Source organism: Populus alba, chromosome 18, assembly GCF_005239225.2.
Source record: "Populus alba chromosome 18, ASM523922v2, whole genome shotgun sequence".
Taxonomy (NCBI): Eukaryota; Viridiplantae; Streptophyta; class Magnoliopsida; order Malpighiales; family Salicaceae; genus Populus; species Populus alba.
The window spans coordinates 14,279,013-14,339,960 of record NC_133301.1 but is presented as its reverse complement, the minus strand read 5'-3'; the positions used below and the strand labels follow the sequence as shown (position 1 = coordinate 14,339,960).

General features: G+C 32.2%; 8 protein-coding genes across 9 annotated transcripts; 3 read left to right on the top strand and 5 right to left on the bottom strand.

Moving 5' to 3' along the window:
• Positions 1-4,152: 4,152 nt before the first annotated feature.
• On the top strand, positions 4,153-8,079 carry LOC118052136 (sodium transporter HKT1). Its single transcript, XM_035062976.2, has 3 exons — positions 4,153-5,490; positions 7,324-7,554; positions 7,650-8,079. Exons 1-3 carry the CDS (start codon positions 4,313-4,315, stop codon positions 7,846-7,848), a joined length of 1,608 nt encoding a protein of 535 aa, XP_034918867.1. The 5' UTR covers positions 4,153-4,312; the 3' UTR covers positions 7,849-8,079.
• A 1,647-nt stretch (positions 8,080-9,726) lies between these two features.
• On the top strand, positions 9,727-11,686 carry LOC118052135 (phospholipase A2-alpha). Its single transcript, XM_035062975.2, has 4 exons — positions 9,727-9,990; positions 10,083-10,125; positions 10,349-10,474; positions 11,354-11,686. The coding sequence occupies exons 1-4, from the start codon at positions 9,856-9,858 to the stop codon at positions 11,527-11,529; spliced, it is 480 nt and encodes a 159-aa protein (XP_034918866.1). The 5' UTR covers positions 9,727-9,855; the 3' UTR covers positions 11,530-11,686.
• A 1,891-nt stretch (positions 11,687-13,577) lies between these two features.
• Positions 13,578-15,844, top strand: LOC118052133 (ABC transporter I family member 17). The gene is made up of 4 exons (XM_035062974.2): positions 13,578-13,884; positions 13,991-14,323; positions 15,114-15,301; positions 15,444-15,844. The coding sequence occupies exons 1-4, from the start codon at positions 13,842-13,844 to the stop codon at positions 15,696-15,698; spliced, it is 819 nt and encodes a 272-aa protein (XP_034918865.1). The 5' UTR covers positions 13,578-13,841; the 3' UTR covers positions 15,699-15,844.
• A 3,035-nt stretch (positions 15,845-18,879) lies between these two features.
• On the bottom strand, positions 18,880-20,020 carry LOC118052132 (embryo-specific protein ATS3A). The gene is made up of 3 exons (XM_035062973.2): positions 19,811-20,020; positions 19,579-19,686; positions 18,880-19,261 (listed from the first exon to the last, which is right to left on the bottom strand). Exons 1-3 carry the CDS (start codon positions 19,937-19,939, stop codon positions 18,995-18,997), a joined length of 504 nt encoding a protein of 167 aa, XP_034918864.1. The 5' UTR covers positions 19,940-20,020; the 3' UTR covers positions 18,880-18,994.
• Positions 20,021-20,928: 908 nt separating this feature from the next.
• LOC118052131 (heme oxygenase 1, chloroplastic) lies at positions 20,929-23,619 on the bottom strand. 2 transcript variants are annotated; one of them, XM_035062972.2, is made up of 4 exons: positions 22,844-23,606; positions 22,031-22,254; positions 21,405-21,512; positions 20,929-21,220 (listed from the first exon to the last, which is right to left on the bottom strand). In XM_035062972.2, exons 1-4 carry the CDS (start codon positions 23,277-23,279, stop codon positions 21,128-21,130), a joined length of 861 nt encoding a protein of 286 aa, XP_034918863.1. In that variant the 5' UTR covers positions 23,280-23,606; the 3' UTR covers positions 20,929-21,127. The 2 variants fall into 2 exon arrangements, with proteins under 2 accessions (XP_034918863.1, XP_073262191.1); XM_073406090.1 differs by lacking the exon at positions 21,405-21,512 and having other exon boundaries at positions 22,844-23,619.
• A 2,937-nt stretch (positions 23,620-26,556) lies between these two features.
• On the bottom strand, positions 26,557-27,757 carry LOC118052130 (peroxidase 25). The gene is made up of 2 exons (XM_035062971.2): positions 27,237-27,757; positions 26,557-27,143 (listed from the first exon to the last, which is right to left on the bottom strand). The coding sequence occupies exons 1-2, from the start codon at positions 27,435-27,437 to the stop codon at positions 26,568-26,570; spliced, it is 777 nt and encodes a 258-aa protein (XP_034918862.1). The 5' UTR covers positions 27,438-27,757; the 3' UTR covers positions 26,557-26,567.
• Positions 27,758-32,070: 4,313 nt separating this feature from the next.
• Positions 32,071-34,717, bottom strand: LOC118052129 (SPX domain-containing protein 1). Its single transcript, XM_035062970.2, has 3 exons — positions 34,318-34,717; positions 32,835-32,961; positions 32,071-32,738 (listed from the first exon to the last, which is right to left on the bottom strand). Exons 1-3 carry the CDS (start codon positions 34,639-34,641, stop codon positions 32,284-32,286), a joined length of 906 nt encoding a protein of 301 aa, XP_034918861.1. The 5' UTR covers positions 34,642-34,717; the 3' UTR covers positions 32,071-32,283.
• A 12,921-nt stretch (positions 34,718-47,638) lies between these two features.
• LOC118052128 (ethylene-responsive transcription factor WIN1) lies at positions 47,639-48,921 on the bottom strand. The gene is made up of 2 exons (XM_035062969.2): positions 48,486-48,921; positions 47,639-48,325 (listed from the first exon to the last, which is right to left on the bottom strand). The coding sequence occupies exons 1-2, from the start codon at positions 48,563-48,565 to the stop codon at positions 47,773-47,775; spliced, it is 633 nt and encodes a 210-aa protein (XP_034918860.1). The 5' UTR covers positions 48,566-48,921; the 3' UTR covers positions 47,639-47,772.
• Between the last annotated feature and the right edge of the window lie 12,027 nt (positions 48,922-60,948).

The window sequence follows — 60,948 nt, the reverse complement described above, 5'->3', positions numbered from 1 at the left end:
AACTTGAACGTGTTCTACGCAAATTACCGAACTATGGTATCAAGTGATTATTATTATAATCACTGAGATTAGTGGTTTCTTCCACTCAATTAAGTGAGGTTTACAAATAATAGAGGTGGGGGGATTTAAATCTGGATATTCTAATTCTTCTTCGGTATACTTTGATCAGTTCCGAATGCTCGTAATAAATACTTGATTTTTTTATACAAAAAACATATTGAGATGATTTGTATTATTCTTTTTTTTTTTTATCTAGTTGCTAGTTGAGTGAAATGTAATGGTGTAAAAGTGGGTCAGAGTACTTACTTCGTTCTTTAAATGGTTTTCTTGTGTGGACTAACAGTACAAATAAAAAAAAATGATTCATCTTGAATACCGTCGGCTGTAGGTATTCTAAAGTGGAATATTGATGCGTCGTCAAATAGCAAACAAGGATCTTCATGAATCGGTGGTATTCTCAAAGATTACAAAGGGAGATTTCTTTGTATTTTTTCTTGTTCCATTAGCCGAGGTCTTGTCAATTAGAAAGTTATGCTTTTAAGTATTGATTATTGCTTTTAAGTATTGATTATTGCTAAGCTTCTACAAATCAATGAGTTGTGGAATCAAATCTTACAATGTAATTACTTGGATTAAAGGAAAAAAAAAATGTTATATGGCATTGAGGCTTTCAAACAGAATTCAATAAAATTTTCAATCCATGGAATAAGCTTCATTCTGTGTGTTTTGATAATGACCATAGAGAGAAGAATCATGTTGCGGCTCATATAGCCACACAAGAATTTTTGTACTCTTCACTAGGAATGCTCATATAATATGATTGAGGTATATAAATACCTTGAGTCACCAGGTAAATGAATATAACAATGACATAAGACTCCACACATAAAACAACTTTTGCTAAACTCCTCACACTCTCATACATCTAAAGCTCATGTTATCTTTCTTATACTATTGCAATTTCAATGTTACCAGGCAATAGAAACACCCTGCAGTAGACAAATGTCATTGGTTCTAGTTCAACTAAGTTAAGTAAGTTCTGATGGATGGAAACATTCAATGCAAGCCACCTTTCCAACATTACATGTTGACAACAAAGATATATTATAGGTTGAAGTTTATCTTGTAGTTACATATGGCAATAAGAGTTAATTAACTATCATTGTTCTTATCTAATGTGCTGTTTATCTTTAAAAAAAACTACCATTTATGAGATTATATATATGGCAGAATAGGATTGTATATAATAGGCGCTTTGTGTTTCTGAAATTGTAATTCTAGTTTAGTGTGATGCTAATATGGGAGTGATTCATTTGAGTGGTGTGAGACTACATGTTTTCTATTCCTTGTAATTCTTGTTTTCTGCAATAAAGTTAGGATTCTTTTCCTTTGTTAATACATTTCTGCTGCCATTTATAATGTGTTCCTTGGTGTACAAAACTTGTTTTATTCCTTGATATTGTTTGACATTAATTGCCATATTTTCTTGAAATCTAGATAAGTTTGATAGTAGTCTTTGATAAAAATGAAAGCATAATCTGATAATTTGGTTGAAAGAATTGTCATTGCATAAAGTCTTTCATTGAATGCATTAGCTACTTTATTTTCATGATCAGCTCTTGATAATTAAACTAAATTGTTAAAGATAGGTTTTCAAAAATGATTCATTTTACACCCTGCAAAATGACATGTGATGCCTCTCATGTAGCTTTCTTATTTAAAAAAAAAAAACATTAGATTACATGTCTGACCTCTTTCTATAGTTTTTTACATACATCTCAAGTTTGTCAGTTATTTTTGGAAGATTTTATAAGCTAAACTAGGAACAAAACTCTTTTTTTCTAGTGCCTTTCACCCTCAAATTGATGGCTAGACATAATTATCAATAGAAGTCTAGGCAACAACCTATTTAGATGCCTCACCAATAAACATGGAGTTGATTTAATTCTACCTCATGCAGAGTTTGCATACAACAACTTTGTCAATAAAACCATGAGATGCACGTACCTTTTGAATTAGTTTATGGTTTACATCTTAGAGCACTGACAAAGAATCATCTCAACCCAATAGTTTAAGCTGTTCAGTAAGGTCTCAGGATATAATTTATATTATTCTTTAACACACCCCCTCAAGTGAAAGCCATTTGGGCTCGAAATTTGCACATGCTCATATTATTTTGTGCTTATTTTTTATCAAATAAATAGGGATGGTGATATTTGAACTCGTGATCGCTAATTGATCATTAAGACTCTGATATCATGTCAAAAAACCATCTCAACCTAATAGTTTAAGATGTTAGGTAAGTTCTTAGGATATTATTTATATTATTCTCTAACAAGCATCAACCAACGTTATCCCTTTACCATTACCCCAAAAAATCAGTTAATCAGGGGTAGATTTTGTAACATTCATGACCTCTTTGCATGATAGTATAAATAGTAAAATGATAGAACAAACTTCTGAATATGCTGCTCACGCTAATTTGCACTAACGAGATATGCAATTTAAGGAAGGAGAGATCTTGCATTAATTCGGTTGTATCCATAAAGGTTTATGTCTAGCACTTACGACAAACGTTTTACAAGAAGGATGGTCTATTCAAGGTTCTTAAACAAATTGATATTAACACCTATTTAATTGATCTACCACCGGAGTTCCAATTAAATCCATGTAGCTGACCTTACAACATATCATGGTCCTTTACCTTCGATATAATCTATTCCCAACAAATGTCCCTCATGTTCAACCTATTGCTGAAGTTGCAGATTTCATATTGACATATCAGTTTATGTTTATAAAATTGTAATCTTTGTTTGGTGTGATGCTAATATGAGAATGATTAATTTCCTTGAGTGGTATTGTGAGGCTATTTATTTCCTATTCCTTGTAATTCTTGTTTTATGTAATAAAATTATCGAAATTCTTTTTCTTTGTCCATACTTTTATGTTGTCTTTAATTTATACTGTGTTCCTTGATTTATAAAACTTGTTTCCTTACTTGATATGGTTTGGTACATGTGTGTGTATTATCTTTTCTTATATATCCACTAACTTAAGCATTGTAAAGAACTTGTTATTTTAGGTGAGCATGGATGTTATCCTGGTAATTCACTCTAGGTAATGACCTAGTCAATTATCCTATTAGCTAGCCAAACCCAATATTTACTCCACCAACGTAAGATCATGATTGTAAAAAACTCAAATTTTTTTTATGATTTCATCAAAATCCAACATCAAGTTTTCAAGCAACCCAAATGCTCAATGCTAAACATTAATAAACACATAAAGATGAACATTTGGTACGTACTATGGACATGGTAGAGAAAAATGATTGTTGATATTATTTCATTTAATAATTTTGGGATCACGTTAAGGCCATCATGACTGAAGTTACCGATCAGCTTGACTCTGTCTACCATTACACAAAACAAACTACATATCTAATCGAATCAGCGCATTAGAGTCACGTCAAAGTTTCCAAGACAACGCATGCGTTATTTGATGTGTAACCTTATCCTGGACTCTAAACTTTTTTTACAAGCTGAACTATGTATGTTTTCATTCTTTCTAAAAATAAAATAAAATAAAACAAGACAAAGGCACAATATTATTCTAGATCAAATTAAATTATTGTCGTTACAGGGCATAAAAAATTCCGCCTGAAATCTGAGAACAGTTTCCTACACTTGTATTCATTATAAAGATTAGAAGTTAAATAATTTTCATATATGTAATTTCATTACAATATCAATAATGTCATCTCATAATTAAAGCATCAATTACTTAATTCAAACCTTATAATTCAAGCTAAATGAAAAGTTTTTGTTTAGCCTCACTTTTCTATTCTGGTAGTTTCATGAATATCTTTAAAAAGTTAAATTATATATGCAAAAAGATTAGAAGTTAAATAATTTTCATATGTCATTTCATTAAAACATCAACAATGTCGCCTCATTAAAGTATCACTAATGTGATTCACACCTTGTAATTGAAGCTAAAAGAAATTTCTTGTTTAGAATCACCTTTCTATTCCGATACTGCATATATTCTAGTTTTGCCAGATAGCTCTCTACACATACCTAACCTACGCTAAAGAGTTGCGAAATACTATAAACTAGCATTCGTACCCCTTTGATATCTTTTTCTATTATTCCACTAACCTTGCATGATTAGCAGCCACTCATTCATAGTGAATTCCAACTAGAGTTGGAGTTCTATCAGCTAGCTAGCTAGCTCGCTCAGTAGGGTCCGTATTGCTCTTTTATAAACACCACATCCCATTGAGCTGCAAAGTAATTTCTTGTTAGTAAAGATGAAGAGCCTTGCTTGTTTTGGTAAGAAATTAGAGCACCCTCGCAATTTCTTTTGCAACAAAGTAAGTTGCTTCCATAAATCTTCCATATGTTCAATCCGGTCCTTCCTTCGTGTATTAGTCTTTCAAATACACCCTTTTTGGGTTCAACTTGCTTATTTTGTAATCCTTTCCTTGGTTGGAAATATGGCTTTGAAGGTTTCAAAGCCAAGACCTGGCTCATTAAGGCCTGCAAGCCTTGACATCTTCTTTACTTCTGTCTCTTCGGCAACAGTTTCAAGCATGTCAACGGTGGAAATGGAGGTCTTCTCTAACACCCAACTTATCATCATGACCATTTTGATGTTATTGGGTGGAGAGGTCTTCACTTCCATCCTTGGACTTTATCTGTCAAGGTTCAAATTCTCTAAACATGAAACCAAGGAAAGTATAGTCTCTTCTGTTTACCACAATCCTCCAAAACGTACCAACTTTCCAGGGCTAGAGATTGAGAAACCAACCAAAGTAGACCTAGAATGTAATCTCAACTCTTTAGACAATGATCATAGTCTCAAGATGAACTCACTTAAGAGCCTTGCTTGTGTGGCTTTGGGCTATTTTTCAGTTGTTCACATAACTGGTTCTAGTTTAGTTGCTATGTATACAAGCCTTGTTCCTAGTGCAAGACAAGTCCTGGGCAGTAAGGGAATTAAGATTCAGACATTTTCTGTGTTCACCACAGTCTCTACCTTTTCCAACTGTGGTTTTGTCCCTACAAATGAGAACATGATAGTTTTCAAGAAGAATTCAGGTCTCCTACTTATTCTCATCCCTCAAATTCTTCTTGGAAACACATTATACCCATCATGCCTGCGATTTCTGATCTGGAGTTTGGAGAAAATCACAAGGAAAGTGGAGTTCAGATACATTCTGATGAATACTAGAGAGATGGGCTATGGCCATTTGCTATCCTTTTCTCATTCGTGCCTTCTCGCTATCACAGTCTCGGGGTTTATACTGGTGCAGTTCATAGTCTTTTGCTCCATGGAGTGGAATTCAGGAGCTATGGATGGTCTGAATTCCTATCAGAAGTTGATGGGTGCATTGTTTCAGGTTGTAAATTCAAGGCACACCGGTGAATCTATTGTCGATCTCTCCATCATCTCTCCAGCAATCTTGGTGCTCTTCGTGGTTATGATGTAAGTCTTTCTTTCTTATTTTACATGTATATATCTGTGCATGATATATTTATTTAATTATGGAAAGTCCATGCATTAAATCTTATGAATGGATTTTCGTTTTTGGTACAAATTTTGTATTTGTCCAGAATGTCACTCTGATTATTTTTCTTTATACCTTTAAAATTAAATATTTCAAACTTACTATTAGCTAGCTTGATATTTTTAAATTCACTTTTTGAACGTTCAAGTTCACAGGCCATATATCCTTAATTAAATTCTTATTCTATAGAAAAACAGAAGGAGAAACGAAAATTGCAATTCTCAACTACCAAACTTTTAAGCTTGCTAAGAAAATCAAGATTTTTTTCCCCAGGTTGCATGATAACTAATTTGACCTAAAAAAAATTAGGAATGAAGTACACGCATTGAAGCTAATATATATATATATATATATATATAATATATATATATATATATATATATATATATATATATATATAGACTAAAAAAGACAACTTATCTCATACCTTTCTTTTTGAAATACTGGGAATCATAATACTGGCCACAAAAAATATGAGCTACGCATTACACTTTTATGTGGCCTGCAATTCCCGAGCGAATAGAATTGTATCGATCTCAAAAGAAAATTCGTGTCGAATCCAACCACAACAACGATGGTGGGGGAATCTCATACCCTGTCCCTTAACTCCTTTCTCTGCGCCAAATGGATATGCATGGAGAATTAGATCGTGACCGTATATAGTTATGACTTTTAATTAAGTTGAGCCTCCCATCTTGCCTTGTCATTGTATAGCACTGAATTTAATATTAAGTTGACCTTTTATTTTTATTTAAAATATTTAAGTTTTTTTATTAGTTGAGCCTCCCATTTTTATTTTTGTATTTATTAATTAGATTTTGGGTTAGTTTCTCTGGATCATTTTGTGTTTGGCCATGCAGCAGATATGTATATATATTATATAGTTAAGTACTCTCTCTCTCCTTAATATGTATTATTTTTTTCTCTTCCTATTTTTTATTCTATCGTGCATGGCTATCTATCTATAAATAATGTATGTATATGGATTAATCCATTGAAAGTGGATGGAGTATAAAGCATAAACCCTAATTAATTTTAATTGTCCCAAAAGCACTACAGACCTTAATTAATTAATTAATTAGTTTAGATATGATAAACAACCAAGAAGTGGATCTCTAATATAAAGATTACTTACTTTGAATTGAAAAAAAAAATTCCAGAATATATTATTTTGACAATGCAAACAGAATCAAATCTATTAATCATGCCTTGAACAGTACTAGAAGCTTATCATAAGTATATTGCATGCATGAATTTGATTCTTCTTGTTGCTGTATGACGTATTGCCCCTTTCAAGCTCAAATTCGTTTCAATTGGAATAAAATCATCTCTGATATATCATTTCTTCTAAAAGTCTTAGCTTCTTGAAGAATATATATATATATTTAAATTCAAAGAAAAAAGTTCCAAGTTGTCTTTAAAAGGAAAGAAAAAATAATGAGGTCGAGTGCTGGCTTTGACCCCTTCTTCTTTGGAGAATTTGATGCTTAACCATTAAGGTTGACTAAATATATAAAGCACAATCTAAATATGAAGTCTAAATACAGGCTTACCTTCATTCATGGTTGGGTTTCATTTCTGCATTCCATTCTTACAAGCCCTAAAAAATGCTAGCACACTTCTTAAAACACGTGCGACTCATCAAGAGTTTGTATACAAGATTGATTGAAGTTGTGTCAGATTAGACCTTGTCTGAAATCCTTGTAATCTTGGATTTATTTTTATTTTTATTTTTATTTCTGTGTTTGAAGGTATCTCCCACCATACACTTCATTTATGCCAACAAAGCAACAGGAAGAGGTTGATTCAGAAACTGGCCAAAAATGCAAAATCCAAAGGAAGTCTTTGGTTCAGTGCCTGTTGTTCTCACCTTTCTCTACCTTAGCCATCTTTGTGATTCTCATTTGCGTCTCAGAGAGAGATAAGTTGAAGAAAGACCCTCTCAACTTCAACGTGCTCAATATCACCATAGAAGTCATAAGGTATCATAAATTCTTCTCACAGAGAACGACTGCATGCATGTGTGCATAATTAATATATTTAATAACTCCATATTGAAAAATTAATCATTCTGTAGTGCATATGGAAATGTCGGGTTCTCAACTGGCTATAGCTGCAAACGACAACTTGAGCCCGATAGCTCGTGCAAGGATGCATGGTTTGGATTTGTCGGAAGGTGGAGTAACATGGGAAAATTTATCCTCATCTTAGTAATGTTCTACGGAAGGCTTAAGAAATTCAGCATCAATGGCGGTAAAGCTTGGAAGCTATCCTAGCTAGTAATTAACTATATATCCAGTGCGTAGCAGAGCTTTTAGAAAGTCCTCTTTAAGGTAATTAACCAGTTTGCATGAAGTGACTGGGCTTGGAATATATATAGTGATGTGCTCTGAGCCCTAATTATAGTGTATAGAATATGAGTGAGCTTGCATAGTTCTGTGTGGACTGAAAATCTCAACTTGTAGATGGTCAACTGTTTTATAAAGTAATGTTGGGTTGGTGGGTTATGGAATGAGTAATTAATTCATGGGCCATTGGCCCATATATTTTATGGGTTATGGAATGAGGGATAAATTGCCATCTCGAAAAAAAGGGTATAATTACCTGATACTAATAACATAGAAGAGAAATATATCGTAAATATATATATTGTACTTATAACATAAATATCATAAAAAAAAGATTATCTATAAGGATTCTATATCTAGCTGGTAGGGTTATACTTTGAGGGGTGTTAATTGACCCTCTTCGACTTTCAAAAATATATTAGTAACTATGACTTAAATTATATAAATTTATAATGTTTTATATGATTGATCTGCATGAAATATTAAAAAGATAATGAAAATTAAAAGGGTTATATTTTCCTCTTTTAAGAAACAAAATTATCAAATGTTGCATATTTCAAATGATGATATATCCATAAAAATAAGGTAAAATTTTTCGTATTACTTTGATCTTCATAGCTTCATTAATTTTAAATAATCAGTTTTTTTTTTACTGTATATATTATTTAATTTTCTTGGTTTACCTGGTTTTAAATAATTAATATTGAAATCTAAATTAACCAAGATAATGTGTCATGTTTTAGATTTGTCTAACTTTTTTTTTTAGAATTCACATTATTTTATTTCTTAAAATACTTAATATAATTCCTAAAATGAAGTATAAGGTTTTAAATGACCTCATTAAAAAAACTCCTGGCTTCACATATATGATAATTTACTTGTTTTACTAGGAATCATGGAATTTATTTAATGGAAAATAAGACTCTTACGATTTGTTTCTTGGACACAATTACGAAGCTTTTAGAATCCATGGAAAATTACCACTCAGCGCATGGATAAATGACTTACAAAATACAAGATGATCGGATATATTTGTAATTAAAGGAGTCCTTCTCAGCATTATGCACTTAATTTTCTTTCTCATCCTTAACCACTAGACATATAATATTTGATATTTCTACAACTTCATTAATCTCATTCATATCCTCAGCTAATTTCTACAGATAAATTTCATTTCATGTTTTTATAACGACGAGAAGAAAATTATTATTATTATTAAACCGGCTTCAACTCATAATCAGGTTTAATATCTAGATTATAAGTTAAGTGAATTAATTCTAATTAATTTGAATCAATTAAAATCAAATAAAATTTTGATTTGATCAACTATATCATGATTTTATTCATTTTATTAACCAAATCAACTCACATTCTATATTTTTTTTAAATATCCCAACTCAAATTAGATTAACTCACGGGTTACAGGTTTAGAGTCTATTTAGAATAATGTAGTATTTACAGTTTAAAGTGTTTTTTTATCTCAGAAATGCATTAAAATAATGTTTTATTTTATTTTATTTTTTAAAAAATTATTTTTGATATTATTATATTAAAATAATTTAAAAACATAAAAAAATTATTTTTAACCAAAAAAAAAAAAACACATGGCTTACATCACGTTAGAAACAGACTTTTCATATCATTGTAATCAGTTACACAATTTTTATTTTTTTTTACGTTTTGGAGTGTTTGATTGAGAGGTGGTTGAAAGAGCAAGTTCATAAGAGATGGACCCCACAACGACCCCGCAGTTTGTTCCAATTAGAAGCATCTCACTTCGGTCAGAAGTGTGAGCATGAACAACACTCCAAAAACGTATCACGAGCCATTACAAGACAAACCTCCTCCTTCTCTTCAGTTTCTCAATAAAACATTTTCTGCCCAAATACTCTGTCTTTAAGCAAAACCAAGCTTCATTTCTGAGCCCTAAAAACAATGGCAAAGGAGTGCCGCAACTCATTGAAGCTAGCCCTTCTCGTTTCTTGCTCACTCCTTGTCCTTGCCTTTTCATCCTTCTCTGTCCAAGCACTCAACATTGGAGTTCAATCAACCGATTCTGCTATCTCCCTGGTTTGTTCTTTTCACCACCTCTCAGTTTTTCGTTATTTTTTCTTTTCATATATACAAGCCTTAATACTTGAAGAGTTCTTCGTTTTCCTCAGAGCAAAGAGTGTAGCAGGAAATGTGAGTCAGAGTTCTGTTCAGGTGGGCAATTATCTTCACAGTTTTTTATTCTCTTTCCAAAAAGACAGTTTGATCTATCTATTACAGCAAAAAACAAAATCTATAAGAAAAAAAATTACAGACAGAATCGCTTCACAGTAAACTATTTAGGGTTGTTTTTTTTTTTTTTTGTGTTTGAATGTTCTTCTCATTGAGTTTTAACAAGAATATGGTCAAGATTGTTGTTGATTTATGTGGATGGCAGTGCCCCCGTTTTTGAGATATGGCAAGTATTGTGGGCTTCTATATAGTGGATGCCCGGGAGAGAAGCCTTGCGACGGCCTTGATGCTTGTTGTATGAAGCATGACGCCTGTGTGCAAGCAAAGAACAGTAAGTTCTCCTTCACCATAAGAGCATGGCTCCGTTGCTGGTGTAATTTTCTTTAAATTTCTTCAAGTGCTTCTCAATGTATGGTCCCTTTTCTGGTAAAAGGGAAATAAACTGTTTAATTGTAGCTCCCATAGATCTATGCTGGGAGGTTGACAAATTGGTTACAAAAAATTATCATGAACGGGGAGAATTATTTGACTATGCCAAAACCTGTAGTTGTGATTTGATAGAGAGATAAATATTCCTTTCCTTTTCCTCCTTCCCTTATCTTTACGTTGAATTACTATATCGAGATAAAATAGTAGGTAAAATAGCTGGTAACAATTGAGATAGTGAAAACATGCATGCACCCCTGTTTTTCTATTTTGAAAAGAATAGAAAATCATTTCAAAATTGTAATCATCTCTGTTTCTCTACTCAAACATGTTTCTATATATATATATATATATATATATATATATATATATTGTCTTAGAATATATATATATATATATATATATATATATATATATATATATATATATATATATATATATATATATTGTCTTAGAACACCAAGCACATAATTAGAGGCAAGGCATGCAATACCCTAATCATAGAATTAAAAAAAAAAAAAAAGGCACAAACAATACCAGTCATCATTAAGAATGACCATGGTAATTAAGTGTCGGTGGAGATTTATAGAAAACAAGTCGAAAGGGAAAGCTAATTCTATAGATGAAGTCAACATTAGGATAGGCATATGGACAGCTATGAATTTGGTTGCTTGTGAGTGTAACTGACAGGAAATTTGCGGTCTTGTGTTGCTTGTGATTGTAGAAGTAATAATTTATTTATTTATTTATTTATTATGTGGGGATGGTGCATTATTGCATGCAGATGACTATCTAAGCCAAGAGTGCAGCCAAAACTTCATCAATTGCATGAACAATTTCAGAAACTCAGGAGCACATACATTCAAGGGGAACACATGCCAAGCTGATGAAGTTATTGATGTTATATCTGTAGTCATGGAAGCTGCTCTGCTTGCTGGAAGAGCTCTTCATAAGCCATAGATAGAATCAACACCAAGTTCACTTTCTATTGTCTTTATTTTCCTTGCTTTGTCTTTATTTTATTTTATTTAAAAAAAATTGACTTTTCTTTTCCTTACTTGTATACAACTTGAAGTTGTTCGGCCTTAAACAAACTATTAGGCATGTTCTTCGTCCATTCATTTCTTGTCCGAATTCTCTGTATTTTCAATTGATGTGTGCTCTCACGGGCGGCCATGGCGACTTCTCAAATCTCTATTTTCTAACTATATATTTTAAGCCTAAGAGCTAGAACTCGAGGGCACTTTCTTCGCTTGGACTTACTTATTACGGTTAATTTTAAATTACAATTAATTATAGTTGTTTCAGCTAATAAATTTTATTGAATTTGCAAGATTTAAATGGTTATGTTAATATAATTAATATTTAATTTTTTTGGTCACTAAAACGTCTATGATTAATTAAAATAAATTAAATATATTTAGTAAACAAAGAGTGATTCGTGAGCTCAAAACATGATCGGTAGATGAGCTCCAGCCAATTAATACTAAAAATCAGTGGGGTTACTATTCTTTAAAATTAATCCTGATTCACTCATTTTACATTAATGTTTTAAACATTGTTGGCTAAATAATGTTGGTAGGATATAACTATAAATGTTACCCGCGGTTGGCGTGGGCCGAGCAATTTCTTTTAAAGTAAAAAAAGTGATAGGTTAAATAAAATCCAAGTTCCAAATTATTAGTTACATTTACATAAAAAAAATTAAAAAAATCACACCCAAACCTATTTGAATTATCAAATAACTTAATGCTAACCTAACTAATGAAAAACTAAAAAAAACAAAAAACATCAGCATAAAAAAAAAAGAGAAAAACCAAGCAAACCTAGTCGAATCTCCTAAATCTAATATAATATAGAAAAACTTACAACTTGTTAAATTATAGACTCAAATTTAATGAAAAAACTTAAATATCATCTAATTTAATTTTGAATTATAAAATCGTTAAAAAAACTATTAATAAAAAACTTGTAAAACAAAAGGAACAAAAAAAAAATGAATGAGGCTTAAAAACTCATTGGAAAAAATCTAATGAGGATGAAATCTAAAAAAATAATTATCGCAAACAAAAAATACAATTAAAAAATTTAGGATCAAATTTGAAAGATTAAAAAATTATAAGAGGGTGAAATTAAAAATATTTTGTAATATGATAGACTATTTATGATTAAAAAAAGGAAGAGGTGAAATAGAAAAAAATTATTAAGTGTTAACTCAATATAATAAACCAAAAAATAAAAAACAAAAGTTAAAAAAGATAATTAAACAAAAACAAAAGTTCAATAAAAAAGATGATAAAAAAATTAAGGAAACATCAATTTAGAAAAAAAAAAAAAAAGGAGAAACCATTTAAAATAATTACAAATAAGAAAAAAAAAAAGACTAAATCAAAAGAAATAATAAATGAAAGGGCTTGTAAGATTTTTTTCAATAGTTAGTACATCATCCAAAAAAAAAAGAAAAAAAAAAGTAATTTTGAGCTTAACCACACCCATGTGCACTCATGCAGAAAGGGTTGAATTATTTTATTGAATGATTACATTAGTAATTTTACTATACATTAAATAACTTTATATAATTTTTAAAAGATATTTATGTTATGATAAAAAGACCACCTTACCCTCGAGACAAAAACAAAATATAAAATGACCAAGAAGTAAAATAGTAATTATACTGGACTGGTTTTTTATATATATAATATAATAAAACAAAGATGAATTTTGAAATCCATAATTATAAGAAGAAAAAAAAAAACCAATATTTTAGCTTTTAGCACGATGTGTTGTTTGCACGTGGTGGGTTTAAGAAATGAAGTCGTGGATTTATTAGTTCCTTCTCTAAACATCTTGATTTTTTTTAATATTTAATATTTTGGAGGAGGGAGGGGAGGGAATGGGGATTTGAAATCAGTCCTCAAAATGTTATCCATGTATGAATATTGAGTCCTTGAAGATATAAGTTATAAGATGAGTCTTCAAATTATTTGTTATTCTCAATCCATCGGTTTAGGCTAAATTATATAACAACGACGATTTCTATAAAAATAATTAACTGGCTTTGGCTTGATATCCTAAACTTTGGTTAACCTGGACAAGTATGCCAAAAACCAGAGCTATTGTTTTTTTTTTTTTTTTAAGGAAAGGTTGATCTGAGGAATCACGAACCTGGTCCATCGTTCCACCGAAAACTGGGGCAGGCTTCTTCTGCTGCCCATAAAGTCAGAATGACCAACACCACTTCCTAGCTTGCTTACCCAACACAAGATACAATAATGTCTCTGACTTCACTTTACCAAGCTGTAGACATCTCTCCAGGTAAAAGCTCTCTTCAACACCAGCAATCTCTTTATTTCTTGACTTATCCTGTGTTTCTTGTCTTACTATTCAAACCCTTTACCGTTTTCTCTTCCTTTGTTTCCAGGTAACGGGAATCAAGAACCCCTGTTGGCTGTTAACGTAGAAGCAGCGAAAGATGGGGCAGAAGCCAAGTTTAGGATACGAAATTTGACTAAGGTTTCTGATGCTGGGGTGCCCATATTGAATGGAATCAATATGGACATACCTAAAGGGATGATTGTGGGGATTATAGGCCCTAGTGGAAGTGGAAAGTCGACGGTTTTGAGGGCTCTTAACAGATTGTGGGAACCACCTTCTGGGACCGTGTTTCTTGATGGTCATGATGTTAAGGATCTTGATGTTCTTGGCCATCGCAGGAAAGTTGGGATGCTCTTTCAGCTTCCTGCTCTTTTTGATGGTTAGATTGATTTTTTCTTTCTTTTTCTTAAAGTTTCATTTGACCCATTGGTTTATCAATCAAAACCTGCATAAATATGCTTGTCAGTGTTTAATTCTTGCCTTTCCAAGCTCGGCTAGTGTTATGAATTATCATTATAGTTAGTAAATTTCTTGTAATTGGTAGGGTGATTGAGTTAATAGCCCAGTGTAGATCAGAGGGTGGCATGTATTTTGGTACAGAGTGCTCTTTCTTGAAATCCAGTCCCAAAATAGCACAGTGCTCACCGTAGATTGTAGCTCAGGAAGTTTTTGGCCTTGTCGATTATGGAATCCTTAGAGAGTACTCTACAGATCAGGTAGCATGCCATCAATATTGATTGGCAGGCAAGACACTGGTTGTTGTCATCTGAAATTTTAAATAGCTACAAGTTTCTTAGCTGCGTTATTTGATGCTTCTCTGTAATATTATGATGGCAGGATGCCTGATTGTTGTAATATCATGATTAATCCTTGTGCATACCAGCTAAGTGTTTCACTGTCACGCATTCAACCACCATCACGTGCCTTCGCCTAACGTGTTCCAAGTCCCGACACAATTTCTGGACTAAGATTCGTGATGGAAATCACATTGATTATTCCTTTGGGATTGGGATGCAGCAGCTTCCCCCTTGAAATTCCAGTTGTAGCTGAGGCAGCAGACGGCAGTAATAGCACTTTATCTTCTGTTGACTTGACGGATATATGCCTGGTACCTTTAAGAAATGCTATGTGATTTATAGTTAACTGACCATTGATTTCAATCTATTCAGGCACGGTTGCGGATAACATACGTTATGGACCACAATTGAAGGGGAAGAAGCTTACCGATGATGAGGTTTACAAGTTGCTTTCGCTTGCAGACCTTGATTCTTCCTTCTACAAAAAGACTAGTAATGAGTTATCTGTCGGTCAAGCTCAAAGGGTTGCACTTGCTAGGACTCTAGCTAATGAACCAGAGGTAATGCCTATTGAAATGTGCAAAATTTCCATTCCTTTGCATTGTGTTTTCATGCCTCCAAATTTTTTTCACGCACTTGCTAAATCTGCTTTCAGTTGGGCAATATATGCTGTTCTTCTGATTATATTCTGTGTTTTGAAAGGTTTTGCTGCTGGATGAGCCAACTAGTGCATTGGATCCAATTTCAACACAAAACATAGAGGATGTTCTTGTAAAATTAAAGAAACAACGAGGGCTGACAGTTGTTATTGTCTCTCACAGCATCAAACAGATCCAGAGGATTGCTGATGTAGTTTGCCTCCTTGTGAATGGAGAAATTGTTGAAGTTTTGAAACCTGATGACTTGTCTGAAGCCAAGCATCCCATGGCACAAAGGTTCCTTGAACTCGGTTCTTAAGACTTATTTCCCGATGCTTTAATTCAGGAGATTGCCCTAAAAATGATATCTAGCAATGCAAGTATCCTACTTCTTCCTTTTAATATACTGATGATCATGTCAGCACTATCAAAATATATTTCTATTAATTGCTTTGTGATGAATAATTTCTTACCAAGGCTACGGAACTCAGTTGAAAACATATACTAACAATAATTAACCTTCCTGGAAATGCATAATCAACTGGGTTAAATCCTCAAGTCTGTTTTTCAACAGCCAGGCGCTCTCATCATGGGATGCGCCATGGATTTCTTTTGTAGAGGAGAGTTTTGATGGTGCTATATAGATAGCCCATGGTCCAATAACTTGACAATAAACTTTAGAATATGTGATCAAGTAAGAAAACTTAAAAGAGTTTAGGATAAATTAATGACCAGATTATGAGACTCTGAACTGTAATAGTTTTGGTCAACAGTGTTCCTGTGAGAACAACTGTTACATAAAGCATGTTATCTCATTTCCTTTTTGTCGACGAGAATAAACTAAATACATGCATATCTACCCCTCAATTGTTTCTGCATTTTTTTTCTTCTGTGGTAATTATAACTTGATTGAATGAAGTAAACGAAGTTGTAGTGGTGGTGGTGGTGGTGGTGGTGGTGGTTGTTTTGTTGTGAGACCAAAGGAAAGACCTCGAAGAGGGCATTTGGGTTTGCGTGCTGGTGGGTTTGGAAGTAGAATTCACTAATGCTGCTGCCATTTTCTCTGGATTAGATTCAATGAACATATTCCACATTACTTCCACATCTCTATACCCACACATTTGTACATCATCTTGCAACTTCAACAAACTACAAGCACTCCTACAAGCTGCACCACCCCCTGAACCTGCTTAATCACAAGGCATAGACATCAGCATTAGTTCTCCAAGTCCAACCTCGTAGAGCTTGGTATTCCCACCAAGAATCATCATGTGCTCAAGTAAGGTGCATCTCCATCTACATTGGGCTAGAGAAAAGAGCTTACTGGTGTAGTTAAAGTAAAGAAACCGTGATAAGATGCAAAAACTAACCAGATTTACGAAACTTGAATCTTGAAGAAACAGCAAACCAAGCTTTCCTCATCTTATGCCGCCAGTCCATGTTAGTCTGTTGTAGTCTTTTCCTCCCTATCGGAGGCTCAAAAGAAGCAATCGGAGTTGAACAGTGGTTCACTTAAATAATACTCAATCCATTAGGAGGAGGAGCCAAGGAGGGGAAGGGGTGAAAAGCACACGCGGCGAAAATCCATAACACGTTTCTTGATGACTGTGCCAGACGTCTCATCTTCTTGTCACACTCTATAGTCATGAAGAGTCAAGGAACATCCCCTTTTCCCATCCTTCTTAACTTCAAATTTTAACTTTTTTTTATTTCCCTTTCGGCTGCTCCCAGTGTTTTATTATTAACAATTAACTAAAACATGGGGAAGATATGTAGCATTGAAAAGTAATTTCACCACATGTGTAACTTCAAAAAAAAAATTTCTTTTTTTTTCTTTAATATTTTTTTTTTTATCTTTTAATATTAGATTTTTTTTTATTAAGTTATCTCATTCTCATTACTAGAATTATGAATTTGACAAATTAACTAAGTTTACTAGAGTTTTATTTCCTTATTTCACTTTTTTTCTTAATTTCATCATTTACTATTGGATTAATTGGAAATTAGATTTCATGATTTGTTTTATTTACTTTCTATTAGGTCATTCCGTTTTCATGACCCGAGAATAATGCTTAATAGGTTAACCTAAGTTGTTTCGGGTTTTTTTTTTTTAATTTTATCATTTAATATTGGATCGATTGAGTATTGAGTCTCATAATCTATTTTGATTTGTTTTCTATGAGCATATCATGGTCTCAAAATCAAAGTCGCAGGTTTTAGTATTTTAACCCCAGTTAAATCAGGTCATTTTTTAAAAAAAAAAATTTAAAGAGGTTATCTCTGTTTCATGTCCTTCAACATTGAATTTTTTTTTTTTACTAGGTTATCCTCGTCTTATGACCCGAGTTGCAGATTTTATAGATTAATCTAGTACTATAACTTAAAATGCATTTATTTTTTTTTAGGTATTGTTCATGAACATACAAATCACTATTGATGGCACTGTGTTGGCATTGTGCATTTGTCGAAAATTCATTTTGGACCTTAATTTTTTTCTCAGTGATTTAATCCTAATTAAAGGTCAATTGATTGTTATTTCATAGGAAAATATAGGGTTGAAAGAAGAGGGACCGGAAGGAAAGAAGTACTAAACATGAATGACATGTTATAAGTTTTAGTAACAAATACACTTTGGTCTTTGAACTTAAAAAATAACATAAATTTTACAATTTCAGTACCTTAATATTTTTCAAGTTCAATTTTGATACAAAATTTTATTTTTGTTATTTTTTAGTCCCTGACTAGAGAGGAGAGGGAGAGGTTGCTAAATTCCGGAGGTAAAGAGATAAAAGTGTCATTAACATCGATTTTAGGTCATCAAAACAATCGATTATTGTGTCAAATGGTTCTATTTGATAAGAAGAGTTTATATTAGGTGTTTCTTTTTTTTTCTTTTTTTTTTTTGCCTTGAAAGTCCTTGAAAAAACATGTATGGGCTCAATTTGATTTTTTTATTTCAGAGTTGGTTTTTTAGACCATGAATAAGTTTATAACAATTTATAAGGTATTTTATAGGTATCTTAGGTTGAAAGTAGATTAAAAAAAAATAAATTAAAGCTTGATTTTTGAGCCATTATAGTGACTGAAATTTAGGCAACTTCATACGACGAGTTGCCTGATTTTTTTTCAAAAAAACAATTGGAACAGACAACTTGTCACCCACCTCAAATGCAACAAAAAAGAATATGGGACCCAGTCGCCTAATCCCTAAAGAAATGAGCTAGACGGGTTGGCCTGGTTTGACAATCCTAGCAACGCCTGACCTTTTCTAATTTTTTTTTATTTATGCTTGTTTTATATATATATTTTTTAAAATTTTTAATTTATTTGTATTTAGATTATTATCTCTTTTTTATTATTTATTTAGAGAGTCTCTTTTAACATGATAGTTATACATTTAATTTTTAAAAAGATTTTTCTTTTAAATTAAGTTGGTAAATTGACCTGTAATGTCCCTTGAGTTTAAGCAAGCTAATTTTCACTTTAAAAAAAAAAAAAACTTTCTAGGCTGGCAAATCCTCAGTATATGCGGAGTCCATTATTAATGATTTACCATAATGTGTTTGACAAAACACAACAACAAATCAACAATCATCAACATGATCACATTGTCAGCTACATAATTGCTGACAAAGATGCTCGACCACAGACATTAAACCCATACCACACCCCATTTGGAAGGAATTTGTTGTAGTTGAATGTCACAGTCTTGGTATATGAACCATAGATCTTCACACTCTCAGGTTTCCAGCCATCAGATCCTGTCCTCAGCATGTATAGATAGCAAACATCATACACACATGGTCCATTTATCTGGAATGAATCTGTTGAACACCCCTCAAATGTTCCTGAAGATGGATCGTCAAGTCTCTTGATATAGACCTAAAACAATTTATCAATCAATCAATCAATCAATCTTCAAGTCAAATTTAAAATACACAAAAATCAGACCAGACCCTTTATCCCTTTATCTAGTTTTATTTTCCTTTAATGGGTTCATTTTAGATTTTGAATGTCAAGATCTGTTGCCATAAAAATCTGATTAGACTAGAGACGCTCTGTTCTTATTTTGCTGGAAACGACAAGAATGTTGTTGGTTTCCTTGTATTTTTCTTACATCTTTTTAGCTACTAAACAGACATGAACCCAAACCGGAAACATTTTCAAATCTCATATAGTAAACTAGGTTTCATACTAACCTCATTGCCATAAGAATCACCAAAAGCTAGGCTGATTTTGTCTCTGGTGTAAGTTGTGGAGGAGCAACTGGTCTTTATAACAAGTTCGTATGCACAGCTCTTTGCAGCCTGAGATTTGTATGTGAAAAAGATAGAGTATATGAAGAAAAAATAAAAAATTTGTGTACAGATTCTTTGAATAATGTGAATCAAAATCATGTCAAAAGAAATGCTAATTTTGATAGCTCCATACCTGAATATTTTTGGGATAGAAGGACTTCAGAGCACGAGGCTGCAAGGTAGGCGAGACAGAGCTAGAATGTGGGAATGTTATGGAGGAGAAGACAAAGACGAGCCCAAATAGTGAGAGGTGTTTGACCATTTTGTCTGTGATATATCCCTCTTTGTAAGAGGGAGCTAAGAGTGGAGTTGCTTTATCTTATCAACTCTCCTACCATATATAAAAGGAGATAAGAAGAAAAATAAACAAATGGCCCCATCATAAAAACATTTAAAAAAAAAAAAACGTGCAAGGATCAGATCTGTTACAGTATCTTTTTCTAGTTAAATATATTACAAGGCTGCTATTTCATCATCTATCATGGCCTTTCTTGATTGGGAGTTGGGCAATAATTATGCGGCGAGGGCAATAATTGACCAGCCTGGAAACCATGTCCTTGTCAACAGTATGATATGGAAGCTATTGCCTTGTGGGTTGGTGAAGAGGGGAGTTAAGGCAAGCCTGAAGATAGTTTTCTTTACTACTCCAGACATCCACATCCAAGGTCTCTAGCCTTAAAATGATGTACAATGTACCTATCCAAATCCCAATGCAGCAGGCACAAGGTGTAGATTATTGTGGCTGTACAAGCATCCTAACAAGGTATGCATAAGCACTGAAATTGGAGAATCTAAATTCGAGGCTGAGAAAGAAACCGAAGGTATAGAGTGATTTGTTTGGCACAATAGATTGGGAAATAGACAAGGAGTCCAGATGCAGTATTCCTACTCTCTCACGCATACGCTCAGCCTTCAGGCTATGCGACAAAAACATGGAACTGGATCTGGGTTGTCACATGTTTAGTTTAGCAAACTGTTCTTAAGCATCATTGATTTTCATCATGGAGGGCCTAGATGGTCTCCTGATATATACCTGCTTAAGTTCGCATTGCATAGGGCATAAGACAAGCTTCAACATTGTTATCATTACGCCATCCTCATCTAATCCCTCATGACATTGAAAGTTTGGAAACCAGTTTTCAGCAGCAGAATCCAAGTACCCCTATATACCCCCCCCTCCCAATTTACTCCATAATCAATGACTTGAATTTATTCTATAACAAAAGTATAAAGCAGCTCATGCCACAAAGATTAAAAAAACAATACCTGCAGCATTTCCACACTACAGCTTGGCCAAATGATTGTTGAATTTATTTGTACATTGAATGAAGTTCTTTACACGGTAACAGAAGTCAAATGATTTCATTGGAAGTAAAGTTACCACGGAAAAGAAATAACTTCAACATTTCAAGGCTTGCACCATAACAAAAGACTATAAGCAATTACAACATCATGATAATATTAGGCGAAGAATCTCCCCTGAATGCTTGAATGATTTCTCTGTTTCTTCCAAACAGTGGTCCTTCTCCTCTCTGGTCCAGCCCTGAGCAATCCCAAAAATTAACACATTATCTACCAGGTCATAGAACTCATAACAAAAAGTTCATAGAAGAAAAGTAAGATGGTCATATTGACATTTGACGGTTAAATTGTCAGGATCAATACAAGGTTTAAATTAGAGGTAAGAGATTAACAAGACAATTTTGTGGGACTAGCGAGAAAAAAACCTTCGCAACTTTATTCAACTTGTCCCTGACATTCTGCAACAGCTGGGAAAGGTCACCATCCCATTTATAGAATTCTAACTCCTTTTTGTTAAGTAACTGCTCAGCTACCTGATGTAAAACAAAATGGTAAATGCGAGTATGTTACCTCAAATACGAAGACAATTATCCATATTACCTAGCTGCTTTTCAAGACATATCTCAAAAATGAAAAGAGTTGAGCGCATTGAAAACTGTTGCCACTTGTCAGTGCCAGTAACAGGCATGCACTGGGTTATATCTGCATAGCTGCTGCCAGACAACCTTTTTCCAAACCAGCCCATAATTGGCAATTCCTAATTCATTAGAAAACCCCTAATGTATTGCGTAAACATGGATATCTCCTAGATTGATTCTGATATATAAGAAAATAAAGCTTAATCACAGCCAGTATACAGATGGTGACTCTTGAGGGATAAGAGACGACACTTCAAGATTTACTTGCGTGCAAACATCAAATAGTACCAAATATCAAATCAACCCAACAGCTAAGCATGGAGCCACAAAAATAGCTCCATCAATGCAAAAATTATCATGTAGCATGAAAAAATATGGGCTCTTTTCTTTCAGGTTAAATACTAATTGTTTACCTTCCTCCCAATCATTTGACCACCAGCAGAGTGAGCAAAATATATGTTGTAGAAGTGACAAATAAATGCTTGAGGATCCTTCTCTGACAATTCCTGCAGAATCTGTGAATAGCTAACACCAGGAGAAGAAGGTTTGGGAATGTTATAGCCTTGTTCTTTGAACCACTCCAAATCTTTTGCCAACTTTTCAGACCTTTCCAGTCCAGTGTTTCTGAATTCAGCATCTAAAGGAAAAGATAAAAAGGGATTCAGGCCTTAAGCTCTGTCACAAGGTAAAAGTCAACACGCGTATAGTACCCCATGGTCTACAAAGATGTTCAGAAGTCACAAACGGTGCAAAAGGGAACTTGGGGATGCATTGATGATAAAAACACGAAAACCAAAACACCAGCAAAATATTCCCACCCCATGCACTATATAGACATGGAGTGATAAATGTAAAAGTATGTCTGAGGTTTGTGAATGATAATGATCATTAACCAAAAAAGATATTGAGCACCATCAGTTTCTCTTTCAAAATGCCATACCCAACTCTTAGCAAAATCACCTGTTTATCCAAGTACGGTACCCACACCTCATACTAAAGGCAATTTATGAATTATGAAGTCAAAGTTCCACAACCATAACTACTAGTCCAAACAAATAAGCAAACCAAAAGACTATCAGTAACAGAATCCTTCAAGCAACCCAATAACAATCATCGAAACAAAACAAGACAACCATTGCCACACCCCAAAGATAAACAAATCCACCATTAAAAACCAGGCAAACATATCATCAAATAAAGAACCTTAAAACAAGAATCAAACTTACAAAAAGGAAAAGAAGCTTTCTCAACAATCTCTTCAAGGGTATCATAAACCAACTTGCTATCAACCAAAAACTTCAAGTAGCCATCAATAGAAGGCTCCCACTTACGGACAGCCTCTTCTTCTTTCTCCTTCACCTCCTTCTCCCCTTCCTTTGCTTGCTCCCTTGTATGCAACTTCATAGCCACAAACCTCATCTCCTCTACAAACCCTTTTGCCTCACCTGGATACCTCTTCTTAGGCTTCTCAGCTGTTGTAGCAGCCACAACAACAGTATTTTTCAAATGCATTCTATCAAAGACTGGAACTTTCAATTGAAAACACAACCTTTTCGACACAAAACTTGATTGAAAACAAGTTTCAAGACGAGGAGATGAGGATTTGAGGAGGGGTTTGTTAAATAAAAACTGGGTTTGAGAGATTGGTGTAAGAGAAGCCATCTTTGTCTATAAATAATAGAAATTGACACTAAAGTTAGAAAATTTGATGAAGAATGAAAGAGCTGTTTAAGAAAAGCCTTCTTTAATTAAAGTAGTTGGCGATAAAAGAAAGATGTTTTGCCTGAAACTGGCGGTTTAAGTACTCTTGAAGACAAAGGGACAGACACAGATACAGCAGTCTCTATCTTCCTGTCTGTGCGACTGCAGCAGGTTGTCTAAATAAATGGAAAAGGGAAGAAATGAATAATACTGGATTATGGGTTTCCTCTCCTCTCCTCTCCTTTACTGTTTCTTTTGGTCTTTTATCAATGGAGTTTTATATACAGTATTGAAGCTGAGAATAATATATGGTGTGGGGTAAAGTGTGTTTTTTCGAGACTTGTAATTGTAGCAGCAATCATTAATGATGCAGTAGGTTTCTAGAGAAAATTTATTTTTTTTTTCTTAATTATTTTATTATTTATTTAATTTGAAAGAATTAAATTTAATAATTTTATTTTTTTATTTTTTAAATTTTTTATTTTTTTATTTTATTTTTTCAAGATTTTCTAATTTATTTAGATTAGTTTTCTAATTTATTTAAAAGTTATAAACCTGGATTTCTTGAAAAAAAATATATACACCAATAAAATTACCAATTAGAGATATATATATATATATATATATATTTTTTTATATTTTTTATTGTTGCATCTACAAGAATATCACTTTCAGTCATATTTTCTTGATGTTTGTAGTGAAACAGGATTATTGATTTCTTTGATTTTTAAGCACTTATAATTGATTTTTATGAATGAAATCAAATCTATATTTGGAGCTGCAAAAACTTATAATTGATAGATTTGATTCTTGTTAATGCCTTTAAATTTATTATTTTAAGTTTCTAGTAGGGGAGGAAATACTGGATGTTAAAATAAGCATCAAGCATGAGTGAATCACGTTTATTTTGTGAGTGCCCTTCGTGTACCTTTCAATCAATGTCCTTCTAGAAAAGGCTTGATTATGCTAGTTATACTTCATTAAGAACTGAATATATTATACCATAGGTTTAAGACTTGACCCGGTGGCCAACCTAGTTCAAGGCCCGGGTTTTGGGTTTTGACCGGGTTATCGGGTCAATTGTTTTTTAAAAAAACTTAAAACGACGTCGTTTTAGAAAAAAAAATAACGGATTTGTGGTCGGGTCTTGACTGGGTCACCGGGTCATATCGGTTTTTTTCTTCCTTTGTTTTTTTCTTCAATCCGGCCTGGTTCAAACCCCGGGTCAGCCAGATTTCAAAACTATGTATTATACTATATTTTAAAAAGTGTGGAAAAAATACTATGTATTACTGTAGACATAATTGTATTATACTATGAATTATATTGTAGATATTATAATGTTTGTACTGTGTACAATACTGTATCACTTGAAAAGTGTTGGCTGTTCTGTTTTTTAGTCAAAAAATATTATTAGGAGCGTTGTTTTTTAAGTTTTCTGTGCCAAAAGATTCCAAATTGCTGGGTTTGACCCGGACTTCTAAGAGTTTGTGGCTGTGTTTAGCATGTAACAGTGATAATATAGTGTTTGGTTAAGAAATCAACCATGATTTTTATATGTGGGCCCTACCATTATCTGCGTTGAAAACACGGTTTTGTTGAAGCAGAAATTACATGCTTCTATCGCGTTTTTGCCTCTCTGTTGCATGCCTTCGCACATCATGCTAATTAATTGCAGCATGAACAGTGAAGAGTCAGCAATAGTGCTACACTAGCACGCAAAACACTGTTGAAAAACTAGTATTTAACATTATTCAATGAAACTACATAAATTAGACAAAGATCGCTTGATAACGTAGCATTTGCAGAATTGTAGATATTTTAATGGAACAATAAAAAATATTTTATATAAAGTATTATTTATTTTATGATGTAATAGCAATAGTTAAATCTACAATATTTAAATTAAAAATCATCAATATTAATATATATATATATATATATATATAAATTATTTTATAACCTCAATTTCAAAAAGCATTCTTAACCAAATACATTAAACTACTTTTTGTTCAACATCAATTTCAACCACAGTTTTAACCAAACACTATTTTTTCAAATCAACCTCAATTAAAAGTACTTTTTATAAAACAATTTTTTTCAAATCACAACCACAACAGCTACCGCAATACCAAACACACTTTAAATATTTCTAATTTTATTTTTTTACCTCTTTCAAATTTTTTTTTTTCTTTTTTTTTTTTTCATACGGTAAAGAGAAAATAAATTTATGAGATTTTTTTTTTATATTGTATAAAAGTTGGATGATAATAATTTTTTTTTTTTTTCATTTGAGGTAGGGTTGGGTTGAATTTCTTTTCTCTTAGCACTGGGTCCTTCTGCCACCAGGACCCAATAGCATTGAATCTGGTTGCCTTGCTGGACCTAGCAGCTTTTAGACTTCTTGCTTGTCAAACGCAATGCTATTAGGTATAATTTGATAGCCAAATCTAATGCTATTGGACCTAGTTTTTACTCTAGAATCAATGTTATTGGATTCCATTATTGCAGTCAAATCCAAGGCTATTTCGAGTCTAGTAAGACACTTAATATATTCTATATTTTTTATATTTTTTTATATATTTTTTTTTTAATATTGACTTGTTGCAAAGTTCATAGCAATATAGTAATGTGTGCAGCAAAACAAGTTAATTTATTGATTTATTAAGTTAGAATCTTATCTAAAAAAATTAACTAATAACTCTTTGATTAAGAGCTTGAGTAGGGTTACATTTTAAATTATTTTTTTTATTAGTAAAAATAATATTATTTTATTTTAAGAAAAAAATCCCAAGCAGTAATTTTTATCAAAAACATGGGTTCACCTCTTTATCTGCAAGTTAACCTAACCAAGATGAGAGTATTAATTTTCATTATCATCATCATGGTGTATGTAGATTAATAAATTATATTAGATTGTGATTTTAAAATTTGAACTTAAACAAATCTCTTTGAACTACGGGTCATTTTTTTAAAATATAAAACTAAGAATTTTCAACACTAAACAACGTCTACTGAATTTTGAGTCACAATCTAAGGGATGGCCCTTCCCTTCACGTCCTCTAAATTGTAATTCTTATCTATATTCTGAATTTGAAACCTTCAAATTACAAGACTCAATTTAAGTTACGAAAATAAAACTAGAAATTATTTTCTCAATTAATTATTCAGAAATCCATCGTCACACGCACACATATATTACAGTAATTCCGTGTGTAGATTTTTACGTTGCAGCACTCCTTCGATTGATTAATTGAACTTTGAACAAGCTTTTCTAATCTCTCCATTTGTCCCAGTTTTCACGTCAATGCTACTCATTTTAACCATGGCTTGCCTGAACTCAACGTCAAACCTAAGTCCCAAAAGCCCTCTTATGTTGCCAGCATATTTTTTCACAACATGTCGTGTTGCAGCATCATCCCAAAGTCTCTGGTCAGACTCCAAAACTCCATTACCATCACGTACGTTCTTAAAGAAGCTTGTATCAAAATCTGTCTGGCTATCTTTATCTAATGGAACTGGTATTGTGCCATCACCATTGTTGGGACACAGAGCTCGAAGTTGTGATAGGAATGATTGGTTTATAGTTGGATCTGCATTTCCTGTTGCTGTGAAATTATATAGGCGATACCGTATGAACTGGCAGTGTGTTCGGCCTAGGGTATGTCCTCCTGAAACAGAAACAAGTTTCCGAATGCTAGTATGAGGTAGATGGAGATATATCTCCTCTATTTTTTGTTCTTCTCCATTTCTTAATCCTAGATTTGGCAACGCATTTCTCTCAGCAGAATACAGGCCTGCAATTAACACTGAACCATCACAGCCCTGTAAGAGATTAATGTAAGTCCATAGCACTGATCATTAACTTGCGTTTAAAATATGCTGGAGGATGGAGTGGAGAATAAATAAGTCAAGAACCTGAACAAAGCAGTCGTGAAAATGAAGCCTGAGCAACCCTGCTGCAATGGTAGGATCTTTCTTGAAGTATGATTCAACTGTGGACCTAACTATGGCCTCAGCTTTCGGACATGAAGAAGAATAAAACCCTGTTTTCAATTGGCTTTCCACAGACAAAGCCATAGCAAAAATCACCAGAACAACCAGCCATAACCCTTCCATTGTTCTATAACTCTCTCTCGTCTTGCTTAATTACTAATAGAATTTGCATAACATCATAGTATTTATAGCCATAATTAAATTGCTCAGTCCACTTCCCTTAATTGGTGCCCATTTCATTGAATTTTGGGCCGCTGAACCTTCTTTTGTTAGTGGAAACGCGCGACACCATAGAAATAGTGGTGTGCTCTTCTTCATCTCTCTCTGTTTGCAGGAGCAGAGTGGAAGATCCACAGAGTTTTCCCTTGATTTTTTATCACCTTGAACACACACATGTATGATCTACTTGCTTAATTTCTTTGGATTGACACATCAATTAACCGATGATTATCTTGTTTTATTTTTGTTAGGATAGGCTAGTGGCCAGCACTATAATTTCCATTCTTTCTTAGAAGGTACCCTACTATCATATACAAATTTATATATATATTCCATGAATCCTACATGCATTTCGAGGTAGAATATAATTGAAGAACATTCTTTGTAATGGAAAGTCAAAATATGTAGTTCTTGAATACGTGGAAATCACCTAATACTACTCCCTTCAAATCTTTTGCTGCAAGCATTTAGTGACAATATAATTAATGGGAAAAAAGACAGCAAATTAAAGGGTTGGTGGCAAAAACAGTGTGAAAAGTATGGTTTTTATTCAAGCATGAAATCAAAAAAAGATGCAAAATGTTGCATACCTAATTTAGTGTCACCATGACAAGAATGCAAATGCACAATTATACTTGAATTTCATTGATGAAGCGTAGAATCATTGCACAGATCCAAAACCCATCCACCCAAGCAGAGGAGAAGCCTTACGCCCAACTCTGGCAATCACAGCCAGTTTCCAAAGAACCCAACAAAAGCAACTGCAGCGGCCTCAGCACAAGGCTGGGCCAGACAGAATCTCAAACCCTCAACCACTCTGTTTTCCTCTTTTTTTTCCAAACATCTAGACGAGGTATTAGACCCGAGTCTAGGAATAATTCAGAAAAAAACTTAGATCACTGAATTATCAGGCAGTCTACAGGTTGTTAAATCAACCCAGATCAACTTTTTAATTAAAACAACAACATTTTATTTATATATTTATTTAGTCTTCGAAGGGTTTGATCTTGGAAAGTGACTCAACGACCTTCTTTAAGGGAATTCCCTGTCTCACCGTTTCAGATCTCCAGAGCACAATATAGTAGTAAAAAGAAAAGAGAATACCATGGACTCCTCTATCTATTTACATGATTTCCTCCAAACTACTGTATTTCATTCAAATTGTCGCTTTCAGGCTTGATTTTTTTTTTTTTTCCTAAACAAAAAGAGGAATAGAATAGTAAAGTGCAACTATCTCCTATGGTTTGGAAAGGAAAGGACATGGGTATTAGTTAGATTGTTCAACCCGTTTTTTTAAAAAAATTTAAAATTTTTTTACTTGATAAAATATTAAATTTATATATTTTTACATGTATTTTAACGATTTTGATGTGTTGATATCAAAAATAAAAAAATATCATCTTGATGTATTTTTAATTGAAAAATACTTTTGTAAAAACGCTTTGCACCACTGATAATGTCTCAAAAAACCCAAGTAGCTTGAGAGTAAGACTTATATGTTGAATAATTGATTAATCTCTTAATTCTAGCAATCTGATCATTTCTCCCTAGCTAGGATGATTGGTAATTTGTACTTAGTGCTTAGTAGATTAAAGTAGTTAATGGCTGGTAATTGCAAATGTAAATATTTTTTTAGAAAGAAAAAATGTAATGATATTTTAGAGAGATAGACTTTGAAAATATATATACTAAAAATATTGTAAATGAAGAGATTGTGAACCATTTATCTAAGTGGTTTAAATGTTATTTATAGCCCCTAAACCTTATTTTTTTACTAGAGTGGAGGGGTTGGAGAATCATTTCATCCTTATAAATCAATTTATATTGTGAGCTATGTTCTACTCATTTTATCCAGCTAAAAAACGAAAACATAAAAAGCTATGAGAGATCTTAATACATTTAATGATTTTAGTGGAGTGTAAACTTATGTAATCAAGTCTATTTGTTAAGAAATAATTTTTTTAAGATTTATGTAAAATCTGTGGAGGTGTGACACTAGATTCAGGCATTATATTTAAATATATAAAGTAGTGATTCGGCCATGCATTAGGCCTAAAAGAACATGAAGCACCCGACCACGCCCAAGGTAAAATGGTCCAGCAGCGTTTGGACCTATCAGTGTGCCAGCCCTAACATGCTTGTGCTAAGGCATGTTCGGGGTTATTGCATGTTAGCCCAATGCACTTGAGAGTTTGAAAAGTTTATTACCGAATATTTTCCTTCATCTTGCATTGTTAGAAAAATATAAATAAATTAACATATAAAAGCGTGGTTCATCAATCGAATTACCAAACACACACTTGGTATCCTCATGCCACCTTCTCGAAGTTCAGTTTCTCACTTTCAATGTGCCAAGTCCAATTTAGTTGATGGCGTTTATTCTAGAGCAATGAATGCGAGGAGATGCTTTGTCAGTGGATTTGCCTTCGTCCTTTCTTCTCTTTTAGTTTCTTTGTATTTTTAGTCAAAGGAGAGGCAGTTGGGAGTTGTGTGCTTTGCAAGACCGTCATCTCATAGGATTTGTCTCATCAAAGAAGTTGTATGTCACTTTGACCACTCAACCACTCTCCCGTTCCTCGGCTAGACCGACCGGTGAAAGGAAAGCTAGACCTCTTGAAGGGGTTGCTGGACCCCAAAATAATCTGGTTGGTAATGGGATTAACTAAAAACATGATTTGATCAAATGAATTTAGTTTGGTAAATATCTAAATTTGTTAAAATTAAGATAAAAAAGAGAAGATCAAGTGCGGTTTGTACTTTCTAGATCGTTTTGATGTGCTGATATCAAAAATAATTTTTAAAAAATAAAAAAACATTATTGGCATGCTTTTTGACACGAAAAGTTATTTGAAAAGTAACCGCTACCACACTCTCAAATACCCTTTAAGTCAAGCAGAAATCCAATCCAAAATAGGTCTTGGTTCCTAAACTTTTCAAGTCAGCTCACCTATTCAGACCGAGTTTGATAATTATAATTGTATATGTTATTTAATGCAAGAAGTTATAATGTATTATCTGGTTACATTATCATGTTAAACAAAATTTTTTAAAATCTTATTTATTTTTGTGTTTTAAAAATATTTTATTTTTTTTTGCTTGAAATTAATATTTATTTTTTGATGTTTTTAGATCATTTTAATGTGCTGATATTAAAAATATTTTTTAAAAAATAAAAAAATTATTTTAATATATTTTCAAATAAAAAACACTTTCAAAAAATAATATAGCTACTTTTTAAAGTCTGTAACCACTTTAGAGAGTGATTCGTTATAAAGCTTCACTACATCTACAACTTCTTCACCCAAGCACTCTTACACATTTTTGCTCTTATCACTAGAGACCTCCATTTTCAAATACAAATATTTCTTGGCATTATCATTTTAAACCTCTTCCGATGCTGCGATTCTATCTTCCTTAGCAGCTGCACGTCGAAGACTAATTTGTTGAGTTATATGTAACTTGGAACACTAATATAGTAATTACCGAATTGATTAGTTAAAATTAAGCTTTGGTAAGTTTGAAACACATAGAAGAAAGAGGGATTACACAAGTTTTGTATTTAAATGAATTTGCTTAAACAATAGTAATTTATAAAGTAACAAGGAGTGAGTGAAAAGATTGAATTTCTTAACTGTTTATATAATTGAAAGATATAGGATATTGAATGCAACAAGAAGAGGAACCCCAGCTAAGAGCATAAATTGTATCCCTTGTTAAAGATAAATCATATCTTAAAAGTTATTGAGTTAAAATGATTTATTAATATGGTATCAAAGTTTTATTAATCACGCGGTTACGAATTTGAATTTTATCATTTTATTTTATTTGATAAAAAATTAAAATATAAAATAATATGAAACTATGCAAGTTTTAAGTTCAAAGAAAAATTCACTAGCTTTAATTTCAAAAATAATTTTGAAAACTTAGTTTAGTTTATAACATAGTTATTAAATATGATATAAGGCAAAGTTTAGGTTATCAAAACATTAACTAAATTTTTTTTTTCTTTTTTGAAAAGACAAAACAACATCATTTTAAAAAATTAAAAAAATAATAATAAGTTTTTGACTGGGTCAAGAATCAACCTAGATTTTTTGATAAAATCATATTAGAATTCAGGTCAACTATCTTATTTGTAATAAAACTCGAACTAGTCATATTTCAAGTCAATTGAGTCCTGAGTCTACCCCTAAATCTAATTTATAACATCATTTTAAAAATCTAAAAAAAATAATAATAAATTTTTGGTCATGAGTCAACCCAGGTTTTTGATAGGAATCCTATTGAGTCGACCCTAAGCCTAATTTACACTACACAATACACCTTGTGAACAATCACATTCCCAAGAGCTAGATTTGTTTTTAATATAATCATTTAGGTTTTCAGATTTCAGAAAAGATATAATATTTTGGTTCAAATATGAAAGACCTTTTTAAAAATTCGACCAGTAATGTGTGATAATCATAGAAAAGCAAGCCAAACAATAAGATTCATTATCATAGCTGAAGAAATGTGAAGCGAAAAAACACAACCAAACTCAGAAGACAGTGAAGAGAAATATATGAAGGGCAAAGGTTCCGGCTGTACATACTTGTGCTTAGAAGATTCATTAATTAATTAACATCTTACTATGTGTTAGTATCGAAGATATGCATAATCCATGCATGAAAGGTAACTTGAAAGAGATTTTCTTTTAGAAGAAATTTTACAGAATAGAGGGGGGGCAAGCCTACAATCCCCCAGAATCCTGCTACTTGGCTTCTTGTTCAAGTATAGGAACCTTTTTCCAAGCATCCTCCAATCCGCTTATCTGAAGTGGTGGCAATGAGAAAACACTAACAGTGGAGCTCTTGCTTCGAATTTCCTTTAGAACCCGCAATGCAGATATGGTGCTCTTCATAGATGAGCTCTCCATAAGTTCAATCTCTGCAAGGTCCCTTGGGAATCTGAGCAGGCCATCGTTTGTGGTGGTTGAAGAGGTCGAAGGATCACCACACAAGTCATCATCCCCACCAGCTGCTTCAACTGAAGATGGCGGCAGTTCGTTCAATGGGAGGAGGCGGTCGAGCATTGCCTCACACTCTTTAACGAGCTTGTAGAGCAGATCGGTGGTGAAAAAAGGCTGTTGCAACACCCTCTGGATGAAGGGCAAGCGAATGAGAGCACCAGTTCTTTTATCATATTTCTTCAGTATTTTTACCAATCCTGTTGAAAGCAAGCAAAGATTAGCCATGATTGTTTTGTGGCAATATAATTAAACAAATGCAATAACTTAATTACAGTAGTTATGAATGTTAGTACCAGTATAGTTCAGAGCACTATAATTCTCCAGCAAAACCATCTCTCCGTGGAAATCTACAATCTCCTTCCTAATTTTTATCATCTCTTCATTGGAATTGATTGCCTTTGCCACACTATCTTGCAACTCCTGCATCACAAGCACAAAATCTTCAATTTTCCTAGCAAATGGGCAGATTCTACCTTTACTCAACCGACATATGGTCCAGAAACAGACCTCAAATACCTATGACACTTTAGCATCATATTCCTTTCTTGCTAAATAGTTATTCAAAGGGAAATCAACAAAGTATAAAGTGAACTCAAGTTTATTATTCTGAACAATCTCTACCCACCATCCCAAATAAATAGGACCCGCATACTTGAAAAACAAACCTCAACTCTTAGTTAGAAGACGGAACTCAAGACGCAAGTCATGGCTTGGGCAGCCTTACGCATCAACAAGTTAACTCGAGTTTTGATTTTTTTTATTTTTAAAAAAAATAAAATAACATTGTTTTAGCTAAAAAAATAATTAGACATGAAAATCCCGGATTAAGCTCATATGCAGGGTGAGTTTTATATCTATGGCTCAACTAGACTGTGTTCATCATTTATTTAAAATCCCTAAACTATGTCATGGCTTGAACATCTAGCCTAAAAAGCAAATCCACACCTTTCTTCTTCTTATCTTCAATTAACGTCTCCTCACATCAATATATAGAGCACAGCACAGAATCAATACATTAGGGAAAGCACAAGAGAATGATTTCCTTCAATTCACAACAATAAGAGAACTTTCAACCATGCAAGTTGCTTTCATGGGCAAATCAAAAGTTATAGACGCATAAAATATCTCCTTGCACTTGCATTTCACCACATATAATAATATGTGGTGTGTGATACATTCTTCCAAATTTTAATCACCACAAATATAATATCAAAATTCATTAGTTGAAATATATTTTCTTGTAAAAATCACATCAAGATCACAAAAAAAAAACCGGCCGCAACGCACCCTCTTGACCACATAAACGACCCCATAAACCATTTAATAATCACATTCATGCAATAATTAGCACTCAATGCTTCATCTATTCTTAGGCAGATCTTGAGCATCTAAATTAATGCATTCATAAACCATTAGTTATGATACCAAGAACCCATATGGGCCCCAATAATTTTCAGTGGCTGACATTATTTTCATAAATATAAGTAGATGCTTTCACAGAATATGCCAAAGCATAATTGCCTGCCTCCTACAACCACATTTAAGGGGTTGCGTGCAAGTTGTCGATCCCAAACACCGGGCAACTAACGGTTTTAACTGTCCGTTATAGTAAAAGCATCCAACAGATAAAAACGACACTGTTTCATCAACGAACGCCGTCACATTAACTTGTTCCAGATTAACAATTTAATTTTTCTCATCAACTCGGAGAAAAAAAGATTTTCTCGGAAACCAAACAAGATCGTAAAGGAGAAATTGAAAAATAAAAAAAAATACCTTTAATCTGATGATGTACTCTTCTTCTTTCTCAACAAAAAAGCTGTTGAATTTCTCAAGCTCATCTTCTAACAGCTTAATAAAATCAATCTCTTCTTTTGTCATACTTCCTTCCTTGCAATCTCCTCCTCCACCACCTTCTGCGGCGGCGAATCTTGGCTTTTTCAACGGCCGGGAGTCTCCATTGTTTTTGGTTGTGCTGTTGTTGTTGTTTGGCTCGATGAGTTTCAATCTTTTCTTGAGTTCTTTGTAAGAGAGAAACTTGTCTCTCCATTCAGGTAATGTTTCTTCAATCTGGTTGCTTAAGCTTTTGCCGAATTTCATTTTGAGAGGGGGTGTTTGGTTGCTGAGAAAATGGGAGAGAGTGAGGGAGAGTGTTGGAGAATACGAGGAAGTGGAGGAGAGGGGGGGATATAACGGTAAAGAGAAGAATATTCGAAGGGTTTGGAATATCCAATTTTGTGTCGATTTCATCAAAGGGTATATCTCTGGTTTTATTCTCTTGATAAAGACAAAAACAATAGATTTATTGTTTATTTATGTGTACTTTTTGTGACGTACGTTTTCGTCCCTGTCTTTTATATTTGGGTTTTTTTAATCCTTTATTGTTTTAATTTTCACAATACTAACTCTACAGTTTTTCAAAATATTCATTTCGGTCCTTTAGCTTTGAATTTCTAATGGAAAGTAATGGCAGATCAACATTTTTAATCCTTGCTTTTATTTATTTTTCTTATGCTTTCCTCCCAAATTCCCTTAGCATTATCAAACCCGCCCCGACCCAATAACCCGTGGATAGAAGACTTGACTTAGTTTGTGTTTGATTTTGCATTGATTAAACCTTTTGGAGACCTAATTAATTCTTTTTAATTTAAAATAATATTTTTTTAATTTTTTTTAAATATTTTTTTTAAAAATATATTTATTTAAAATGATTTTATTTCCGTTCATAACCAAAGTCATGCACGAACTAAATCTTATAACTAAGGATATGGCAATGGAGCTCCAAGCTTATTTTAATCTTATTGTTAAGTACATTATTTTTAACTATTAATTCCAAACCTGAACTAAATAATAAGATTGTTAAATTATTGTACCTCGAACATTAATAGTTTTTTTATAATTTGATTCAGTTTTATTATATAAGAACCCTTTTGCTATAGTAATTCACCTGAGGAGTTTTTAAAAACACGACCCTTTTTCTCATAATACCAATATTTATTATATTATTTATGTAAAATGTATATGTTAAAATAAATATAAAAACGTATCATGGATTAAAAAAAATGGAAAATATTAAGAGGTTAATTAGGTGATAAACAAGATTATCTCGATTTTTAACCTCTTGAATTCAAACTTGTAAACCATCATTTAAAAAATTAAATTAAGTTCATTTGACTGTACCAGCGAATGTATCTTTAAAATTATTTTTTAAGAAAATTGTTCTTGATTATTACAAATTACAACCAGATAAGTCGTGTAATTTAGCTAATTTATGAGGGCTGAAGTTAATCCAATCTCCCTGCCCCACTCTTCAGACTTCACAGTCTCTTTGAGGTTCCGTTTGTTTGCAGGAAAGTGAATTCGTTTTGGAAAGTGAATTCCAGAAAAAGTGAATTCCTGGAAAGTGAATTCCAAAAAAGTATTTTCCGATATTTGGTAGTGTTATGGAAAATGAACTGGAAAACATTTTCCAGTATTTGGTTATATCATGGAAAATGAGCTGGAAAATAACTTATTAATATTTTATTTTTCTCAAGTTTATTAAAACAATGAGGAACAAATCTTACAAATAAAAAGTTGAATGAGAATGAAATTGAAAAAAAATATAATTTCATAAATTATCTCAAATAAAAACAAATAATAATCAAAATAATAGGGATCAAATCTAAAAAATTAAAAAAAATTAAAAATAAAGAAATTAAAATAATAATAATCAACATTTCATAAATTATTTCAAATAAAATAAGTTACAATCAAAAGAATGAGGATCAAATTTGATAAATAAAAAATTTCAATAAAAAAATGATAAGGAAAAAGCAAATAGCAATTATAAAAATAAGGACCAAAGTTAATATAAAAATAAAATTTTAAGAGATGAAATTGAAAAATAAATATTCAAAACAAAATATATACAGCAATCAAAAGTTTGAAGATCAAATTTGATATAATCAGCAAATAATAACATTTCTAAATTTTTCACAACTTCCGGAAAGTGTTTTCCCTTCAAATTTTTCAGGAAAACACTTTCCTGAAAACCAAGCTAAATTTTTCTTTTACTGGAAAGTGTTTTCCATTGACCAACTTTTCTACTGGCAAACAAACACAAGAAAGTTTGGAAAGTGATTTCCCGGAAACCACTTTCCGGAAAACAAACACAGCTAAAAGGAAAACACTTTCCTGAAAACCAAGTCAATTTTTTTTTTGACTAAAATTGACTGGAAAGTGTTTTCCGTTGACCGGAAAGTGTTTTCCGCTGACCGGAAATTGTTTTTCGTTGACCAACTTTTCTAATGACAAACAAACACAGGAAAGTTTGGAAAATGGTTTCTCGAAAACTATTTTCCGGAAAACAAACAAGGCCTGAGTACAAAAGGGAAAAGAAAATTAAATCAAATCAAATAAATAAAAAAATCTAAAAGTGGCCAGGGAGCAGACCATGCCCGGCCGTTTGGAAACTCACGGTGTTATATATATATATAATGATTTTTTATATTTTAAAATTATTTTAATATGTTAATATTAAAAATTATTATTTTAATAAATTTCTAAATAAAAATATTTTTAATACACAACACCACCGAAGCTGCATGAGCCAAACCTAATGAGATTTCTTCATTAATGAGGCAAGGTATAATTCCGAGGCATTAGAGAATATCCATGCCCTATTGATCACTATCTACTACCTATCAGTATTATTCTTTGGTCAGAAAATAAAGCCAAAAACATGCATCATGGCCCCAATCACTGCAAATCTGGCAATTCTACTGTATATCGTGTTTCCGGTGGAAAAAGATCTTGATTATATATATATATATATATATATGTTAAATTCGATAAGGTTTTACGGGTTAATCTAAAAAACTTGATATACTAGATTTTTAGTTGAAATAGTTAAAGAATTATGTATTTAACCCATGCTATGTTGTGGATTTAAAAAAAAAATTGTTAATGTAAGAAAAAAAATGTATAAGCATTATTAATGTTTTTTTTTAATAGAAAAATAAAATAAATTGTGTAGGGATTAACCTAGTGTAATCTGGTTGATTTAATGGATTCAAAGACAACATAAATAACTAGTGAAAACATAGTTTGATTTAAAATAAATATTCAAGATGAAAATTTTTTTTTATATAAACATTGAGACGGTAATATGTAAGATCGATTTAGATCAGCTTGGATTAATCTGTTAATCTGCATACTAGATTTGAGATCATAGTAATCTCATAAAAAGTATATCAAAATAAATTATAAAATTTAATTTCTAATAAATCTAATGTTGAAGGATGAAATTGAAAAACAGTAATTCACTAAAAAAAAACAAAAAAAAATGACTTGAGTCAACCTGAGTTGGCCTAATAAATTCATAATTTGGATTATGAAACCAAAATAATCTAATAAAAAACAAAATAAAATAAATTATGAGGTACAATTATCAATCAATCAATCTAGAGTTGCAAGATGAAATTGAAAAAATATTCTATTAAAAGAATGATATTAAAACAACTTAAGCCAACCCAATAAATTGATGATCCGAGTTATGAGACAGAGATAACCTTATAAAAACATAAACTAAAACAAATCATGAAATTTAATTCTCAATCAGCTCAATGTTAAATAATCAGTTTGAGAAAAAATTAATAAAAAAAAAACTCGAGTTAACCTATTAAATATGCAGTCCAGGTCATGAGACTAAAATAATTTCATATAAAATAAATTAAATATTATTCTAATGAATAGTATTTTAAAATACATTAAAATTCTTTTCTTTATTAGTTTTTTGTTAATTGATTTGCTAAAATTTAGTTCATGTAATCAAGTTTTTTTTTTTAACTTTATTGATTCGAACAAATCCTATTCATATTAAATAATTGAAATAAAATATATTTTATGTTTTAATGCATTTCAACAATAAAAAATAATTAACTCAATCATCTGTAAATTAATATAAGAAGCTCTACACTCTTCAGGACAGGGTGAGCAAAAATGTTGGGAAACTTCAAGAGGTAAAATTTCGCACTAACTTTCATGATAGTTGGTACTTTTTTTTTTTTTCAATCAATGTATTTTTTAATAATAGAATGTAAAACACGTATGCTTTTAATAAAAAAAAAGTTCATGGTGGGATACATGCTTTCTTTTAAAAAAAAGTTATAATTTAATATTATTTAAAATCAATTTAATATTTTTTAAAAAAAATAATTATAAAATACATAATGTGATGACAAGACTGAAAATGATATTTTTTTTTTTATTTACGTGGGTGTCCGAGCCAACTTGCGCGTACCACAACTAATCTCACGGCTCACTGAACATCCTGCAAGCCCAGTGAGCATGTAAGGCACCGCGGGGATAACAGACGTGGACGGTGAGATTTGAACCCAGAATGCAGAGGAAGAGAATAAGTCCCTTCAACCGCTGGGCCAAGACCTCAAGTGCTGAAAATGATATTTTTAGTTGAATTGGTATTATTCTTGGTGGTCTCCCTAACCCCCAACTAGGGATACATATGTCGTTAGAGGTGGAATTTTAATCATTGGACTATTTAGCGCTTTGAAAAAAATAAAGGATTTGGATCTTTTTATGGGATATCCCTGGATTAGAATATAATCTTTGTTTATTTCTCTCTAATTTTCATACCTGAAAAAAGAGAAAAAAATTTATTGTGATTGATGTCTCTTCCAGCTGAAAAATCCCAATACTAGAGGAAATTATAAGAAAAGGAAAGCACATATCTTTAAGAAAAAAACCAAAATAGGTAGGGAACTAACTCAAAAATAATCGAGAAAGTTCTTTTCTTTTCTTTTCTTTTTTTCTTATTTTGTACTAACATGGATTCTAATAGTTTATGCAGTGAGATATTTAAAATGATTTTAAGTATAATTCAATGATGTGATATGAGATGGAATTTTTTTTGGATGATTTGAGTTTGAAATAAATATTGTGGCTTTTTAAAATAAAATATTCTCATCACCTGCTTGTTCACTGATTTTTAATGCTTTAAAAACTCTTCTCTCTCTCCTTTTCATTTAAATTAAATGATAATTGATTCACTTGATAATTTTATTTATTATTTTTTCAACTTAGACAAGTTTTTCCTCTATGCAGTTGCATAATGTCTATTGAGAAATTGTTTATAAATATAATGTATGTTATTTTACACCAACATTTAACATATGATCAAGATGGTAAAGATTGAACACATGGGGTTGTGGCCTAGTGGTTGAAAGGACTTGTTCTCTTCCTCTACACCAGTGTTCAAGCCCCACTTGTGTACGCCTTACATGTTCACTGGGCTTGCAGGATGTTCAGTGAATCCGGGGATTAGTTGTGGTTCGTGCAAGTTGAGCCGAACACCCCGGGTTAAAAAAAAAATGGTAAAGATTGAGATTTTTCAGTTAATATTTTAGTTGTTATATTGAGATTTGCCTAAAAATTATGTAAATGATCTAATAAATATTTTCAGTTTAGATTCAAGAGAAAACATAATTATAGCAAACCAAAGTAATGATTTAAAATGAAGATAACTTTGATGATTGAATATTTATATTCAACTCTTTTCAGGAGATTCTACACAAGTTTTTTTTGTTGGTGGGGGGAGTCAGCACGTTACTATTCACACCATAAAATTAGTCACAAAAGTTATTGATCGAGTCAATTTAGTATTCTTTTATTTTATTCCAATTTATGTGAGGTTTTATTTATCTTTTTATTTTAAAAATATTTTTATTTTTTTAATTTAATATTTTTTTAATGTTTTCATATATTTAGATGCATAAAAAATAATTTTTAAATATAAAAAAATATTATTTTAATATGTTTTAAATAAAAAATATTTGAAATACCTTTAATTTTTGATGTGATGTTTTGTTTGTTTAATGATGCTTTAACCTGCATCAATCAGTGAAATATCAAACTTTAATTTTTTTCTCTGTTTTTTTTATAGCATGCATGTCACTTCATTTTGAAAGCTTTGACATATTTATAAAATGAAGAAATGCCTATGGGAGGAAAAAGGATGAAAGCATTGGCATATTCTTTCTTGGGTGCCTTTGTGCTCCCTTGATACCTTATCTTGGGAGGTGGCGGTGCCTCCCTTCAACCTCCTCTCAATTATTTTATCTTTAATGATAATCTCTTCTACAGGCAGCTCGGGCCCTGGGTAGCTGAGAATTGAGACTTGAACATTCGTCAATTAATTGTTGTTTTGTGACAAAACTTGTTTATTTTTCTAAACAACGTAGCTCTCCAGTGACAAAAGTTTCGTGACTGACTCGGACATGCATGTACCTGGCAAAGCTCGTCTCTAACGTAGCAGATGCCACAAATTAAAAAAAAAATCAATAAAATTGCAAGGCCATTGGTCTTTTGTTTTGGGTATTAATTATATATATACATGTTGTCCTGTATATGCTGGGGGTGATTATCTTTTGTTGGGGGTGGTTATTTTTTGTTCGATTTAGTTTTTATCAAAAGAAGTAATCAAACTAGTTTTTTTAAAAAAAAAAACAAAACCAAAACTGGTTCAAATTGACCGGTTTCAGTTCGGTTTGATTATTTTAAAATAAAAACCGGTTCAACTAGTTTTTTTGGGTTTGGGTTTGGTTTTTTCAGTTTCAGACTTATAAAACAGAACCGATCGGTTTTTTTAAAATTATAATCGATTTTTTTCACAGTTTGATTTTTTCAATTATTTTTTTTTCTGATTTTTTCAGTTTAATTGATTTTTTAGTTTTTTTGCTTGGTCATGTTATACACTGATTTTCAACTCAAACTTGACCATCATGCTAAGACCTTGCTATTTCCATATGGAGTTAGGAGATATTTCTTGTGGCATACATGTTTTAGTTAAGCCTTCCTTCTCCTTGTTTTGGAAAAGATAAAAACAAGAGATAGATATGCTTTAATAAGTTTTTTTAAAAAAACCAAAATTAGCACATGGAGCCCTCAAATCTCCCTCTCAAGCAGAAGGGTAGACCTTCAGGCAATATATACTTAGTTTATTAGTCCATTCAAGAACATATTGCAGGACCATAAAAAAAGATAAGAGCGGCAGATAATGGTTCAGATTATAAGTCCAATCGATAATATATCCTTGGACCTTTAAGAAAAAGAGAAGCATACTGTTGAAATGACATGATCGGTCTAAAAAATAGCATTTTCTATCATGTACGAGAAGGTTTAAATATAATTGAGGTGGAAGAATCTAGGTGGTAGCAAGTAGTAAGAGCCTGGGATCAAGAGGTTTGCTTCCTCTGTGATCTTAGGTTCGAGTCCTAGGTTGCTTATATGAGGCTTACATGGTCGTTAACTTCAGGGCCCATGGGATTAGTCGAGGTGTGCACAAGCTAATTCGAATATCCATGTTAAACTAAAAAATATATATATATATAATTGACGTGATAGATTGATATGGCCCAGGTCACACCAAGAATTTTTTTAAAAAAAAAACATTATTTTAATAAAAAAAATTGATTGATTTAGATTAAACTAAGTAATTAGAGGGATTATCCTTTTGCAGGTTAGATCTTAGAACGAGTATGACAATTACGGGCATGAGATCACATTGCAAGTCTATAATCGAAGAAGAGAAGCGGTGTGATCATGAGATTTATAATTAAGACCCACCATATATATATATATATATTTTGAAAGATGAAGTTGAAATTAAGAATTGAAAGAATTATGTATTCGATAATGTAATCCAAGATATATTATGCTCTACCTTTTATATATATAAGGAGAAACTATTGCATTTAATAGGAGATCTCAAAGGTCATTGGTACTCTTGCACAAGTAAAAGGGATGGGATCTCGTGTTGGAGTCTCAACTTTATCATAAATTCTAAATAAATAAAAACACATTGAGACCCAAAACTATGAAAAAATGGTAGTCATTGAATATGATTATTATTGGTGAAACCAGATTTTACAATTTTGATATTTAGTATTAGAAAATATAAAGATTAGATCCACAAATAAAATAAAAGATGTTTTATTGAAAACTTCATACTGAAATGGACTTTTTACTATTACATCTCACTTAAGATAATTAGGTCTGAACATGAGTTTTTTTTTTTTCTGGACATAATATTTCCCACAAAACAAGTCTTTTATATATATTTTTTATTATGTTATTGATGAATTGCATATAAAATTTTGTACGCGATAACAAATGAATGGCATGCTTGAGAGTGTAATTGCGATTACTTTTTAAAGTGTTTTTTGTACCGAAATACATCAAGAATATGTTTTTTATTTTTTAAAAATTATTTTTGAGATCAACGCATCAAAACGATTCAAAACATAAAAAAAAAAATTCATTTTTAGCAAAAATAAATTAAATTTTTTTTAATGCGGTTTGCACGACGTTCCTAAACGGCTTCTTGGTATTGTGGTAGCTTTTGTGATTGTGATTTAAAAAAAATTATTTTATAAAAGCACTTTTGGTTGAGGTTGGTTTGGTATTTATATATATTTGGTTAAAACCGTGGTTGAAATTGAGGTTGAATAAAAAGTGATTTAATGTGTTTGGTTAAGAATGGTTTTCAAATTAAGGTTATAAAATAACTAAAAAAGATATATATTAATATTGATGGTTTTTAATTTAAATACTGTAAATTTAACTATTGCTATTAACATTATGAAATAAATAATACTTTATATAAAATATTTTTTATTGTTCCATTAAACTATCTATAATTCCATCACGTATGAAATTTATCCGACAAAGACTACAATTTCCATGGTTTTTTGAGCGTGTAACAAAATCACTTAAAATATCACTAAGAATAAAATTGTGATTACGATCAAATTCTGCAAATGCTACGCCATCATGTGATCTCATTCTAATTTATATAATGTCATTAAATAATGTTAAACAATAATTTTTTGAATAAAACATAATTAAAAAAATATATTTTTTTACTATTCACCTTTGTTTGCATAGTGAATTTTCACTCTGCACATATGGGAAGAAGCAGCTTCAAGCAGCTTTTCACTGCCCTGCATTTTAAATATAAATTATGCTGAAATCCATAAATAACAAATTATGGTTTGTTAGTTACTAAACATTTGTTTTTTGTGATTTACATTAAAATTCGAAGCAATTATAAAAATAAACACTTTTTTAGTGGTGTGAAACACACTTTGACTTCTCAAAAAAAAAAAAAAAAAAAAATTCATATTAAGGGTGTGTCATGGGTACTAGATAGCCCATAATAAGGGTGTTAATATAAATGAGGCTATTCAGGCCTAGACCTTGAGGCCTTGCAAGGCTGCTCTAAATCATACCGTTATTTTCTCAAGCAAAAAAAAAAAAAAACCCATTTAAAATAAGTAATGACAGGCCCATGACTTTGTTTCAAGCTAGTAGCTAGCATAGATCACCTACCCATTTTGCCTGCTTGCTCCAGCTCCATTATGCAGTATAGACAAGTACCTTTCAGTAGTAGGTGAGAATAGGATCCACTTTCGAGAATTTTTAGATTTTTTTATTAATATAAATATCCCAACTAACTTTTTCAATTAATTCTACAAACTTTAAAATTAATAATTATATAAATTTTTTATAATTCTAAAATTTATAAAACTCAAACGTTACCGTTATCAATTAATTTTACTTCCTCTAGTCATTTCCTTTCTTAATGACCTAGCTTTAACAATGTCACTCTCAACAGTGAATCTTGTTCCTCGTTTCCAAAGAAGAAGGGTGTGATATGCGATACATCACCAAACTTCTACAGCAAATTCAATCATCATCTAATGCTACTGTTTAATTACTTCATTGCAAGATAAAATAGTTATGATCAGTATCTCTATTTTACCACTTACAACATCAACATCAACGCAATGGATCATTTTGTTTTTATATTTTAATAATACTTAAAATTTTTTTTGGTGATTTTAAATCATTTAGATATGTGGATGTCGGAAATAAATTTTAAAAAATAATAAAAAATATTTTAATATATTTTTAAATAAAAAATATTTAAAAAAAAAACTACCACCATAATATTGAACAGGCTTCTTCTCGTGGTCCTAAATTTACATAATTTTTCATCCTAAAGTCTATTATGAGACAAGGTCACATGTTTGGTGACCTAAACTAGATTGAAATGGACCACTTTGATTCGTAACAGCACAGTCATTGTTTAAAATTAGATCCCAGTCTTGATTATGGAAGTTTATGAACCCCAACTAATTATGGATCCATGCTATGTCTAGTCTAGGAAAGGGATGAGAAAACAATGATTATGTAGCTTGTGGAAACAATACAGGCTCTAATCAGATAATTAATTAATTTGATATTAAACAGCAATGTTAGTTAAAAATTTAATATATCTTAAAATACCATGAAATAACTTAATTTTTTGGGTTTAACCGATTCTTTGATATTAGTAATTTACGATTTATTCAAATTAGTTTAATAATCAGCAAAAGGACGATACAAATAATCAAAATCTTATGTTAGTCTTCGACACTCCATCTACAATTTGTCACCGTATTCCTTTCCTAACTAATTTTGATATCAATTCTTGAGGTCATTGTCGAGGAGACCTTAAATTTGCCGAAGGGTGACTTCTTACTTCAAACTTCGTACGAAAAAAACTAAGTATTGGCCTCACAAGTCAAACTACCCAGGAAGAAAAAGGAGAGAGAGCATTAAATGATGATCTAACCGACAACTGGGCTGACCTCATGAGTCTTTCACCATGACACCATGGATGATTCTGTAACTAGTTCTTGCGGCCACTTGCATGATTTTCCACCACAAAACATGAAATAGAAAAGCTTCGATTGGATTCATCATACTTGCTTTGGCATTTCAAGGAAAGATGAGTGCTCATAATTAATTAATATTAGATTACTGTCGAGGAACAAAATAGAAAAAAAACTGGCCATTTACGTGGAAACTTGAAGATGAGATAAATGGTGCTAAACAAGGATTAAGAAGGCTGGAAATGCCCGTAATTAAGATGCTCAGATTTCATAAAAACTGTATTCATTCTGAGCAAAAAACCAGGCGAGTCATGTATCCTGGAAAGCTATATGCACGGTGCATTATTTGAAGCTTAATTTCTATTAAGAGTTATGGCCATTTTACTAACAAGGGCGGGGGCTTGTAAAACAAGAAAACAACAGAAGTGAAATCCTTCTCCAGTATTTTGCAATTTGCAAAATACTTCCCTCTTTGTCAACATGCATTCAATGGAGGATTGAAAACCTTGCCTCCAACTTACATTTTAGTCAATAAAAACAACGACAACATAGGCTAATTACACAGAGATAAAGACAACTGAGACAGAAAAGACGAGATATAATAAAGGATGAAGATGATGTTGTGCGTGGTAGACATAGTAATAAAAAGAGAATGTCTTTGTATTTTATTTTATTTGATTGATAAGGGATGAAAAAAACAATGAATATAGATTATTATTTTACTTTAGTTTAATAATCTAAATAGGCTGGGGTGTGGTCTCTCTCTCTATTGTATTTATTTAGTCTTTTCTGTTTTGATTTATTTTATTTTCCTATTATTTATTATTCACAATACACCTTTCATAATCATTTGATTCACCACATTGAAATTAAGTATTGATTACTTACTAGTCCAAACCCGAAGTATGAAGGCTAAATTTGGAGTTAGTTACTTTTTAGCTATACAATGAACATGAGAGAAGTTGGGTTCAGCTCATACGCCAGACTCAAGTAGAGTTAGGTTCAGCTTGTGACTGTACTCAAGAACGATTAGGCACGGAAACACCATGGCTCAACATGGAGTTGGTGTGGGCACGTCCTTAACCCAACATGGAGTTGGGTACGAACACCCCATCATCTAATGTGGAGTTTGGCACGGTTGCGTCCTTGACCTAACATGGGATTGGACATAGACGCTTTCTTGAGTGCAAACACGTCCTGGCCCAACTTGGGGTTTGGCGTGGACGCCTCCTAGCCCATTATAGGGTTGGACGAGAATGCATCCTAACAAGGGCACATCATGACCTAACTTAGGAATGGATGCGGACGCACCCTTTCCCAACTTAGAATTAAGCGCGAGCATATCTTGACCCAATAAAAAGTTAGATGCTTGAAAAAGCCATAATTTATTTTAGATTATGACTTTTATAAGATAACCTTTAAATGGGGGAGATTTGTTAAAAAACCATGACCCATCACAATAATCCACTAGGTCGGTTGTCTTTGGTGGGGAAGATACCCGTACAGAGTTAGCTAGGAAAAAAGTAGAATGATATTATATCGTATAAACCAATCTTGTGGACAAAACGAAGAGGACTGTGGCATATCGTTGATTTTAATTGTTTGTGTATTTATGCCTCTTTTGCCAGGATCTTTCTGACGGGTAGGCTGTGTTTTCAGTAATAAAATTTCGATTTTCATAAAAAAGATGACACAATGCAATATTGGGATTGGATTGTTTTGTATTTTCAGAGACCATGTTTTAGCAATTGATGATATTAGGTATTCTAAGTTTCATTTTCCTAATAGTTGTTTTCTCGTAACCTACTGTCTCCATTATGCATTTGCATCGTTGGACTTGGGGCCATGCAACCATCAACTGATAGATTCCCAGTTTCCACTTCAGCACAACCTTCCTTTCATATTTTAAATTAAAGAAAATAGTTATGAACTCTCTCTCTCTCTCTCTCTCTCTCTCGCTATATATATATATATATATATATATATATATATATATATATATATATATATAGAAGATTAACATGCAATGTTTTCTCCTAAACAATATATCCTAACCACAGAATTATTATCATATTGTTTTCCACGAGGATGCAAATATTATTGGGCCATGAAATATCCCAAGCACACTAAAATTTTTAAAGAATAAAGTAGAGAAATAGAAAGTCTTTCACTTGCTTAACCATTTTTTAGTCGGTACAGGTATACGAAGAAAAAGAAAAAAGGAGGAGGAATGAAATAACTGAACAGCTAAAACACAGAAAGAATTTTAAATCATATTTCCATTATATATATATATATATATATATATCCTCAATTTCTTCTCCACTTCTTTCTTAATCTGAGCCATAAATATTTATAAGTGTATTATTTGTATATATTAATTAAAATAGACAAATTATATTATTTATATGTATATATAAATTAAACTAGACGGATTATGTCACTTGCAATCCTATACGCACCTAACCACTTCCTTAAACAAACTCACAAATTCAGAGAAATCCCATGATCATAGCTAAAGAAAAAGGCTACCGTCTCCGTGATCTTGAACCCCAAAAGAAGGGCTAGGACAATTCCTGTTAAGAAGCTCTTCAATCATTTGCAGTGCAATTGTCTCATCTTCACCCATTTCTGCTCTCAATTCTGGCTCTGATGCCCCCCCTGAAGTCTGAGGCAATGGCAATGGCAATGGCAATGTACTCTCAGAAACTTGGCTTTCTCTCTGTCCAAGCTGCACTCTCATGACCCAATTTGAGTCAGAACCCTCACCAGCACGCTTCTGCCAAACCCCTATTAGTGAATTCTCAGTGTCAAGCCTCAAACAAGTCATTGATGGTGATGGTGCCTTGCTACACTTTCTTAGCTTAGCATGGAGGATCTCAGACAAACCATTTGGTGGTGTCGGGAGTGAAGCTTCATCACTTGATTTTGGGTCCTCCTCGTTTGAAGTTTGAGGTATTGGAAAGTTAGTTTTCGCATTACGACCACTCATCAAGATTGCAGCTTGATCATAGGCTCGTGCTGCCTCTTCTGCTGTTTCAAATGTGCCTAGCCATACCCTCCTCTTCCTGTGTCTCAAAACATGCAACAAAAACAAGACATAAAATTATACAACAAGATCATACAGTCAAAGAATCTTTAGACTCTGAGAACTAGACTATCAGTAGACTAGATTATAGAAAAGACAAGAGAAATATCTAGATGGATTCGTAGAGTAGGCTAGCTTACAGTAAAGGATGTCTAATTTCAGAAACCCAGGAACCCCAATGTCGCTGCCTCACCCCTCTGAACTTTTTTGACTGCACCATGATGGGAGTTTTCGCTGACAGAAGCAAAGTACTGAAGTGTTCAGCTGTAGTTGAAGTACAGCAGAGGCTGAGTTGAGATCATGAGAAGATATACAGCGGAGATTGAAAGCAATTTAGTGCAAGAAAGTACATTGTCGACGAACGTCCTATGATGCTTGGTGTATTTAACAAGATCACCTACAACTCGACTCGAGTAAATGTAACCTACCCAAATTTAATAACTGGGGTTCCTTCGCTTACCTTGCATGCGATATAGTACTGCAGTAGCTAGGGCTTTTATTCCACAAAAATCATATAACTGATCACAGAAGGCAAGACTGAAACTTGATGATGAGATGGGACTCACGGGACGGATGATTTTGTAAATCAGTAATTTTTCATGGGGGAGTCTAAAATGCCGATACTGGTAAAATATGGATACTAATAATATTATACCGTATTTTGGATAAAGTTATAAAAAGAATTCATCAAATTCAAGTACGATTATCTTATCCGCATCTAGATATATTAGCCATTTTGACGTAAGATGAAAAAAATTATGGGTTTTCAAGTCCTGAGTTATATATAACTTTAAACTATATGAAAAAAAATATTTTATAAGTTTGAATAACATAAAATCTATCATTAAATAATTTATGAAATTGTTTAAATAAAAGTTAAATCGACTTAGATTAAAAAAGAAAAACTATCAAAACAGTTAAAAAAAAATCCAAGACTAGCTAGAAAAAAATAATTTTTTTAACAAAAAAAAAAACATTTTTTTTTATCAAATCTCAACATATTCTCAACCTCCCTGGTTACAACAAATTATATGACACACCACTGCCTTCCTTGCACGTGTGAGTAAAGGTGAACAGCTTCTTACAATGGCAGGAAAAAAAAATTGCATAGAGGTTCACATGAGCACATTATAACAAAATCTAAAAGAGCTTTATTAACTGTAAAATTGCTTTTTCATTCCTGAATGGTAAACTTACTTAAGCTTTCGTAAACTTAGTTTTAGTGGTAGCAAGATATTTTTCACGGGATATATTAGTTATTAGAAGAGAGGGTAAAATAGTCTTTTTACTTCTTAGATACATAATGTAATTACTAAGTTACCTTTAAAAAATAGTTTATTAGGTCAATGGGATTTTTTATATTTTTTAATTTTTTTTATGCAATACAATTACTTGAATACCCCTCAAAAATAATATTTTTTTCGCTTTGGATGCAAGGGAATTTCTATTATTTTTTTATGTTCTTTTGTTATTCTATTAGGGGTAACTAAGATTTTTAATGTATATAAAATATTATTTAAATTAAAAAGTGGTTGGCTCCACTTGTGCTTTTAGGGTAACTTGTGCGATGCCAAAGCAAATCTGAACACCACTGTCTGGGATGATGTTTTATGCGTCTTGAGACTCTCTTTACAGTGGTGAGCGCGTGTAGTTATAAGACTGCTGGTTGAGCTCCAGTCACATATTTTTTCTTCCCTCCCTCCTCCCTTCCTGGAAAAACATGTTGGCCTTTACAAAAAAAAAAAAAAAAGCAAACAAAGTATGGTTATTTATTTGTTGAGTCAAATTAGGTTCTTATTATTTTGATTGCAATGTATTTGGTCTTAAATTATTTATTGAATTAAATTAATTTTTTAATTTTATCCCTTAATATTTTATTTATGTATCATATTTGGTTATCATTCTTTTAATTGTAATCTATTTAGTCTTGGATTCTTATTGACTTAATTTTTTTTCCATTCTATCCCTTGACATTTGATTTTTATATTAAATTTGATATTTTTTTTTATTTTTAATTTTTCTTAATTGAAATTATTTTTCAATTGTATTCTTATGATTTGATTTGATTTTTTTGTATCAAATTTGATTCTTATTCTTTTAAATCTATTTTTTTTCTTAACTATTTTTCTTAATTATTTTTCAAGTTTATCCTTATTTATTTTGGTTGGTTGGAAATTTTATATTTTTATGTTTTTGAATTTGCCTTTTATGCCATAATCCAACCTCATAATTCATGTCAAAAGTTCTGAAAATTGGATTGGGTTGATGTCGGTTATTTTTTATTTTTTTATTTCATCCATCATCATTATATTTGATAAAAAATGATATTCTTTGATTTTTTATCTTTTTTATATAGTTATTCTGATATCATATCTCGAGTTATGAATTTAGTAGGTTTATTAAATTTGACTCAAGCTTGTTTTTCATTATTTTTTTATTTTTTTTTATCTTAAATCAATTATTAAAATATTAAATTAAAAAAATATTTATATTATTTTGATATTTTTTATTACAAAAAAAAAAAATAAGAAACTCGTGGTGCAGCGCAGATAACCTACCTACCTTTTAATAGCTAAAGGAGAGCAAAGTTGGTGTGATGAAAATCACTGTGGACGCACATGATGATGCTAATCCTTGTCAGATGTCGCACGAAGACCATTTCCACATTGTCCGCATCGAAATAACTTCATGTCCAGGACTTTCAGAGTTAATACTTAGTTTTGAGGTCACCGCCACGTCATGAATTAAAAACAAAACTATAAAAAATTATATAATATTTTTATTAAATCAACTTTGCCATCTCAGTATGTGGAAATTATTTCAATATAAATCAGTCACCTTGACTGGTTAAAAGGCATCGATCTTGGCTGATAGAAAAATTAAAAAATGAAATTGAAAAAATAATATAAAAAATGTTTGGACTAAACTTCTTATCTAGTCCAAATTAAAATTAACTTATATAAAAGTTATTTTAATACAATATCGTTAATATGATCAACCTAAATATAACCTGGTTGACTAATAAAAAATATTCGAGAACAAAATTAAAAGAAAAATAAAATTAAGTTCGACATAAAAAAACCTCTCAACCTGCCTTCTTCCTTAGCAAAATTTTTTTAACTTATGTTCAAGAGTATTTTTATATTTTCATTTTTTTTTATTATTACTATTTCATCTTTATTGTTTTTGTTAGAGCATGAGTGGTGGCTGCACTTTTAGAGCGGCGTTGCCCCTTTACCGAACACTCACTTCCATAGCAATGTTAAATTTCATTGGCGACCATCCATATCTTGGTGGCGTGTGTGGTCAACCAATCTTTGGTTTAGTGTTAATGACAGCTTTCTCTTTGATCTTTATTATTATTATTCTCTCTATTTTCCTTGATTTCTCATCTAGCTTTCAACTAATCTTTGGTTTAATGTTGATGACCCCTTTCTCTTTATATATATTTTTTAAATTGTTCTCTCTATTCTTCTTGATTTCTGCACTTAACTTTTTAAATTTTCAAAGTAGACCTTCACTTTTTTTTTCCTTTTGATTTGGTAATTTATAAAATTAGATTTTGTCTCAGTTTCATCCTCCAATTTTTTTTATATGTTTGATTTGATCCTCGTTCTTTGATTACTATTTTTTTTATTTGAGATTATTTTAAAATTGATTTTTTCACGATTTATTCTCCTTTAGTTTTTGGTTAATAATCATATTTAATTCTTATTATTTTGATTATTTTATTTTACTCTAATAAATTTTTTAAATTGATATTTATTTCTAGTTTCATCATGTGACATTAAATAGGTTAATAATTGAGATTCTTAATTGAGCTTAGGCTTGAGATTTAATTGATTGTGAGTTTGAGATATTAACTTAGATTTGTGATCTTGTTCTTTTTTTTAAAAAAAAAAGCTCATGTTTTTCTAGTTTTATTTTTCAACATTTATTTAATTTGAAGATTGGGTTTTGTTATTTTGTTATTTGATATTTTAAAAAAAAAAATTTATTTTTTCCCTTTTTCCTCCTTTAATATTAAAATGGTAGGGAATTCATATTCTTGATTGAGTCTGGATTTAGGATTTAATGAATTACAAATTTAGGATATTAACCCAAGTTCAGGGTATTTGTTTGGGTTTGATTTTTTTTTAGAGCTCATGTTTTATTTTTTCAGATTCATTATTCAACATTTATTTAATTGAAGATTGGCTTTCTTATTTTTTTTATTTGCTTCATGTAGGATTTTTCATTGATTTTGAAAATAACCCGAGGTTATCTTGGGTCTTTTTATTTGTTGTTCTTTATTAATTTAACATTTTTAAAGAAATTTTGTTTTTGAATTAAACCAAATTGATTAAATATAAGCATTAGATGCTCACTTCATGACATTTTATTTGGTTTATTTTTCAGGTCGTTCTTTCATTGCGCATGCAGTTGTTTTTGGTGTCGTTGTGCAGTCTTCCATGGCAGCGTTTGAACTATCACAGTAAACTCCTGTTAGTAATGAGACAGTGTCCACAACAAAGTAACGATGAGTCTTAAAAAAACTTTTTTTTCTTCTTCCAGGTATGATATTGACAACTTATTTTTTATATTTAATTATTGCCCTTTTATTGATTTATTTATTTTCTATGCTTTTTTATCATATTATTATTATTATTTTAAATGAGCTTATTACACCTAGTAAAGTGTTTTACTTTTTTTTTTCTTTTAAAATACTAGTAATGCTTGAGCAGTCCTTTTTTCCACACAACGTGTAGGTTAAGTAATTTGGAATTGGAAAAAATTTCCTTTCGAATTAAAAACATTATAGTTAACCTTTTATAAAATACTTCAAAAGGTTTCTCATTGAATTAAGCATGCATAGATTTAGTCAAAAATGTTTAATTAATAATTAATGCACACTATCTATGATCACATGTATGTAAATACTAGCCTATGATGTTTAAAAAAATGGATTTTATACAAAATAACTTTGGAAATTTGGATTCTTGTGGTGCACATGACCTAACTGAAAGCATTAATTAACATATGGGAGATTTTAATGAAGATAATAACCAAGCCGCTATTCTGGTACTCTAACAAAAAGAAAGTCATAAACTTATATGGTTGTGATTTACAAAAACCTGGCTCTTAATAAATATCTATACATTATATCCATTAAAAATGATTTCTAAAAGTATATATGTTGTTAATTAAGCTCTTAACATTTTCCAGTAAGTCTTTGGTTTATAGTATTCTGATGCGTGTACTAGAGAAGAGTCCATGATATATTGTGTTTGGTGAGTGTTTTTTTAGAAATGTGATAACTTTTTATTTTTAGAAGTTTTTTAAAAGTTTATTTTACCTTGAAAAAACATCAAATTGATTTTTTTTAGTTTTTTATTAATTTTGGCATGTTGGTATAAGAAAAAAACTGGAAAAAAAATATCTTGATATATATTTTTAAGATAAAAAACACTCCGCATTATAATATTAAACACAAATATGATAAATAGAACATATATAAAAGAGGTAGAAACTTATTTGATTAAAAAGACAAAAACAGAGAGATAAATTAAATATGTTTATATAATAATTTTTTGATGCATTTATGTACTTTTAATATATAAAATACAAAAATATATCTCAACTATTTTTATCTTTTTAATTTTTCAAATAATAACTAAACACTATGTAAATTTTTTATTTAATTTTTTAAAGAAATTTTAAAAGGTAAAAAACAAATTTATTACGTGTCAAAAATTTGCCGCCCCAATCTAAAACCATAGATCGTGACAATTGATGAGTTCCTTTCAAAAGAATTGACTTGTTAACCAGAAACATTTAATGGAGGATCGTTATTTGTTTCTTACAGGGAAATGTTTATTTGATTATGATTCGTCAGAGAAACTCTGAGTTAATAACCTTTATACAATATTATTATGTAATTATTTTTCTACAATGAAAGGGTTTTTTTAGTGTCCCATTATTTGTGCGGACAATCGCGCAGTTCACCATAAAAACAAATATGATCTTGGTATATTTATTAAGAATCATTATTTCAAATAAATTCATGTGTTTTTTATTTAAATTTTATTGTAAATACTTCAAAAATATTATCATAAAAAATGATAATTTTTTAATATATTTAAGAAGCTCTCTCCAATAATCCAATATTTGGTATTTACTAGATTTGATGATTTGTTCATAGCTTATTTTTTAGTATGGTTATGGTTGTGGTTACTTTTTAAAGTGTTTTTTATACTAAAATACATTCAAATAATATTTTATTATTATTTTTAAAAAATTATTTTTAAGATTAGCGCATTAAAATGATCGAAAATATAAAAAAATTAACTTTTAATAATAAATAAATAAATTAAAAAAAACAAGTACAATCATATTTCTAAACACTCACTGTAAACCCCAAGAGAAAAAAAATATATATAGGAATTCAGAAATTTTTTAATATGAATTTTCGGGTAAAATAATTCGAGATATTATAATGAACCCGGTACTGTTGAGGGTTGGATTTAATTGGAGAAAATAATAATAATAATAATAATAATACATTTAAGGGAAAAAGGGGGCCTAAATGCAAATAAGTGAAAATATAGAGTATAAACACTCTCTACTCACCCAAAAACAAAATCGGGAGGAACCATAAGGAGAGAGAGAATATGGAGTTTTATACCCATTCTTGAGAAATCAAGAGAGAAACACTAACATTTTGAGAACCCATCCAAGATTTAGAGCTTATAGATGGGATAAACACTTGAGAGCAAGTGATTACCAAGAAATTGAACAAGAAGAAAAGAAAGGAGGGAGTTGAAAATCTTCAATTGGTTGAAGATCAAGATCTTAATTTGTACCGGGTAAGGTATTCTAAACATGATTTAAGAAAATATATATATATCATTTTTCTTTTCGATAAAGGAATGATGCTTTGATATCGAATCATAGGTTAGGGTTCTTAGACATAAATTGGGGAAAATGTATTTATTGTTGAGATTAAGTTAATTTATGTGTATGATATGTAGTTTATGAAAGTATTGTGTGAAGGGGAGGGGAGACAACTCTGGACAGACTTGTCTCCTGACTTTCGGTGAGATTTTGAATAGAGGGATGAGGGAATTAGGATTGATTCCTCATAAAAATTATAGATTTGAATGTTAGCTAACCAAGAAAACTGGTCTTACTCAATTTGGAGATGTAGAACTCCAGTTATGGGTTACCAACAAAAACTGAGTCGTGACTGATTATGTAGGGTAGTAGGACTGATTTGTTGATGAGCAATTTTGACCATCTTAGAGGCAGAACTGGGTTCTCCTTCCTCAGAGAACTGGTAGCCTCGTGTCTTAGCTTTCTAACTAGATAAATCTCACTCAAAATGGAGTTTTAGAACTTTAGATATAGTTAAAAATCTGATGAGTGTTAGATAGTGACAGTTCAAAGTGAGACAGTGACTGTTGCTACCCAATTTTTGACCCATGTTTTTGATATATTTTCAAAAAAATCCAAAAATAGAGAAAAACAAAGAAAATCCAAAAAAAATATGTTTTTAATATATTTTCATCATTTTAGCATTTTCAACGTCGTTTAAAATTTAAAAAAAAAAAAAATTTTAAGGGTCTTTCGAACGCGTTCGACTTTTCACGCGTCATTTTTAAATCATTGATTTTCTGCATTTGAGTCGACGTTGATATTGCTTGTTTTTTTAAAAAAAAATACAAAAAAAAAAAACAAGAAAAATCAAATTTTACAAAAAAAAAAGAAAGTTGACCAATTTTTGAAAACTTGGCAATATTTTTTGCCTATCAATACTGGTCTTAAACTCACATTTAAGGGGGTTTTTCATTTTTGCAAGGGGGTTAATTTTGGAAACACCAGAAAAATAAAAAAAATAAAAACCTAAAACTATCTTCTCCCCCCATTTTTTTTCAAACAGCCGCTGGCCCCCCCTGGTCCAAGACCGTTATTTTTCCAGCTGAAAATCAGCAACTCAGGCCCCACCCCCTTGGTAATTAATTTTTTCCTCTCTTTCCCCTGATAAAAAGCCAGCCACACACTCTCCCTGGCAAGAGGCAAAAAACGAAGGCACCCCCCGGTGGATTTCATTTTTTCTCCCGGGCAGCCACCATCAGAAAAATAGACAGCCACCCCCTAGCCCCAATCTTGAATTTTTCTTCCCACAACCCCTCACCTGACTTTGTTCCCCAAATCCATTTCCAGCACCATCTCCAACCCTTTTTCCCGTTACAACAGCCCCCACATTTTGTTTTCCTTTGAATAGAATCCGAGAGCAAAAAGCACGGACCAGCCCCTTCACCATTTTTTTTTTTTCCTCCCTCAGCCGAACGCAGCCACCCCCTCAGCCTCTTCTCTGCGGCTGCTCCTTCACCCTGAAACCGGCCACCGCTGAGCTCACTCCCTCTCCAGGTCAACAAACAGACCCGACCGCAGACCACAGCCTCCATCTTTCCCAGCCACCAGAGAAGTCGCCGCTGACGAGCCACGCACCAGTCTTCTCTCGACCACCAGGAGTCGCCCTCGGCTCCACCGGCCAACAACAGTCCTTCTTCCTCCAGCAGTGCTGCCTGATCTGGCACTCGAAGCGGAGGAGAAGAAGATGAAACCCAGCTGCCACCAACTGGGTTGAAGGCCATCTCCACTGCCAGCAGCGACCCCAACAGCGCCGCCCGAAGTAGAGGCTGACCCGAGGCAAAGCCGATCTGCCAAGAAGAAGAAAAAACAGAAGCCGATCTGCCAAGAAAAAAAAGGAACCGAAGCAGATTTTAGAACAAAGACAAAAAAATTAAAATCGACTGTGTTGTGTTTTTTCTGTTATTGTAGGTAACGGCGGTCCTCACCGCCGGCGTTGGGAGGCTGAGAAGAGGGAGTCGATCCAGCCCCTTGCTGTTGGGTTTTCTTACGGGGCGCGTGGACCCACGCGCCGCCAGTGGCGGTGGTGCGTGGATCCACGCGCCGGAACTGTTCACGCTGCCCCCAGGAGTCCTTCCCTACAATTTCTGGAGTTTTTAGGGACCATTTTGTAAATTTTAAAGTTTTAATGTAATTTTTGTTTATTTATTTTAAATTTGTAATATGTGAATGTAAAAAAAAGAAAAGAAAATAAATAATAAAAAGAGATGTGTGCTTGTTTGTATTTTTATTTATGTTATTAATTTGTAAAAACAAAAGAAGGACAAAAAGAATTAATTGTTAATTTAAATATGGTTAAATATCTCAAGGACAAATAAAATCAAGTTGTATTTTCCATGAAAAATATGAGAACAAGTTTCTACATATATTCGGGGATTTAATAACTGATTTATTCAAGCCTTAGAATTTGATTAATATTTTAAATTTTCAAATCACATCAGAAAACAAAGCAGCTTACCTCAGGTAGGGTGTGTTAGGGGTGCTAATACCTTCCCTAACCACAACCAGTCCCTTACCCGCGATCTCTGATAAGACCAGTACATCAGGTTTCCTAGTAGCCCTCAATAAATTACTAGGTGGCGACTCCCACGAATCAAATTCAGCAAAACAGAACAAAACGATGAAAAATCGCCAGCCGATGCCGCCCGCCCGGATTTTTTGGGGTGCGACAGGATGGCGACTCCACTGGGGACAGGTATTGTTTTCAACTTTATCGGACTAAGCTTTGTGTTTTGATGTGTTCAATTTTTTTTTTTTGTGTTTTGTTTTATTTATTTGTGTTTTATTCATGCATTGTATATATATTTCTCTCATGCATCACATGTTTTAATTTTTGAAAGCACACACCTACTTTAGGTTAGGTGGGGGACTAGCAGCTTACCTTACGACTTGAGTCAAGGTTGAAGTTTGTGTAAACCCCAACTCTTTGTTGAGTGCTTAGACTGGTAATAGTTGGACACGTGCCAACCAATTACCTACTGGGCCCCTATATTGCCTTTACGAAGGCGATCACTGGGACAACAAGAGACCCTTTTAGAGACCAAGTAGCAAACCTACCCTGTCTCACGTAAAAAGATTAGAACTTGCCTGTAGGATGTATGCTCCGTAAATATTTGTTTTGTTTTGCATTTGAGCAAACCTTTCTTGAAGCATCTTGAACTCAAGACTTGTAGGTGACACATTGGTCGTCACTCCGAAAATTTTCATTGTAGAGTTTGGGCAAAAATCACGATTCTTGCTCCATCATACAAGAGTTACGACCATATTGTCACCCCTCGAAGGGTGAGTTCGTCATATAGATTACATATTCATACATTTATCATGCATGTACCGGGTTGAAAAGTAGGTTCCCCCGCACAAGCTTTGCTGCACGTGATTGAAGAAAAATGATGGAGGTGAAGAAAGATGTCAGATAGAGGCTCATTATCAGTTTGAGTTTGAGAGCATCAAAGGTGAAATAGTTGGACTCAGATCTGCTCGAACAAGTGTTGAGCATCAAATGGAAAGAGAATGTCTGCACAGTCTTTTGTGGGAACACTGCTTGTCCACCGTCCAATTGAAGCTGCCTCTCCTTTTCAGTCATGAACAACAGCAACAATGCCTTCAGTCATCAACTAATAACAACTCTAGTTCTTGTCCAGTTGCACTATTAACTGTTCATCGCCTCCACAACATCTAATGGAACCAAACGACTACTAGCCTCCTGTACATGGTGCATTAGTCTGCTTTGAAGTTACCCTAATTATGAGCTCAATTCCAGTTCAGCAGCACAAGATGTTGGTATGAAAAACCATGATTAAACACTGAACTTCAATGTAGCAGAGCTCTCTCTACAAAAATCCATTTATGGCTCTGCAAATTGAGAATGCAAGAGGGGATTTATAAGTTGCATATGCTACCACTATTTCTCTCATCAGTTTCAGCACGAAAACCTCTTAGTAAGTTGAAGAGCCAGACCTGGTCTAAGAAAAATATGAGCAGACTTCAAACTTCAACGTAGCAGAGCTCTCTCGGCAGGAATCTGTTTGTGGATCCGCAAGTGGGAAATCCAAGAAGGAATACAGTAGTTTCAGATCATCTATGATTTTTCTCCAACAGTGTCAGTATTAAAACGCAAAAGTAGAGAGAAGAGACATGCCTAGACTGACAAACATGAAGAATGCTGAAACTTCAACAGAGCAGGACTTCCTCTATTGGTGCTTGTTTGATGCATCGTTCGAGAGGAATCGAAGAAAAAATAAAGGAGATTCATGTCCATCATTTTCTCCCATAAAAGAGATAAGGCATGATTCCACTCGTCGGTAGTGGCGATACTACAAGTTTCTGGGCGCTGCCAAGATTACCAAGCTGTTGGAAAGTTTTCTAAACAATCCTCAACCATCCCCAGCAACATTAAAATAATGTTGTGAGGATTTGTCGAAGAATTAAACAAGCTATGAAGAGAGGAAAGATTGAAGGTTCTGTCATGGATTCCAGAACAATAATGAGAGGTGAATCAGGAGATGACTTCGACGGTGTGAACCCTTAATTATGTGGTATAGCCAGGTCTCACAGTAGAATCAATTGCTCAAATGTCTTTGCCAAGATGGGACATTACTCTGCCACTTAAAGTTTGTCGACCAGCATCTGCCAGATTCCAGAATTTTGCTTGACTCCGACAAATCCCATGCAACCACCAATTTCTAGGTGGTTCAATCTGGACAAGAGATGTGTTCTCATGATATTGCCAGAGGAGCTGATCCAAGAAGGAGTTAAACTGTCAAGCATTTTTGTTATGGATTTTTGCCATTTTGCATTTTGTTTTAGGGATCACATCTCATCCTTGAACGAAACAGGTCTTTTCTTTGGCTTCTTGTTGTTTTGAAATCAAGAGATACTTCTTTCAAAGAGTATTTTGACAAAATATTTTGATCAAACTCCAACATGCAATAAAGGCTAATCAAATCCTGAAAATTAAAAGTGTTTTGATTGCAGAAATGACTCAATTGTTGTTGAAATGACATGAGGTGACCAAACAAATTTTGAACTCGTACTTCCTGAAACTGAACCACACATCATGTAGCTAAGTTTTAACAGTATGCATAATAACATGTAGTGGATTCAATAGTTATGGACTCGTGAATCATGATTCTTACAAGTCCCAATCATTACACTGGATGAGGTCAAAATTTATCGGTTTTAACCGACCTTGCTTGAAATGAGAAAAGGCCATCTTTGATATCCCTTCACTTTCTAAAGATTATATCCCTTGCAGTCCCATTTTGAGCCTGGTAAAATATTTTCTTTCAAAAAAGAAACCCTGACTAGGATCACACCCCACACTGGGGGCAAATGAGAGATATTTTGGAGACATTGATATAATTAATGGATAAAGGGGAAGGCTTAGAACAAAGGTCCAATGATTGAGAGAGAGCTAAAAGAAAACACATAGACTGGGGCATATAAGAAAATTTTGAGGAAGGCTATGAAAAAAAAACAGAGAATGAAAAAAGGAAGTTGAAATTGCCCTCACTTAAATACAAGTCAAAGATAAAGGAAGGAGAACGCCTATCAAGTCTATGAAGAGCAAAAGAATTTTCAATCAAGGAAAGACACAACAAAAGTCAATACCAAAAAAAAAAGACTAGGGTGTAAACGTAACTTTTGGTTTCTATTATAAAGCCTATGATGCTATCAGATGATTGAGGTTGA

Coding starts and splice junctions, on each gene's coding strand:
- LOC118052128 (XM_035062969.2), bottom strand. CDS start 48,565: ATGGTGCAGTCAAAAAAGTTCAGAGGGGTGAGGCAGCGACATTGGGGT. Junction 48,326..48,485: donor GAAATTAGACATCCTTTACT/GTAAGCTAGCCT, acceptor TTTGAGACACAG/GAAGAGGAGGGTATGGCTAG.
- LOC118052136 (XM_035062976.2), top strand. CDS start 4,313: ATGAAGAGCCTTGCTTGTTTTGGTAAGAAATTAGAGCACCCTCGCAAT. Junction 5,491..7,323: donor GTGCTCTTCGTGGTTATGAT/GTAAGTCTTTCT, acceptor CTGTGTTTGAAG/GTATCTCCCACCATACACTT. Junction 7,555..7,649: donor ATCACCATAGAAGTCATAAG/GTATCATAAATT, acceptor ATCATTCTGTAG/TGCATATGGAAATGTCGGGT.
- LOC118052132 (XM_035062973.2), bottom strand. CDS start 19,939: ATGGTCAAACACCTCTCACTATTTGGGCTCGTCTTTGTCTTCTCCTCC. Junction 19,687..19,810: donor TCTATCCCAAAAATATTCAG/GTATGGAGCTAT, acceptor TACAAATCTCAG/GCTGCAAAGAGCTGTGCATA. Junction 19,262..19,578: donor GTGATTCTTATGGCAATGAG/GTTAGTATGAAA, acceptor AAATTGTTTTAG/GTCTATATCAAGAGACTTGA.
- LOC118052133 (XM_035062974.2), top strand. CDS start 13,842: ATGTCTCTGACTTCACTTTACCAAGCTGTAGACATCTCTCCAG. Junction 13,885..13,990: donor AGCTGTAGACATCTCTCCAG/GTAAAAGCTCTC, acceptor CTTTGTTTCCAG/GTAACGGGAATCAAGAACCC. Junction 15,302..15,443: donor CTCTAGCTAATGAACCAGAG/GTAATGCCTATT, acceptor GTGTTTTGAAAG/GTTTTGCTGCTGGATGAGCC.
- LOC118052135 (XM_035062975.2), top strand. CDS start 9,856: ATGGCAAAGGAGTGCCGCAACTCATTGAAGCTAGCCCTTCTCGTTTCT. Junction 10,126..10,348: donor TGAGTCAGAGTTCTGTTCAG/GTGGGCAATTAT, acceptor TGTGGATGGCAG/TGCCCCCGTTTTTGAGATAT. Junction 10,475..11,353: donor CTGTGTGCAAGCAAAGAACA/GTAAGTTCTCCT, acceptor TATTGCATGCAG/ATGACTATCTAAGCCAAGAG.
- LOC118052130 (XM_035062971.2), bottom strand. CDS start 27,437: ATGGAAGGGTTATGGCTGGTTGTTCTGGTGATTTTTGCTATGGCTTTG. Junction 27,144..27,236: donor TTCACGACTGCTTTGTTCAG/GTTCTTGACTTA, acceptor AATCTCTTACAG/GGCTGTGATGGTTCAGTGTT.
- LOC118052131 (XM_035062972.2), bottom strand. CDS start 23,279: ATGGCTTCTCTTACACCAATCTCTCAAACCCAGTTTTTATTTAACAAA. Junction 22,255..22,843: donor GAAAGCTTCTTTTCCTTTTT/GTAAGTTTGATT, acceptor CTTTTCCTTTAG/ATGCTGAATTCAGAAACACT. Junction 21,513..22,030: donor GTCAAATGATTGGGAGGAAG/GTAAACAATTAG, acceptor GTTTTACATCAG/GTAGCTGAGCAGTTACTTAA.
- LOC118052129 (XM_035062970.2), bottom strand. CDS start 34,641: ATGAAATTCGGCAAAAGCTTAAGCAACCAGATTGAAGAAACATTACCT. Junction 32,962..34,317: donor AGTACATCATCAGATTAAAG/GTATTTTTTTTT, acceptor CTTGTGATGCAG/GAGTTGCAAGATAGTGTGGC. Junction 32,739..32,834: donor TAGTGCTCTGAACTATACTG/GTACTAACATTC, acceptor TGCTTTCAACAG/GATTGGTAAAAATACTGAAG.